This window comes from Gigantopelta aegis, chromosome 12, assembly GCF_016097555.1.
Source record: "Gigantopelta aegis isolate Gae_Host chromosome 12, Gae_host_genome, whole genome shotgun sequence".
Taxonomy (NCBI): domain Eukaryota; kingdom Metazoa; phylum Mollusca; class Gastropoda; order Neomphalida; family Peltospiridae; genus Gigantopelta; species Gigantopelta aegis.
Genome location: NC_054710.1, coordinates 45,199,490 through 45,271,578, shown reverse-complemented (window position 1 = coordinate 45,271,578; position 72,089 = coordinate 45,199,490). Strand labels below are relative to the sequence as shown.

The 72,089-nt window shown below is 38.4% G+C and overlaps 3 protein-coding genes across 3 annotated transcripts in view; 2 read left to right on the top strand and 1 right to left on the bottom strand.

Moving 5' to 3' along the window:
* The window catches only part of LOC121386093 (lysosomal alpha-glucosidase-like), a 28,086-nt gene extending 27,937 nt beyond the window's left edge, over positions 1-149 (bottom strand). Inside the window, exon 1 of the mRNA XM_041516892.1 lies at positions 1-149. This exon is cut by the window's left edge and continues 367 nt beyond it. Coding sequence (XP_041372826.1) covers positions 1-149 — 149 coding nt within the window.
* Positions 150-4,726: 4,577 nt separating this feature from the next.
* On the top strand, positions 4,727-10,520 carry LOC121385780. The gene is made up of 3 exons (XM_041516560.1): positions 4,727-4,856; positions 8,897-9,217; positions 10,270-10,520. Exons 1-3 carry the CDS (start codon positions 4,784-4,786, stop codon positions 10,431-10,433), a joined length of 558 nt encoding a protein of 185 aa, XP_041372494.1. The 5' UTR covers positions 4,727-4,783; the 3' UTR covers positions 10,434-10,520.
* An 11,171-nt stretch (positions 10,521-21,691) lies between these two features.
* Positions 21,692-61,591, top strand: LOC121386501 (zinc finger protein 37-like). Its single transcript, XM_041517417.1, has 4 exons — positions 21,692-21,781; positions 56,792-59,891; positions 59,933-60,026; positions 60,072-61,591. The coding sequence occupies exons 2-4, from the start codon at positions 57,244-57,246 to the stop codon at positions 60,339-60,341; spliced, it is 3,012 nt and encodes a 1,003-aa protein (XP_041373351.1). The 5' UTR covers positions 21,692-21,781; positions 56,792-57,243; the 3' UTR covers positions 60,342-61,591.
* The last annotated feature ends 10,498 nt before the right edge of the window (positions 61,592-72,089 follow it).

Genomic DNA, 72,089 nt, shown 5'->3' with positions numbered 1-72,089 from the left:
GCGTCTGCCCCGGGTTCTGGGTGGCAGTCCACCCGATTGGTGCTCGATACGTCACACGTGTCCCGCGCTGTCGCAGACTGGATCAGACGGCAGGACCAACAGAAAGAGAGTAGAAGCAGGACCAGACGAAAGGAATGTAACGTCCGCATTTTAGGAGTGATTTCTCGTGAGGCTTGGTGGAAATCCTTGAAGATTTCTCTCTAAGACTTTTCTTATCTGCTGAGAACTAAAACTGTTGTCCTAGCTTTGAGATAAGTATATCATTTCGTCAAGGTTGGTCCTGCAGGCGCGGGTCCAGTGGGTGGAGGGGGTCCGGAATCCCCCCTGCTCACGACTGGATGTCCTCACCCCACGCATTTATTTTAAAGTTAGTTCACACCTAATATACAACTTCTATTTATGTACTTGCATATAGACCCCTCTGGAAAAAAGCCTGTATCCGACCATGTCTTGCTATATGCCAACGGCAGTGGCAATGAGTGCGTTGAGAGATAAGACCTATTATCTTACACGGTGCGGGTGGGGTGGGGTGGTGGACGGGGAAAAAAGGAGAAAGAACGAGTAGAGGAGAGTGGGGCATAACGAGATACTTAACGTTTGGTGTGCTCTCATTGGCCATAGATATGCGTTACAAGGGCAAATGTAATACATTCTGCTTCATTAGCTTATAAACTATCAATATACCAAACAACAGCTGGCAATTGTAGAGCATGACCAAATATTGTGAACATTTCAAAAGGGTCTGAAATTTCCCATATTGCCCCATTTACAGGGTAAATTGGGATTTGGTAAAGGGGCAAATTGAAATGGATGGGGCATAATGGGATGACATTCTCCCTCAACAGAGCACAGAAAAATAAACAACTCCGACAAACTATCAAAGCTGCAAAACATTTATTTTAACTGAATAAAAGCACTGCATGAACATCTGTTCACAATAGATTATAACTAAAACCTAAAATGCAATGAATAACTTTCATCAGTCAAGTTAACGTCCATCAATGAAATTTTAAATGAGTTTACCTCCAAACACAAAGTTATAAACTGAATTCTAGGGGAAAGCAAATCACTTTACGGAAGTAATCGGTAAATAAGTAAAAACCTTGTATAAAACAGCATTTACTATTAACTCACATATCTGTGTGGTCCTTAACCATATGTCTGACGCCATATAACCGTAAATAAAATGTGTTGAGTGCGTCGTTAAATAAAACATTTCTTTCTTAACTCACAGAGTAGGCCAAACAAGAAAAAACGGTTCAACTATCATGACTATTCAACTTCTGACCAGGATTGGCGGTTGGCTTTTCTTTTATATGTACGCACCATTTGATATGCTACTATCTAGAAAGACCTGCAATTATAAAGGCACCATTAGAAAATTAGATTTTGCCTTTTCCAAGGTGAGAATTGGCTGTAGCCTAGGAATAAGCCATTTATTGCATGTCTTGACAAACTTAGGACCATCATTTCAACAAAAGATCGACCAAATATTTTGATATTTTTAAGCGATTTACTATGGGGCAAAATGGGATTGCCTATGGGAATGTTATCCCGTTATGCCCCAGCCATGGGTTTTGTACTTGACCGCCACTAAGTCAACACTCGCAAATGAATCAAAACTAAACTCTGTTATTTTAACGTTTATGTGATCTAAGACCAACCAAACCTAATATAGAATGGATCCATGTTAAATATTTGTAACGAACGCAACTTTAAATAATAAATATCTTACAAGAAATTGACGAAAAATCGGGGTTTTTTTTATCACAGTTTCTTCTGACCTGATAAAAAAAAAAAGCGCGCTACCATTTGCAGGTCACGTGATGTACAAGGAATATTCGGGGCATACTCCGACAATTGCCGACAAATTACAGACAACAAAAATCAACTTTCTCGTTATGCCCCACTATCCCATTATGCCCCACTCTCCCCTATCACGTTAAAGTCCCGTTTGCCGTACCGTGATTCTTTCTTCTTCTTTCTTGTTTTTTACCTAAAACCCGCCAACCCCCCCCCCCCCCCATACACAAACACACACACACATACACACTCCCCACCGCCACCACCCAATTATTATAGAGATTAGACGGTGCAAGGTTAGTAAAATACACGACTCGCTATCTAAGATAGTTGACCTCAAACGTGTTTTTGTGGTCTTACAAATTGATCGGTTCAATCAGTCTAGTTAGAAATAGTGTGACATTTAATTCGCATACGCTCCGTACATGCACTCCCTATCACTTAATATACACTGAACTTTAAAACAAACGCGTATATAGTATTCATTTGTAACATTAAAGGAACAGACCCTAGTTTTTAAACACTAAGCATATGTTTCACTATTAGAGCCGTTTTTGTTCACTGAAATAATTTTTTACTTCGATTTAATTTTTAGATTATCCATTTCCGTACATCGAGTTTCAGTTTTAATCTATTTTTAAGGGCATTTCCCAGTTTCAGCGTCACAAACTCTTGTTTCACTCTGTTGTAACTTTATCCAAATGTGTTACAGGTTTGTAGATTAAATGAACTTAGTGTACATTGTACGCTTTGAACCTAGGGTATGCGCCTTTACATTTTTTGTTTGTTTGTTTGTTATTGTTTGTTTGTTTGTTTTTTGTTGTTTGTTTGGGGTTGTGTTTTTGTTGTTGTTATTGTTGTTGTTTGTTTGGGGTTGTGTTTTTTGTTGTTGTTGTTGTTTGTTTGGGGTTGTTTTTTGTTTTGTTTTTTAGTTGGGGGGGGGGGGGGGGGGGGGGGGGGCTGACATTCAGTATAATTACCTGCTGATATACCAGTGGTAGAAATTAGGAAATATTTTCCTGGCCGGGGAACTAGTAGTTGAGGAAAGTTACTAGTCCCCAGAAAAAATCACTACCCCCTCCCCCCCCCCCCCCCCCCCCCACCCTCCACCCCTCTTCATTATTGAAGCAGTTTGAGAAGACGAAATCTATATGGGAACTATACACGGCAATTAAAATAAGCGTAACGTACAAAAACGAACAGTGTTTTCACTGGTTCAGTTCAAGTATAACACGCTACACCAACTTGGTCGTCATTCAGCAAATATTTTTGTTTTTTTTAAGTTACCCCCCCCCCCCCCAAGGCGGCAGCAAAGGGTAGAGTGTTTACAAAAAATAATAGTAATTATAATATTAAATTAATTTAAGTCATAAAATGCAGGAATTATCTTTTCTGTTACTGAATTATTTTATTCTGTCCTAATACACTTGGATGTCCACTGGTAAACTCGAGACGTTTGGAAGCAGCTAGTTAAAATTGATCGATGCCAACATGATCTATTACAATGCGTTTAATTAAAGACTGTATTTATTACCGACGAAACGAACACAAAACAGCAACACACACACGCACACGCACACGCACACACACACACACACACACACACACACACACACGCACACAAAATTCCCTTCCGAACATGCCTCATCTATAATCGGAATATTACGACAATTTTCGGAATTCGTAAACAAAAACCGGAAAGTTCTGATCCGGATTTATCGAGACCAAACGAAACTGCGATACTTTTGACTTTGTCAATCTGTCATGACAATTTATTTTGATGAAATACATCCAGTTTGTATGTTTAACAGGTTTCATTGGCAAAATAGTTTGACTGTCCGCATTATGAATCTGGGTCACAACTGCCCAGTATTACTCGCCCGGGGGACTAGCGCGATTTAAATTGTACTCTCCCCCAGGGATTTCTACTCACCTGGGGCGAGGGGGGCGAGCATTGGCTTCTATCCCTGTATACCGTGTTTCATTTCACAGAATTAATTATAATTTAAAATGAGTAATCAAGAAAACCTTTTCTGATTACACACTAACCATTATGCTGATGTTTTACGGGAACATTTTGTTTTCAAAATCTTAATTACAGATGTTTCTAGTCAGCTGGAAACTGATACGCAACTGCTGTTTAATGTTTTAAACGTGTGTAGAGATCTCTGATACAATAGCGACGCGACGCGATACTGAACAAATAGTTCCCTAGTTTTTCTTTTTGGTGTTCAGTATATATTTACAGACCGAGTCACACGGTCCTTGACCCAGTAAAGGTAGACGTCTGTTGATTCATTTAATATATTAACTGCCGTGCTGGGGTGCTGCTTGGTAGTAGAACAAAATCGACTGAGGTTCGATGGGTTGAAGGATCGACCGCCCTCGATGGACCCGGTTCTTCCTGTGTTTCAGCCAGTACCTTACAACTGGTGTGTCAAAAGCCGTGGCAGATACAGTCCTTTCTGTGGTAACGTTTATATAAAAGGTCCCTGGAGGTAGTGGGTAATTTCTCTCTATCTCTCTCTCTCTCCTGGGTCTCGGTCTCTCTCTCTCTCTCTCTCTCTCTCTCTCTCTCTCTCTCTCTCTCTCTCTCTCTCTCTCTCTCTCTCTCTCTCTCTCTCTCGCATTTATTGTCTGTAACATTTATAGTTAAAAATTATAATAACTAATTACACATTAATTATATTTACTATTGTATGAAGTAGTTGCCAGCAGTCTTTAGTCCAATAGTATATACACGATATTTATGTAAGCAGTTAAATTATTTGGTTTCAAGCTACGAACATCTACAGACTATGTTTAAAATTAAGTATATAGCCAGAAGGCGACCAGTGTCAACTTATGTCAATAGAGATGAATTATACCTGTACCATTTACGTCCTACTTCCTTCGAAGGTCAGCCAAGCTGTGAGGATAACAACGTGTATTACTAGCATGTATTCTAAAATATAACAATTGCAAAACCCTCCATGGAAGGATGCCTGTATTTACCCTGTTTGTTGTTGCTTGTTATGTTTTGTTTGTAAACAGCTATGGAATTCAATCAATCAGTAAGTATGTAGTGAACGTTAATATATGTCTACGTCTGTAATTGAATTTGTATGTACATGGACAATTTGTACATTGGGTATTTGAGTTTTTATATAAATGTAGATGTACAATTTGTTCATCGTGTATTTGAGTTTGTATGTATGGGTATATTAAGTATACATGTGTATGTATGTATTTATGTATGCGTTTATATTTTGTTAAATTAAACTACATCGTGAATATGTATATTTTTATTGACTGATATTATATATTTATTTGGTTATTTAGTTATAAATAAATTTTAATTCCATATTAATAATTTCTAATATTATATTCAAATAAAACATATTTGCAATATTAACTCCCTCACAGTCCTAACACGCATGCTTAGTCCCCTCGCCTCTTCCCCCAATAAAATAGTGTTTTTTCCAAGTTATATATATATATATATATATATATATATATATATATATATATATATATCAGAGATAGGGTAATCGTAATCAGTAATCGTAATCGATTGTAATCGATTACATGTTTTCATGTAATCGCAAGCGTAATCGATTACATTGTTTGAGAATGTCATGTAATCGCAATCGTAATCGATTACATTGTTTGAGAATGTCATGTAATCGCAATCGTAATCGATTACATTGCTAATGTAATCGTAATCAGCGATTACTTTCATGATTACTCATAATTATTTACTAAACTTAGATGTGTTTAGCATCAACTCCAGTAACAGTGCCTATAATTAGAAGCAGTACTGGTCAGTCAGTAGAACTGATCTCCCATTGTTTACTACTATCGTAGTAGAACTATTATTTGTCTTGAGAAACAGGGGATCATAACGTCTGGATTATCAAATGAATGTTACCCAGGGGATGAAGACACACATTCACATAATGGTATCTATCGTGTTTACGTTTGCTATAAAATCACTTGAATGAATGCAGTGTTCTAGGGCCCTATGGGCAACCTAGGGAGACACCACAGCATCGTAGAGGTCTAAAATTAACGAGCTACTCTCGATTCACTAATATCAAAACCTATATTAGCTCGGCCATTTACATTTCGACCGACCGTTCAAAATTGCGCCAAATTCCCTCAATCAAAATTGCGCACGCTTTTCTCTTTGGCATTTAACTGCTACATTCAAATTCCATAGCACAACCCCCACCCCCACCCGCCTGCTACCGATTTGATCGGGCTGCTGGTGCTCCCTTGCACCTGCCAGTGCAGGCGGTCCCTCCTCTGCCCTCCCCCCACCTTTCCTGTCATGGACGGAGGAGCCGGCCAAGGCCGGGTCTTGTGCCCACGACAGGCGTGTGCTACAACAGCTTGTTCTGAATGTGCACGTAAAACTCTATGACATCACATGACATGCAGTGTTCTAGCTAGCAATATATAAAAGGGCGCTGCACTATGCCCCAGTTTTGTGTCCTAATTCATTGCCTCTGAATGCATATACAGCGTAATCATGGGTCTGAATTCAACTAAGAAACGCTTGACAATATCTCGTTTTGTCACAGGTGTGAAAGTTCACCAATGGTACCGTGGCAAACTTTCTTTTCTTTTGTTAGTGGTTACGACTGCAGACGGGCAGCCAGCCAGTCGTATTAAGCTTGATTACATGGGCAGTCATCCTCACCCTGTCGCAGACAAAACCACAAATAACGTAACTAATTAAGCAAACGCCCAGTTGAAAGTAGTCTATCACGATAAACCTTGGTTTATTTTCCTTTAAAATAGCTTAAAATATGAAAGAAAGAAAGAAATGTTTTATTTAAACGTGCATTGTCTGGAATATTTTTATTATTTAAGCATTTAGAACAGAAAATCCCATTACGTTTGGTGCATATAAGACGCCGCACTCCGAATTGGTTTCACTACACTGGCGTTTGTAAGTTAAAAATAAACCCACTTTTGCCGGGCTCTCTCTGGACTAAAAATAGTACGGTTCGGCTATTGTGGCATTGCAAAAAAACGAGCGGATTCTAGCAGCCAATTCCTAGCAGCCAATTACGCTAACAGCCAATTTCATCAGACACTCATGGCGACGTTCTAAACACAGGACTCATACGCCTTTCGATTGTTACCTGTATTTCACACACTTTTAAACACACTGTTATGCTATTTTTTATTATTCACTACAACTTAAGAATTTTAGAGTTTTAAAGAGTATCTTTATATAATAACAACACAAATACAAAATAACAACCAAAATTAAGACTCATTTTCACAGTCTTATTGTTACTAATATCCGTATAAATACAACTTAACCGTTTTATTAAGCACTTTTATAATATCTGAAGTATCACTTTAAAAATCCGTCTGTACTACGTAATATAGGATGTCCAACTAGTTTCGTATAGCACACACCACAACACACATTATAAAAGGCGTATGAGTCCGGTGTTTAGAACATCGCCATGCGTGGTCTGCTGAAATTGGCTGCTAGCGTAATTGGCTGCTAGGAAGTGGCTGCTAGAATCCGCTCGGTATTATAAAATGGCGAGAATATTTCTTACTGGCTAGTAAGCATTTGACGATATGCGTTAATGACGACAACTCGCGAGTGAATTAAAAGTGCAGTTATGCTTGTATTTGAACTTAGAACTTGATTGTATACGATTGAAACCAGACATTGCAGCTTTAACGACGCACTCAACACATTTTATTTACGGTTATATGGCGTCAGACATATGGTTAAGGACCACACAGATTTTGAGAGGAAACCCGCTGTCGCCTCTACATGGGCTACTCTTCCGATTAGCAGCAAGGGATCTTTTACTTGCGCTTCCCACAGACAGGATAGCACAAACCATGGCCTTTGGTGAACCAGTTATGGATCACTGGTCGGTGCAAGTGGTTTACACCTACCCACTGAGCCTTGCGGAGTACTCGCTCAGGGTTTGGAGTCGGTATCTGGATTAAAAATCCCATGCCTCGACTGGGATCCGAACCCAGTACCTACCAGCCTGTAGACCGATGGCCTACCACGACGCCACCGAGGCCGGTCTTAAAATATGAATACGTCTGATAAAAAGTCCCGAAAGCTGATTTTTATAGATGTTCTATGAAACACAGCGCTTCTAATGATACCACAGTAAACACACCCAGACCAAGATACTAGTAATTTTCACCGATACAGTTGGATCCTTATAATATGGCACAAAGCAAGCATGACTGCAAATCGATTCATTAATAATAGTCATTTTTAGAATGTCAACAATTAAATGCAATGAGCAACTTGTGCACATGTATATGTATGTAGATATCAATTTAATTATTTATTTACTTGTTTGTTCTTTTCTTTCGTTCTTTATTTCTTCATTTATAGATTAAAAAAAAAAAAAAAATTGTGGATGGTATTAAATGGTATACGTTCTACAAACAATAAAAAAACAAAGTAATAGTGTTCAAACAGTTTGCAATTACTAATTATGGTTTATTTCAATAATATAACAAAATATATATGTTATGCATTGATATCTATGGTTATGGGTACCTTTTCGTCAATAATCCAAATTTAAGACTAATAAATCTGGTTTTGGAAACTGATTCCCTCCCTGCAGTATACATACGTTTATAAATGTTTGAAATAATTTAATAAATAATCCAAAATTATCCATTATGTCTTTCAATGAATGAAATCGGTATGGTTGTAAAATAAAGTGCATAACTTCATGGTGGTAACATCATTTCATTATTTGTGTAGATTTGTGGAAATGTACTCATGATTGCTAGACAATGTATTCGCAATCGTTATCGATTACTTTCAATTATCTTGTAATCGTAATCATAATCGTAATCGTGACAGTCTAAAGTAATCGTAATCGTAATCGATTACTTCTGTCAAGTAATCGCCCCATCTCTGATATATATATGTATGTAGCTATGTATCTGTGTATCTATGTATGTATGTATCTATCTATCTATCTATCTATCTATCTATCTTTTATATATATATATATATATATATATATATATATATATATATATATATATATATATATATATATAATATATATATATATATATATATATATTATGACAGACTCACAATGCCAAGCGAGGACTAAAGACGTAACTCAGGACAAGGAAGTAGGTTTAACAGAAATAGCTGGGATTCAGATGCCACAAAACTACGTAATCAGTCTGATAGCAAAGTTAACCGAACCGAAGACCAATCTACAGGAAACCAGCGTTCTAGTCAAATCCCGAGCTATAAATCGTTTGGATAGCGAATTGGCTTCCGTCAGTGAGATGCTAACTAGTGCCTTGGAACAGGCCGGAAACGATCTATATGATTTGGATACTCCAAGAAATACTCTAGAAGTTATGGTGCTCAAAGTACGGAACATGAAATTGGAAAAATGTGAGTGTTGTTTTCAGTCGAATTATAAACTATAAAAGACTTACCATATTCGACTTAGATATACAAATAGTGTGTGTTATGACACGCTAAGATAAGACATATGGAATTGGAAATTTGTAATTTGAATACACCGTGGGATATATATTTCCTTTTGGGACATAAAAAGATTGTTTTTAAAACCCATGAAATATACGATCAATAGTTCAGAATAAAAAGTGAGGAATGAAAATAAAGTGTATTTTGTTCAACAACACCACTAGAGCACACATATTAATTATTCATCGCTAATTAGATGTCAAACATTTGGTAATTCTAACAGTCTTCAGAAGAATCCTGCTTCATTTTCCCATTGACAGCAAGGAATCGTAAATCCACTTTCCCAGAAATAGGACAGCACGTACCATGGCCTTTGAATACCAGTCTTGGGGCACATGTTGGGATGGGTAAAACACAGCGCGTCGACCGACAGGGTTCGATCCTACGACACAAGCACATCAGCCAGACGCTCTGTTGACTGAACCAGGAATAACCAGGAATTAATCCGGTCAATTATAGCAGGTCTCTGCGCGAAGTTGTGCTTGCAACACTAAATAATATAACGAGTGCCCTGTGACTGGTATATCAAATGTATTAAAGATTAAAGAGACTGTCCTGAATCGTTAGCCATTATAAGATGTTCTGGACAAATAGAGCCTTGTTAACAACTCAAATGGCACATTAAATACATGTTTAAAAATCAAGAGTCAATATGTTTCTTGTTATCTTAATCTTTGTAGTAGCCTAAAGTGTAGTTTACCACCAAATAATTTTGTACATACGGAATATATATATATACACATATATATACACACACACACAAACAGTATGACCAAAAACACATTCGATACACAAACACTGATATTCCTAAACATTACACTATTTAAGATGTAACTTCAGTTGGTAGAAAGGAATTATTATTTGGAAATATGTTACAATGGTTGAGAACTCGGGATAGTGCCTTTAAATCATATAAATAAGGTGTCGTTAGGCGAACATTTATTGTGTAATTTAAGGTGATGAAGATCCAGACGTCTTTGAAAGGAAGGTTACCAGCTTGTCAAACGATATCGTCAGCGTTAAAGGTACAATTACTGAAATCGTCTCGAAACTTCATATGACGAAGAAATGCCAAGCCACGGATACAGCGGATGATGAGCAACATGAGAGGCCGTCTTGACTTAACAAACGCCAAGGGGAGACTCAGCGGATACATCGTCTCTGACTCTCACACTAGCAGTTAAATATAAAAATGGTATTATTATTATCTTCTCTTTTTCTTCTCTTTTTTCTTTCTTTCTTTTTTTTTTTAGCTGGTGTGGGTAATTTTTGGTTTGGTATGCTTCCATCAGAGAAATGTTCAAGCACGTCTGTCGTAGGCACAACCTCTGACTTCACCAGAGAGTTCTATCCATGACAGATTTTTTTGCTGTTTTCACCGCAACACCTTTTTGTTTATGGGGCTGGATCAGACTGTAGAAAACTCGTCTGCGGAGCTTTGATCGTAGGATCGAGCCCTCTCGGTGGTCCCAGTCTTTGTCTTAGTAAATGTGTTTATGTAAAATGTTTGAATTACTTGTAACAGAACTCATACCAATACTGTTTTATGCATTGGCTTATTTTTCTTGCTGAAAGTGTTTAAAGTCTGAAACTGTTTGATGAAACCATTTGAATTCGGACCTTTTCACGATGACACAAAATTGCCGACTTTTGACATCGAGTCTGACTGCCCATGGTTCTTCGAGCCCATCCCTTCTACTGACGACGTGACCTAACATGCTGCCTTCTTCTGACAGCTGAATTACTCTATTTTCCTTGGCATCAGCCAGGAATATGTTGTCCTGGTCATCACAACACACCCCTACTGGCAACATAATCGCTTCTGGGCAGTAGGTGAAAATTACGTCACCCGACTGTGATATGCAAATCAGAGCACGTGAGATGACGTCACATATCAGAATATTATCAGACATCATCACCTTCAGGTAATACGGTTCGCACTGTGTGCCGTCGATGGTTGGAAGGTCGATTTTCCGAACAAGTTGGCCAATCGTATTTAAGATGTCGAGTGTTTTCGGCTGTTTAATTTCGCAACACACGAACTGTGAACTGGCAGTCATATAACTTATGGAATGGTAGGGCCTGTGCGTCCGAACACAGCGAGTCAGCTCTAGACCTGGAGTCACCTCTAGCAGACATATGAAGCTGGTAGACTTAAATGTCACTGCGCATTTACTTTCGTCGATCTTGATGATTCGAGCTGGAGGATAGTTCAGTTCTATCCTGTGACAAGTGTCCGAGTCGACGAAAGACTTGATGGATTTGTTGTGAGGATCGACCAACACCACAACGCGATTGTTGTCGACAGTGAAGAGCTCCAAATCTCCCGGGTTTGGGTCTTCCAGGTCCACGTGTACTCTGGCTGGGCAAGATTCGTCCAGGTTGGACCACATTTTTGTGGACGAGGAACAGACTGTTATAGGTGTTAGAGACAAAATGTCACTCATAAGGTCTAGATATGACATGGGTAGAGATTTACAGGTGTTCCTGTAGCAGGCCTTTTGAAGATCGTCAGTTGTGACCTCTTCATCTGGTTCTGTGACCTCAAATGGTTCTGTGGCCGTAACTGGTTTTGTTAACACTTCCCCTGGTTTTATGACCTCTTTATCTGGTTTTGTAACTTCTTCATCTGGTTTACTTGTCCCAGTTGCAGCAAAAAGAATTCTATGGATTTCAATATTTCCATAATTAACTGAATGTTTCTCTTTGATATTTTCGCGTCTCGAACTTTTTCCATCATCTGCTGCCCAGCAAACGTCTTCTTGTCCAGGAACATGTGTCTGTTTTTCGTTCCTTATTCCGTCTGACCGTGTAATAATTACGCTGTGTACAGAACCATGTGAAGAGTCTTGCGTTATTTCGACATCGGCATGAAGTGCATTTGATCCTGTTTCGTCGAGGCTTACTCCACTGTCACCAACACTAATCTCCTTTTCTCCGCCCATACTGTCTTGTTCTTCCTCCAGTTTATCATCCTTAGTCCCGTGTAGCTGGATGGCGCCAACTTCTTTACATTGGTCCAGATTGTCCTCGACTATGACAAGAACGTGTCCTAGGGCTAGACGCTTTTCGGGCACGGAATCTGGCACGAACCTGACTTTGACACACGGTCCTGTTCCACAGAGCAGCAGCCTGTTTCCACTATCTAGCATCTGTGAATAATCGTTCAGAAATTGAGGTGATTCGAATACAGATTCGACATCTGTACTTTTGGATAGGAGTTCAATGTTCTCGGCTGCGGTCTGTGTCATTTCCTTCTCTTTGGATATTCTCTCTTCGGTGAGATCACTCTGTACCGAACATACTGCGTCTACTTCCGCTAGTAGAGTTTGCTCCCTTGATGCAATCTGAGTCCAATCATTTGGAAATGCATCTTTCTTCATCAGGTTCCATACATCTATACAGGTTTGTTTTATGGCGATGTGTGCAGCTTTTTGTTCCTTCCTCAACGTACTTAACTTCTTCTCTTCGTTTTGAATCTGAAATTCTGCGAGATTTCTTATAGCTTTCCAGAATTTTAATAAACGAATCATCCCCATTTCATTTTTCGTGATCTTCAGACAACTACTGTTCACTTGGTAAGATATTTCTGAAAAATACATTTAAATATTCATAAGTAAAATATATTTTTAAATTCAGTAAAAATGTATAAAGAAAACATGCTTTATTTACGTGTATATGTAGAGACGGACTTAAGATTAAGGACGAAACTATCTGCCTCTATGCCATGAGCTACGCCTTTCGATTTGCAGCAAGATACATTTTATATGCGCAAAATCCAAAGAAAGGATAATACACACCGCGGCCTCTGATACACAAATTGTAGAGGACTGCTTGGAAAGAGAATTTGCCCTGTTTAGTTAACCCACTGCGGGGATTGATCAATCAAAAAAAAAAAAAAAAAAAAAAATAAATAAAAAAATATCTCACCCATAGGACAATGTACCGTTAAAATATATGTGCTGATCATTACGCAAACAAAAACCGCTTACGTTGTTCCACGATTTCCACCGATGATATGAGCTGATCTAAAAATAGATTCTTCTCCAATTTATTCAACCATACTTGTCTCCCTTGAGCGTCGCTTGTGTCACAGAAGATGTTGCAGACTGGGCAGTGGAAACCCGAAGCCGAGTCACTGGCGTTCATGCAGAACTTGATACATTTCACACAGAAATAATGCTGACAGGACAGAGTCCTAGGGTCCAGTAGGACATAGTTACATATCCTGCAGAGCAGATGTTCGTCCTTTAATGACCTCTGTGGGATTGACGTCATATCTTAAATCAAGAAAAGGAGAACAGTGCTTATGATTTGAAAATTGATGCTGAGCAGTAAACTGTTCTCCTAAAATTAAGTACCCGGTAGCAGAGCAGTAGCTCTCAATTTTAAATTCGCGGTAGTTTTGAGTAAAATAAATGAGCGAAATTAGCCTGTAATAAGGCGAGCAGTTTTACTCCCACGCGAAAATATTTTTGCGCGAGCAGTTGCCCGCGTCAAATCATAAAAAAAGAGTTTGTTTTGTTTAACGATACCACTAGAGCACATTCATTTATTATTCATTGGTTATTGGATGTCAAACATTAGGTAATCCTAGAGAGGAAACCCGCTACATTTTTCCATTAGTAGCAATGGATCTTTTCTATACACCATCCCACAAACAGGATAGCACATACCACGGCCTTTCATCGTGGTGCACTGGCTGAAACGAGAAATAGTCCAATGGACCCACTGACGAGAGTCGATCAGGATTGACCGCGCATCAAGCGAAGTGGGAAAGAGATATTGGTTTATCAACACCAGATAACATTTTAAATTACGACTATTTTGGGGAATAAATTATATTTCTAATTTTCAACCGTTCGTTGAGAAAGACGGAGGCTGGGGGTGGGGAACATGCTACCGCCACATAGGTTACTTGCAACAATGAAATAGCAAGTGATATGTTATTTGTCAAAGACATGGTGGGAAAGAAATCTGGCATACGTTCAATCAGCCGTTTCATCTAAATGTTTGAAAACTATTTTGACTGGTTCATTCGATTTAAAGTCTAGCATACATAACAATAAAAAAAATAGTCTAGGAGGTAGAAGCTACAGACGGGTGGCTGGACTTACCCCAGAGTCCACCGAGAAGGCTCGATCTTGCCACACCACTAGAGAACATTGATTTATTAATGATCGGCTATAATTCTGACATATAGTCTTAGGAATCCCGCTACATTTTCCCATTAGTAGCAAGATATATTTTATATGCACCATTCCAGACAGGACAGCACATGCCACGGTCTTTGATATACCAGTCGTGGTGCACTGGCAGGAACGATAAATAGCCCAATGGAAGCACCGACTGGGATCGATTCTAGACCCAGCGCGCATCATGCGACCGCTTCACCACTTGTGATATATGGTTTCAGAGGTTACCCACTGCATTTCACCTTTAGCAACACGAGATCCCATAGACACATACCACGGCCGATGATATACCATGCATGGGACACTGGTTGGGAATGGATAAAGATCCATTAGCAGTCGCGTAGGAATGTGTCAAAAAGTGTGCGTGTATTGGGAAGGGGGTGGTGGCACTCACAAACACACACACACACACACACACACACACACACACACACACACACACACATATATATATATATATATATATATAACCATCGCTGCTGCTACTAGATCAAGAAACGTGTGTGGGTGTGGGGCACATGCCCCCTCCCCCACCACCTGCTTCCTACGCCAGTGATTGGGTCCACCGAGGAGGTTCGGACTTTCAATTCGAACACCACTCCCCTCTCTCCGCCCGTTTGAAGTGCCCTCTTTCTTTAGTTTCTAAATTCATCATCCATAATGTACAACACTAAATTGAAAACGCGAAACTAACAATCTTCATTTCAAATATTTTAGGGGACCATACGCTCAGTAACTGTTGCCCTCTACAAATTTGTAAATAAAATGTGTTGAGTGCGTCGTTAAATAAAACATTTCCTTCCTTTCCTCAATACATTTCGCTCCCTTTGTGAGCTCGGCTCATTTACCTTAAGCTGGCCGCACACTGCTCTTGCGGGCTACGGTTTTTGACCGGCGCCTTATTCGCCGGCGTCATTTACAAACGACGCCGGCAAATAAATTATTTTGACTCATTGCTGCGCCAAGGACCGCCGGCATGAAATCACTGCGACATGGCTACGGCGTTATCCGCACACCAAGACTTGTTGCGGCTCTGCAATTCGTGGCGCCGATCAAAAACCGTGGCCCGCAAAGGCAAGGTGCGGCCAGCTTTAGGTAACCCAATTTTGCCTGTTTTTAGAATTTTGTGACCAAACTTTACAAAATCCCCTTGCCACCCTGCATAATTAAAGGAATGCTTAAGCAAGGCTTTTGGACTGGTATGCATATTCAATGATATATAATGCACACTATTGCTTAATATCAACAAGTATATTATTATATTTAATTAATATAATGGTTAAATGTGACAGCTATTTAGATATAACGGGCGCAGCCATTTTGTTCCATTCCAGTCAATACGCTCTCTGGCGAGCTGGTGGTTACGTAATACTTAACGCGTAACGTCGGGAATGAGTCTTAGAACTAGAGAAACAAATCTACCTGGTTTTTGCAGGATGATAAAATGGTCATGCATTGCAATGTTCTGTAATAATATACATCCCAATAAGCCAGCAATAAGTATATATTATGTTTCAATACAAAATAAACCACTATTGTCAAAGTGGCTACACAACAAGTCGAAATGAATACATCATGTTTGTCCATGCATTTACCTACACACTGAAATGTTACACGGAGTGTTTTCTTAGTTAATTGGTCTATGCTGTTAGTTGCTTCTACCTGTGATTCCTGATTGGCAGGTGTGTATTTGAGTGGTAACCAGACGAGCCAATTAATTGACGCTGTCTAGACACGAACATACATACCGGTATTGTGTATTATTAACTGTCGCCCCCAAAATAGAAATGGTTTATTACTGTAAACAGTTCTGTAAAACTATTGATTAAGTAGACTTCCCCATCTAAAACCACAGAACTGACCAATTACGTAGTCCCAAAGAAAAGAACATTATCACTTGGGTATCGTGGGTTGTTGTTTTTGCTCCAACGTAGCATACCAATAGGTCTAATAGTGTACATTTTCCTTTGGATTATTTAACAGAGAAAAATACTATAACCCCATTTCGTTCCGTTAATGCAACTTGAAATACATTTAGTTAAATAGTTTATTATAATAATAATATTATTATCACGTCATTTATGTTGTTTTACAAGTCAGGTTGACCAAAGAGAAAGCCTTGTCGAAAATTACTGCTTTTGTTTACACTGTGCATACAGGATTTGGTCAGTCCTGAGCTGACGTCACTTCGCCCCAAGCTAGCTGTACCGGACACCTCGAAAAGAACTAAACTATTTCAAACAAGGGGCGGGATTTAGCTCAGTCGTTTGAGTGCTCGCGTGAGGTGCTTGCGTCGCAGGATTCAGCTGATTGTTTTTTGTTCTCGTCCCAACCAGTGCACCACAACTTGTCAAAGGCCGTGGTATGTGCTTTCATGTCTGTGGGAAAGTGCATATAAAAGATCCCTTGCTGTATTAGAAATATTTAACGGGTTTCATCTGATGACAAAGAGTCAGAATTACCAAATGTTTACATCCAATAGCCGATGATTGCTTAATCAATGTGCTCCAGTGGTGTTAAACAAAACAAACTTTGTTTTATTTCAAGCGAAGTGAAGTAAACGTTAGAAGCCCAACCCACCCTTTCCACCTGTCTTATTATTATTTTTTCTATATCTTTACCTCCATCCTCCTTTGTGATATATATTATGTAACATGCAAGGAGGTGTGCATGCTTCAGGCACGGCGGAAGCAAGTAGAGAATGGGGGTGGGGTGGGGTGGGGGCTGACTGACATCGGGGGAGCAAAGCAACGTTTTAGGGGGTACGGGGATACGCTCCTCCGTAAACATTTGAAAACTCGATGTCCTGAAATGCAATTCCCTGCATCCTACAGTAAAATTCATGCCCAGCCCACCCACCCTGCTCCGCCGTACCTGTGCTTGAAAAGAAACATTGCATCACGACATTTATACTATTTATAATATCAAGATCATAGAAGTAAATTAGCATTATGTATTATGTTAACTCAATATGTACGACAAACACATACCTGGCTACCGTGTGGGTATAATGGGTGTCTGTGTACTTTCAACTCTGGTCACTGGTGTATGCAACAAGACATCGGATAAAGTCCAAGATAACAAAACGCATCTCGTATCATTATCACAAACAGTTAATTGTTATACACGGTGATAAGACTATAACCAGTGGAGGATTTAAGGGAGGGTAGGATTGGGTGGGTAGCCAGCCCCCTTGGGCAGCAACAATGTCTTTTTCTTTTCTTTTCTCGTTGTTTGTGTGTTTGTATGTATGTTTGTTTTAATAAAAGGTCAAACACTTTATAGATACCAGAAAATTAATAGCATATTTGCTTGGTACAACTGACACAAGGCTTTGGTTGGTGTTATTTTACATAATGAAAAACACGGGCGTTGTCAGGATTATATATGGGGGGGGGGGGGGGGGGGGCGCCAACACTGTCTGAGAGCTGTGATATGGGCGATTGGAGAATATGAAATGTGGGGGAAAGAGGTGCACGACTGGTGGTGGTGGTGGTGGTAGTAGTCGTGATGGTGGTGGTGGTGGTGTGTGTGTGTGTGGGGGGGGGGGGGGGGGTTGACCCCACTCCACGGCTACGCCAGTGGTAACACATCCAGAAATGTTAAAATATATTTTAGAGTGGGTGAATTACGATCAAAGTGTATTTTAGGTTGGGTGAATTCATAAGCGTACGAGGCAGGTTGAAGTCAAAGTGTATTTTAGGGTGGGTGAATTACGATCAAAGTGTATTTTAGGGTGGGTGAATTATGATCAAAGTGTATTTTAGGGTGGGTGAATTCATAAGCGTACGAAGCAGGTTGAAGTCAAAAGTGTATTTTAGGGTGGGTGAATTCATAAGCGTACGAGGCAGGTTGAAGTCAAAAGTGTATTTTAGGGTGGGTGAATTCATAAGCGTACGAGGCAGGTTGAAGTCAAAGTGTATTTTAGGGTGGGTGAATTCATAAGCGTACGAGGCAGGTTGAAGTCAAAGTGTATTTTAGGGTGGGTGAATTCATAAGCGTACGAGGCAGGTTGAAGTCAAAGTGTATTTTAGGGTGGGTGAATTACGATCAAAGTGTATTTTAGGGTGGGTGAATTATGATCAAAGTGTATTTTAGGGTGGGTGAATTTATAAGCGTACGAGGCAGGTTGAAGTCAAAAGTGTATTTAGGGTGGGTGAATTCATAAGCGTACGAGGCAGGTTGAACTCGAGGTGTATTTTAGGGTGGGTGAATTCATAAGCGTACGAGGCAGGTTGAAATCAAGGTGTATTTTAGGGTGGGTGAATTCATAAGCGTACGAGGCAGGTTGAAGTCAAGGTGTATTTTAGGGTGGTTGAATTCATAAGCGTACGAGGCAGGTTGAAGTCGAGGTGTATTTTAGGGTGGTTGAATTCATAAGCGTACGAGGCAGGTTGAAGTCGAAGTGTATTTTAGGGTGTGTGAATTCATAAGCGTACGAGGCAGGTTGAAGTCGAAGTGTATTTTAGGGTGTGTGAATTCATAAGCGTACGAGGCAGGTTGAAGTCAAAGTGTATTTTAGGGTGTGTGAATTCATAAGCGTACGAGGCAGGTTGAAGTCAAAGTGTATTTTACGGTGTGTGAATTCATAAGCGTACGAGGCAGGTTGAAGTCAAAGTGTATTTTACGGTGTGTGAATTCATAAACGTACGAGGCAGGTTGAAGTCGAAGTGTATTTTAGGGTGGGTGAATTCATAAGCGTACGAGGCAGGTTGAAGTCGAAGTGTATTTTAGGGTGTGTGAATTCATAAGCGTACGAGGCAGGTTGAAGTCGACGTTTATTTTAGGGTGTGTGAATTCATAAGCGTTCGAGGCAGGTTGAAGTCGAAGTGTATTTTAGGGTGTGTGAATTCATAAGCGTACGAGGCAGGTTGAAGTCGAAGTGTATTTTAGGGTGTGTGAATTCATAAGCTTACGAGGCAGGTTGAAGTCGAAGTGTATTTTAGGGTGTGTGAATTCATAAGCGTACGAGGCAGGTTGAAGTCGAAGTGTAGGTGGATGAATTCATAAGCGTACGAGGCGGGTTGAAGTCGAAGTGGGTGAATTCATAAGCGTACGAGGCGGGTTGAAGTCGAAGTGTATTTTAGGGTGGGTGAATTCATAAGCGTACGAGGCGGGTTGAAGTCGAAATGTATTTTAGGGTGGGTGAATTCATAAGCGTACGAGGCGGGTTGAAGTCGAAGTGTATTTTAGGGTGGGTGAATACATAAGCGTACGAGGCGGGTTGAAGTCGAAGTGTATTTTAGGGTGGGTGAATTCATAAGCGTACGAGGCAGGTTGAAGTCGAAGTGTATTTTAGGGTGGGTGAATTCATAAGCGTACGAGGCAGGTTGAAGTCGAAGTGTATTTTAGGGTGGGTGAATTCATAAGCGTACGAGGCAGGTTGAAGTCGAAGTGTATTTTACGGTGGGTGAACTCATAAGCGTACGAGGCAGGTTGAAGTCGAAGTGTATTTTACGGTGGGTGAACTCATAAGCGTACGAGGCAGGTTGAAGTCGAAGTGTATTTTAGGGTGTGTGAACTCATAAGCGTACGAGGCAGGTTGAAGTCAAATTCGGAAAAATGAAAATTAGTTTGTTTTGTTTGACGACCACTAGAACACATTGATGTATTAATCATCGCCTGCTGGATGTCAAACATTGGGTAATTTTGACATATATTCTTAGAGAGGAAACCCGCTACATGTTTCCATTAGTAGCAAGGGATTTTTTATATGTGCCATCCCACAGACAGGATAGCACATACCACGGCCTTTGACGGAGATCGATGTCAGAAAATTATAGCGATATTCGGGTTAAATATGCTAACCTGAGTATTTCGATCATTCTACCCTCAAATGTAGGCTAGTTGTAATCCATGTAAAAATGTATAGTGATTCATTTCAAACCCTATATAGTTGTTTGGTAGTAATGCTAATATGAATAAATATTGTTATCCAGAATCGGGCATTTTCGTTTAATTCCGTCAAAAAAACAAAAAAGAAAAGAAAGGAAAAAAGTAACAAAAATTAAAATAAATAAATAATAATAATAATTAAAAAAAATATATATTAAAAATAAAATAAAATAATAATAATAAATAATAATAATAATAATAATAATAATAATAATAATAATAATAATAAATAAAGAAAGAAACAAAGAAAGAAAAAAGGAGCCCATACGCCTGCCTATGTGTGAATTATGATCAAAGTTTAACGCACATGCTCCGAAGGCGCTTACTCCGTTTGGGATGAGGAACCAGGATTTTACAATGCATGTTCACGAATTTTAGCGGGGGAGGGGTCTAAGCTGTGATGAACGATGTTTATACGGAGTCAAGTTATGCTCAGGCGGAAAATATATTGGGGGAAATAAATTGTTTGAGCAGGGAGGGGTTTCATCCTCCACAACCCTCCCACTGCACCCGAGCCTGATTGTGGATTTCACCCAAGTTGGGGTAGAGCATCCACAACGTATCTACCCACACAGTCTATTGTATGGGGAGACAGGCAAATATAAAAGGTGGGGGTGGAGGATAAATCGAGATTTACTTGGAAGAAGCCATGACCACCACCCCTGCCCATGAGTCTGTTTATTTACTTTTTACTCCAGAAAATAGCATACACATCTCAGGGTTTAATTTGTATAGTGTTTCATGTGTTTATAAAAAGTAGTGCCCCCCCCCCCCCCCCCACACACACACACCCATAGGATTTTGATCAGGGTACACTCCTGGAGGGGTCAGCTATTCGTTCGCCTGTCAAATTGCGGGAAGATGGGTGGGTGTCGGGGGGGGGAGGGGGGGGGACAAATCTTATTCTAGTCAACTCCAGAATTGGGAGGGCGCTATGCAGTGCCTCCACCCTTTTCAAAACTGGCTCACCCCAGTGGTTTATAGGCGCCTCAGACTGAGTAGTGTATTTGTCTACACAACCTGAGGCGAATTTGTCCTACTTTATGGCCAGTCAATTCATCGTTAGTTCACCGCAGTCGGTTTGACTGGTATTGTCATTAAATTAAATCTGTCAGTTCATAAAATATTCCACAAATTTTGTTTTAGCGGAAATTTCACCTCAGCCCATCATCATAGCGATTTTTTTTTGTTTAAAATGATTAAATATTAACAATCACTGAATAGGTCCGTATTTTTTACGCGTCCTCGTGTCCGACTAATTCGTGCATTCCTTCTTTTGTTCCCGTTTCCGAGACCGGATTTGCAATGTGCAGTGTGATTAGTGTTAGAAAATCACAAGATGTTGGAAGTTATTGTCGTTTATATTAGCATTTTATAGGTAAGGAAACTTGAGTTGTTGGCATTTTGAAATAGTGTATGGGTTAATGAATCAAATTAAAATAATCGGTAAGATGAAACAAAGAAAACTGATATGTGAGGCCTTGTTTCCGAATCGGAGCCAGTACATGGACGGAATGTTCAGGAAGTGTGAATCGTGTTTAATGCGAATTACTAATTTATTTTTTCTGAATCTTATGACACATTGTAAATCACAAGGTTAGATCTTTGAAATACAAGTGAAAATGCACTAAAAGTGAATGTTACTCATCCTAAATGGGTAAACTATCCAACCATTATCCCCCACCCCGTTAAGATTAGGGTTAGCATGATTACAGACCTTGCTTTTTAAGGTGCGTGGGTGCGATCGCGCTCGTACAGCGCACGTAATTTCAATCTGACGAGTGTGAAAAACAGCGCACGTTACACTCAACAAACAGCACACGTAACAGCGCCCTCAATAGTTTAAGAAGTAGCAGGCTACAACAGTGATGATAGCAGGGGGCAAAGCGGGGGGTCTGGGGGCCCTCCCCAAGAAACATTTGAAAAATCAAATTTCGATGTGAACTAATCGCGTTTCAAGACAAATAAACAACTATTTTGGCACCTTGTTTGGATCCCTTTTGTAGGAGACTTTATTAAAGAAGAGAAAGCACTTTTTTTTTTACCATAAACGAAAAGTAGGCGTCGGCAAAAGCTGTTTCAGGCGGCGATTTGGCGCCGGAGACTGGGTACTTTAGAGGGCTCTGACGTAAAATAGATGGGTATATGTATTTACAGAAATCAACCGTTTTCATAGCTCATTTAGCTGATTGGAAGGTCCTTTTATTAAAACAATAAAAGTTAAAAACATGGCAGTGGTTTCCATGCAGTCGTTAAACTGGTATTTCTCTTTGTTGAACAAATCGGGAAATACTGGTTTAATAGACAATTTTGTACACGTACCAGTCAAAATCCAATCAGAGCTACTCTGTCTATTTTATTTATTTTGTAGAGTGAATTTTCACTTGTCTTAACATATTGAGGTGTGCGATTTTCCACTCGCCTATAATTTTCAAAAACCAAGGTCTGTGATTAGTTTTTTGGTTCAATGGTTGGGGTGAAGTTGTCTCTTTATACATGTATCAGTATAATAGGGGTAACAGTCGGAAATCTTTCTGCACATTTTGAAATACAGGACCAGGATTTCTACCGGAGAGTAAAACGGGTATGGTGCCATACCCAATTGTTTTAGCAGATTTTATGTTTTTAAGTTAACTTTTTGACAAAATTAATTACTGTTATCATTACTGTATCGTTTTCTTAACCCTAACCCTAAACTTTAGCCATTTTCTTTCTGGCGGAGGCCCCCCATACCTTCTGTTGACTGTGGTTGCATTCAATTCCATAGCACCATACCCAAAAATTTCTTTCTAGCAGAAACAGTGATACCTCTAAGAATTGAAAAGTTGCGTAATCCATTTATACAAAATTAGTTTGAGGCAACGTGTTTTCTATTGGCATAACCCGTTATGTCCATGTCAATGATTCTTTGAATTTTGCGTGAACGAAAAATAGGTTACGCAAAAAGATATTTGCGCGAATGAAACAATTCTTCTTGCCTGAAATAAAATCCACTTTTGGTGCACTATGCAGAACGTAATTAATAATAACTAGTGCACTCCATTGTTACATATATACGACACTTCCATCTCTGGACCTTTGTATTTGGTATTAGGAAGGAAGAAAATGTTTTATTTAACAACACACTCAACACATTTTATTTACTGTATATCTTCGCCTGTAAGTCGATCTCGGCTATATAAGTCGAGTCCCTAATTTCCAGCCATGAAAACAATTTTTTTTATTGACCCGTTTATAAGTCGACCCATGAAAAACAACTTATAAATATTGAAGTATTTCTTATTTTCAGCACATGAGAACAATAATGTACAATATTTGAACAAAAGAAAATTATTTTACAAACTTCGGTTTTCACGTTTTGTACGTCGCAATATTCCATTCAAACTACATAGCATCAAAATTAAATATTCCCTGAGTAGATAGTGAAAGCTGTTTGACTGTTACCATATGGCACTGTACAGCATGGTTTTGTGCACAGACAACAAATTTATTTATCAACACTGACAACAAATCACTACGATAAAACTGAAAGTATCATTAGTTAATCACGTTTTGCCGCCATATTAATACATGTAAGGAGGATAACTCTGGAAAGTACACTGGTTTTTGTACCAAATGATGTGTGTCCCTATTGCTCTAGTGAACTGCAGAGATCAGTCTAAGCTGTTTTAAGGAAAAGCTCAGTAATATTCATGAAGTTAATCACCGACAAAACATTGTTTGAACAACCATTAATGCCAGTGACAAGATTTCAAAATAAACTCGGGCAACAGGTAGTTATAGTTCATAAAAATAAACTTGAATGTAAATGCACATCAGTAATGTGCATTTACATTCAAGTTTATTTTTATGAACTACAGGTAGTTAGTATTGTTTACATTTTTGTTATTAGTGATGACTGTGGATGGTTGTCTTGGCATGTGAGTGAGATCGCACACCTTTTCGCATAACCAAAACCGTTCTAATGCAAAAAAAAAAAAAGGTTATAAAAAAATAAATGTGTCAAATTAACATATTTGAGTATAAAATACAGGGCATACTTCAACAATAAAACTTGTAAAATAATCCCCAAAATGGTAATATTTTTACCCGCTTATAAGTCGACCCAATCAAGTTATAAAATAATGTTTGGATGAAAAAAAATTGATTTATAGGCGAAGATATACGGTACGGTTATATGGTGTTGGACATATGGTTAAGGACCACACATATATTGACTGTCACCACTTTATTGGCTACTCTTTTCGATTAGCAGAAAGGGATCTTTTATATGCACCATCCCACAGACAAGATAGTACATACCACAGCCTGTGTTACACCAGTTGTGGAGCACTGGCTGGAACGAGAAATAGCCCAATGGGTCCACTAACGGGGATCGATCCTAGACATTATTTGATATAAGAGAGAACAGACATTTTATTGACGAAAAAACAAATGATGTTTTTCATTATAGAAGTATTCTGTTACCAGACCAAGAAGTGTTTTTGTTTTTTGTTTGTTCATAAATTTGATGTCACTGGTTCATGCATACTCACATGCTTTAGAAAAAATGTTACATGTGAGACTATTGATATGCACAACTAGTAATTACAACACAATGCTAATTTTCAGTTAAAACGTTGCCATTTTTTGGTTAGCAGATATCCAGTAAAAATTTAGTTTTTAGGATCTAATAAATAATACAAATTGCATATCACTATCAGTGCCAGTGGGGCCTGTAACAAACCGATAGTATATTACACATACAACCCTCCAGTATATTACACATGTATACACCGGTGACCCCTCCAGTATATTACAACATACACTCCTCCAGAATATTACACATGTATACACCCCTCCTGTATATTACACATGTACACACCCCTTCAGTATATTACACATGTATACACCGGTGACCCCTCCAGTATATTACAACATACACTCCTCCAGAATATTACACATGTATACACCCCTCCTGTATATTACACATGTACACACCCCTTCAGTATATTACACATGTATACACCGGTGACCCCTTCAGTATATTACAACATACACTCCTCCAGAATATTACACATGTATACACCCCTCCAGAATATTGCACATGTATACACCCCTCCAGTATATTACACATGTATACACCCCTTCAGTATATTATATACACTCCTCCAGTATATTACACATTCACCCCTTCAATATATTACACAAACACACACAGTGTGCACACCTCCAATATATTACATGTATCCCCTCCAATATATTACACATGCACCCCTTCAATATATTACACACATCTCCAGTATACACATGCATACACCCCTCCAGTATATCTCACATACATCCATAAAGAAAAAACAATTACAAATACACCAACCCAGTGTATTACACACATACCCCTTCAGTATATTACACATACACCCCTCCAGTATATTACATACACACCCCTCCAATATATTACACATACATCCCTACAGTATATTACACAGACACCCTCCGGTATATTACACATACACCCCTTCAGTATATTACAGAGACAACCCTCCAATATATTACACACACACCCCTATAGTATATTACACAGACACCCCTCCAATATATTACACATACACCCCTTCAGTATATTACACAGACAACCCTCCAATATATTACACACACACCCCTTCAGTATATTACACAGACAACCCAAGTTATAAAATAATGTTTGGGTGAAAAAAAATTGACTTATAGGCGAAGATATAAGATACATGTATATATATATACTCTTCAAAAAAAGAAACGCAAAAGGGTACAAATGGGTTATAACTCCGATTTTATGTTTCCTACCGGTTCATGCTTTGTGAATATAAGGTCATTGCATGTCCCAAACACATTCCCACAGTTACATTCGATAAAACGCAGCTACTGTACAATAAAGTTCCAAAATATGAATATTCGCAAAAACGCAGCCACGTGCAAACCATGTCACCACTGCACGTGCGTTGTCTGCACGTGCAACATGAACACCGACAGTATAAAAGTGCAGGGTGTTCGCTTGCCTGGCCCCTGTATTTGGCCGACAGTTGACAATCCAGGACATGCCACGTCTCAGTGAACCGCAGAGAAACAATGCCATCGGCCGACTAGACGCAGGCGAATCCAGAACGGCCGTTGCCAGGGCATTCCATGTGTCCCCAAGCACCATCTCCAGACTGTGGGACCGTTACCAGCAACATGGATCAACACATGACCTCCCTAGATCCGGTCGACCACGGGTCACCACCCCCGGGCAGGACCGCTACATCCGGGTACGCCACCTTCGGGAACGATTGACTACTGCCACCTCCACAGCCGCAGCAATACCAGGTTTGCGCAGGATATCCGACCAGACCGTACGGAACCGCCTACGTGAGGTAGGAATTCGTGCCAGACGTCCAGTTCGAGGTGTCATCTTAACACCACAACACCGTCGACTCCGACTGCAGTGGTGCCAGATTCATCGACAATGGCCTCAACTGCGATGGAGACAGGTGTGGTTCAGTGACGAGTCCCGATTTCTGCTCCGACGCCATGATGGAAGATGTCGCGTGTATAGGCGTCGTGGTGAACGTTATGCGGCAAACTGCGTGCAGGAAGTGGACAGATTCGGCGGGGGTAGTGTCATGGTGTGGGCAGCCATCTCACACACTGGCAGAACTGACCTGGTCCACGTGCAGGGCAACCTGAATGCACAGGGCTACAATGACCAGATCCTCCGGCCACACATCTTTCCAGTTATGGCCATCGCAGTGTTCCAACATGACAACGCCAGGCCTCACACAGCACGTCTCACAACGGCTTTCCTACAGAACAACAACATTAATGTCCTTCCTTGGCCATCGATATCACATGATTTGAACCCAATTGAGCATCTATGGGACGAGTTGGACCGACAGCGACAACCACAACCCCAGACCCTGCCCGAGCTGGCAGCAGCCTTGCAGGCCGAGTGGGCCACCATCCCCCGGGACGTCATCCGTACTCTGGTTGCTTCAATGGGCAGGCGGTGCCAGGCAGTTGTCAACACACGCGGAGGCCACACCCGGTATTGACTCCAGATGACCTTGACCTTGGTGGTGTGTCCTATCACTTACTCACAATGGACTAGAGTGAATTGTGAACAATCCTGCAACATTTGGTAATTATCGGACTCACCATTCAATAATTAAATCAATTCTCCAAATGTTACGACAATGTGGTTTTGCGTTTCTTCTTTTGAAGAGTATATATATATATATATATATATATACATGTATATATATACACATGTATATATATATATATATCGGGTTCAAAAATGTTCAACAAAATTACTTGCCACAGGGCAAGTGCCAATCAGATATTCACTTGCCCCATATATTTTTCCACTTGCCCATACTTCTTAATTAAGGTAACCAATTGTGTTGCTCTTATTTAATTTAATACAGTGCTTAATAATGTAATAATACTGTAAGTAATTGGTTTGATTGCACAAATAAAGAATTTTGCCAATAGGTTACAACACTTAATCAGGAAGTACTAAGTGTATATGTCTGTCCAGTAGTATCCACTGTCTTCTCTATTTGTTGATTTAAACTTTATTTTTTAAATAGTGTCCATTTGTTGATTTAAGCTTTATTTGTTTGGTAGTGTCCACTTGTTCATCTCAACATAATTATTGTGTCGATGTATGTATTAGTGGCCGTGGATGTGGCGAGAACCCTTTCCATTTGTGAGCCATTCTTTTATGGCTGGCATTGGTTGAAAAATGTTTATGGATTTTGGCCCATGTGTCATTATTGTGAGTATATTATTTAACATTCTCTGCCCCAAAACACTTCTCTGGGATGTTTTTACCCTGTTTATAGCTGAGAAAAGTCTCGCAAACAGCCGTGGCTGGGCTCAAAGTAAACATGAGCTCTGTTTATGTTTTTAAAAAGTACATGTTTGGTAAACAACAGAAGGGGACGGGATGTACATCGATTGCAGCCTTGTATTTTTAATTTATTGAGCATAATTTATTTGTTAAAAACTATTAAAAAACAATATATTCATGTATGCTTAGAGAGAATCGCACCATCATGATTATGGCGTAGGGCTAATGAAATCTAACTTCACCTTACCCATTCATTTTACATGGACGTAGATTTACATTTGCAAAGTACTGAAAAACATTAAAGGAGAGGACAATTAAGGCATTTGGTCTGTTATGCATAGTCAACGATATATAATGCATATTACTGCTTAATATCAACACGTATAATCGTATAGTTAATTAATAAAACGGTTAAATGTGACGGCTATTATATATAACAGGCGCAGCCATTTTGTACCATCTCAGTGAGTACGCCCTCTGGCGAGCTGGTGGTTACGTAATACTTAACGCGTCACGTCAGGAATGAGCCTTAGAACTAGAGAAACACAATCTACCTGGTTTTTGCTGGATGATAAATAGTCATACATTGCAATGTTCTGTAATAATACACATCCCAGTAAGCCAGCAATAAGTATATCCAGCACTATATATATATATATTATTTTTCAATACAAAATAAAATACCAGAGTCAAAGTGGCTACACAACAAGTCGAAACAATTAACAATGTTTTGCCCATGCATTAACCTACGTACTGAAATGATACACAGAGTGTTTTCTTAGTTAATTGGTCTATGCTGTTAGTTGCTTCTACCTGTGATTCATGATTGTGTATTTGATTGGTAACCAGACGAGTCAATTAATTGATGCTGTCTAGACACAAAAATACATACCGGTATTGTGGAATATTACCTGTCGCCCCTAAAATTGTAATGGACATGGTTTATTACTGTATATAGTTCTGTAAAACTATTGATTAAGTAGACTTTTCCATCTAAAACCACAGAACTGACCAATTACGTAGTCCCAAAGAAAAGAAAATTATCACTTGGGTATCGTGGGTTGTCGTTTTTGCTCCAACGTAGCATATCAATAGCAGAGTATGACAAATATTTTGAAAAGTCACTAGCCACAGGGCTTAAGTAGTGAGTTTGTGAAAACCACTAGCCCACCAAGATAAAGCACTATATCCCAAATTCTTGATCAATTATAACTGGATTTTTATCTAATTTTTGTAAGATTACACATTTACGACTATAACAGTAAAATAAAACAAACACTTAAATTATGTTGTAACTTTCAGTTTTGTCGTGTTGTACGTTTGGTCTTTTGTCAAGTGTGAGCCATCGTCATTGTCCCGTTTTCACTTTTGCCCTCTCCCCCGGGGAAAATAATTGAGCTCATGATTGGTATCTAAACCCACTATCAAAATAATTAAATTTAAATGAGGGTACGACAGACTGACACACGGTAATAGATGGTTCAGTGTATTTGATAGTGGGTTATACAGTAACATTTAGGGCCTACTATTTAGGTCGCCAGGAACGCTGATGCCAATTGCTCAAATACAGGGCATCATCCCGTGTCAGATCAGTGTCAAAAGAATATAACGGCGACTTCTAATCCGTTGTTAATTGATGAACAAAAAAAGGTATTATCTTGTAGCCTATCGGCAGCTGCGACACATTATCCAAACCGTTACACATAATAGGCCAAGCCGAGTCGTTGCATGTGCAGTTACCATTAAAGAAAATAGTTTTTCTGGTTGCCGATAACCATATGTAAGCGAAGTGTTAAATTAGAAAACAATAGGTAAATAAAACAAACACTGAAATTCAAAGCATGACTGGGGTTTACTTGATTGAGATTAACCTGTCGTCGCGATTGGTGATTTCCAAGTTCTTAGCCTAAAACATATGTGCGAGATTAACTACCACGTGACGTGTCCAACCAATCAAAACACGCATGTCAAATTTGAAAGGGAAAAGTAAACAATGCATGCTGTAACTGTAACGATGTAGAGATAGCATGTTACTGCAGTGTGCAGACCTAGTTCAAGTGGATTATTATTATATACTGATGGCGTTGTTGATACTATTCAATGACAAACGTCACAATCAAATTTATTAAACGAAATTTCAACCGACAGAAAAAAACAAAAACACGATTGAGCGATAAGGAGAGGGGGTGGGAAACCACTAGCCCGCAGGGCTAGTGGTTTTGCGTTTCTCACTAGCCTGAACTTAAAAACCACTAGCCACGGGCGTCGGGCTAGCGGATTTGTCAAACTCTGCAATAGACGTAATAGTGTACATTTGTGCTTTGGATTATTAAACAGAGAAAAATACTATAACCCCATTTTGTTCCGTTAATGCAACTTGAAATATATTTAGCTAAATAGTTTATTATATTATTACATCATTTATGCTGTTTTACAAGTCAGGTTGATCAAAGAGAAGCACCTTGTCGAAAATTACTGCTTTTGTTTACACTGTACATTCAGGAGATGGTCAGGAGCTGACGTCACTTCGCCCCAAGCTATCCCACCGGACGTCACAAAAACGAAACAAAATGGCTGCCCCCAGTTAGCAGGAATAATCATGTTTTTTTATTAAATCTAAAATTACGCGTTTTTCATTTGTTAAAGTGTCAGTATGTGTTGGTGGTCCGGGTATGCATCTTTCCAACACATAAGGCTCTTGTTTGAGTTGACCCTACCTTTAAGTATGTTTTTTCTACACGGTTTATGATATCTAAATTAAAATATCTTGCAACGTTTATAAGAACACAGTTCATAATATTTATGCTTTGTTCAAGTGAACTCAGAAATTATAAACGTGCTTTACACCCCGTTCATTTGCAAAGAGTAGATTCCAGAGTCCACCGCGTTAACGTCTAATATAATTTGAATATGACAATTTTTGTAAGGATTAAACATTTTGATTGCATTCACAAGGCATGTATATTTTATTTTTATTTAAAATACACCTGCGAAGTCACAGTATTGTCTCAACGCTCCATTACTTTTTCTGTAATGGAGAGATGAAACCCTACTTAATTAACCCACTGAAATCATTAGTGTTAATTTCCATACTAACATATATTCACATAAAATTATTACTCAGTTGTGTATTTTAAGTAGGGGAATATCCTCGTAACTCTCCATTCCTGAAAAATAATGGGACTCTTCTCCATTATTTTTCAGGAATGGAGAGTCACGAGGACATTCCGCTATACATAAGCTGTAAAGCGTATTGGACGCTATTTCCAAGTTTGAAGATCATCGAACTGATTACTTGTACGAATTCAGTCAAACGTTCAGTGGCGGAAATTACCGATCTTAGTCGATAGTAAATGGGGAATAACTCTAAAGTTGTTATTGAACTTTTCAACACGTTGTTTTCTGTTTTGGTGTTAACGCGTTGGCAAGAGTTCCGATCGTTCCAGCATTTAGAGTTAGTTCTCCTTAGAGCTATGTAAATGCTCGAACGATCGGAACTCTTTCCAAAGGTTTTACCGAGATTTGTAACAAATCAAAAAAAAAAAAGTTTTAGGTGTTAATTATATAGTCACTTGTCATCGGGCATATGCAGTTAACATAATTACTTGCCCGGCATGAAAATTCCACTTGGCACGGGCGTCGGGCGATGGGATTTTTGAACCCCTGATATATATAAACTGACAATCAAAAGAAAGTATACCAATTATTTTTTCAAAGTATTAAAAACAACACAAAACACAAGTTGATGCAAGTGTTATATTTTGAAAGTATAATAATTTGGCGATAAATAAATACCAGTATATATATATATATACTCAATAAAACCCATAAAATTATGGTATCACAGTTCACAACAGCACTAGGGATGAAATGTGCAATTTCATAAAGGACCACTTTAATAGCGTGTATGTCCACCATGTGCAAGTATGCAAGCATGGACCCGACGTCGGACTGATTTCCATCAATGACAATACGGTCTGTCCACTGTTGGCCACAGATTAAACCATCACAGATCCACCACCAAACGGTTCAGTCTCCTGAACACAGCATGGAGCTGTTCTCTCTCCTGCACGTTGGTATATCCGAGTCCTGCCATCAGCTCTGAATAACTGGAACCTGCTCTCATCAGAAAAGAGTACACGTTGCCAGTTCCGATGTTGCCAACGTTGAAACTGACGTGCCCAACGTAAATGTCGAAGTCAATGTTGCCTCGTCAATGTCATCCCTCTATAGGGTGTATACTACCAGATCAAATCCCATAGACGACAATAGTAACATATGTGGCTAAAACTCCTACCTGCAACGTATCAACCGACATAAACGCCACGGATATAAATACTACCACCCCTTACACTTAAAGTGAATCAGAAAAAAATGGGGGTCAAGCTGCTCGTTTCTGAGATAACAGGTAGCGTCTATGACTACCCTAGTTTCGCACAAAATTCGAGTACTTTTTTTTACAGGTACCCCATACATGTTTCAAGCACAAGGCTACTTGACACATTGGTACTAGATGAAATAAAATTGCACATTTTTTTAACCCAGATGAAACTATTATTTTTTACAACCAACACACTCTCATTTATAACCAATCACAGGACTTGTGGTGTTCACTTCTCTATCAAAAGTTGGGTGCACCTCGAACTTTGACCCAGCCGGAAGTTATTTGGTTTAGTACTACCTATACTGATAACATACATTTTTCAAAAAGTGTCCAGCTATGTGTCTTTATGACAACCAGGATCTGGTGTATTCTGACATAAACTGACAACCTCACTGAAACTGTTGTTTCTACAGTGCAACCTAATATAATGTACACCTCAAAAAGCATATATATTGCATGTAGTTTTGTACAAATGCAATATATGTCATATTAAACAACAAAATGTTTTAAAATAAAACTCCTGAAGATATTTACTTTCAGTTGGGTGTGTGTACTCAGGTATATATGTAGAGACAACAAAGATAGTCAGAGTACCTCTACCCCTTTAAAGAATTCCATTAAAACACATGCACTTGATTGACCCCTAGATTATGAAGACCTTAACAGGCACATCAAAGAAATATCAGTATTAAAAAAAGACACTGTCTGAGGAAAGAAACACAAACATGACTGTACCTGTATGAAGTAATGACTTAATGTCCTGAACATTAGTGTTGGGAGGAAATCCTGTATGCTGGGTGTGGGTGTCTTCAAGTTACCAGGTGTGGGAATTTCAAATCCATCGGCCATGCTGATTTTCATAATGAACCATCAAAACTATTGGCAGCCACCAATATTCCTGACTATATTTTATTTATAGCCTACTGTAGTTGGAGGTTTTAACAGTTGTGATATCTGGAATAATCATGCAGCTTTAACACATTTATTTTTGATTAATTACTGAAAAAAACTATTTTTAAATGACAAAATTACCCGAACATCTATTTTCTTGTATTATTTTCTAATCCGGATGAATACAATATGTACATTAGATGTATTCCTACAATCTGTAATCCAGCATTTTATTTAGCTAGTAACATTAGGTAATACAGCTTTAACAATAAAATAAATTATCAACTTAATCCAAGGCAGATAATCAAATCTGAAAAAATTGGTTCTGAATCTAGTAGAAACTCAAAATGCTTTTCATGAGAGCTAACTAAGTGATTATTAAGAAAAAAAAATGATCTGGAGATCTAAGTATATGTTTAACAACCTTATTGTTATGTACAAGTAAGAACAGAAGGCACAATAGTGACAACAAATTTAATTATGTTTTTGGTAAAGGTTTTTTTCAAATTTACTTTAAATTTTGCATAAAACTACAAATTTGTCTAAAATATAACTTAGCACCCTATAAATATGTCAAAATGACAATAAAAATCAACTTCTTTACAAATTTGAGTTTTCAGAATTTCATACATAAAAAATTAACAATGTTAATGGAAACTAAAGACATTAACCCACTATTGGCACATGCTATTTTTAATATAAAAATAAATTGCTATTAAAATCTTAGTTCAGGTTGCCTATATATAATACCATATTTAAGAGCAGTTGTATATGGCAAGTCAAATACCATGTAAAAAGAAATTATTGAAATCTTTACAGTATGAATTATAGGCCAAAACCAACTTTTCTTCAGTGCTAACTTTGATTCAAACTCCATTCAGAGCCATGTACAGAGATTATTGTCCAGGTCAAGGTCATTGTGAACTTACATGATCGAGTGATGGCTAATTAATCAACCAGTATAGTTTAATTAAATAAAATGACAAAATCATAATATTTTTTATTATGCACTGAATATGTGCTATAGGGTGTATACTACTAAATCAAATCCCATAGACGACAATAGTAACATATGTGGCTAAAACTCCTACCTGCAACGTATCAACCGACATAAACGCCACGGATATAAATACTACCACCCCTTACACTTAAAGTGAATCAGAAAAAAATGGGGGTCAAGCTGCTCGTTTCTGAGATAACGGGTAGCGTCTATGACTACCCTAGTTTCGCACAAAATTCGAGTACTTTTTTTTTACAGGTACCCCATACATGTTTCCAGCACAAGGCTACTTGACACATTGGTACTAGATGAAATAAAATTGCACCTTTTTTTTACCCAGATGAAACTATTATTTTTTACAACCAACACACTCTCATTTATAACCAATCACAGGACTTGTGGTGTTCACTTCTCTATCAAAAGTTGGGTGCACCTCGAACTTTGACCCAGCCGGAAGTTATTTGGTTCAGTACTACCTATGAATGGTCGATAGGCCCTGATACCGTGCTGTCGTAGTCGACAAAGTACAGTGTGATGACTGATGACATGTCCAAGGCCAGTCACTGCAGATGACGTCATAGTGAGGAATCTGTTACGTAAGTGTAAGATGCGGAGATGGCGGTCCTTGTTGGCTGTTGTGACACGGGGTCTTCCACTTCATGGTCTGACTGCAGTCCTGCCAGTCACCCTGTAACACTGTATCAACCTGGTGATCGTCAATTTTGTGCAATTCAGGATTCTTGCCACATGGGCATAACTCGCACCCAACTGCACCATACCAATAGCTCTCTCTCTTTCTTCAGCAGTTAGCCTTGCCATGTTCTCTGGTGTTTTACTGTTGACTGAGGCATGTTCTAAGCAATGGTACCCTTTTTTACACCCTTATGTGCACAAGTATCATGTTTCTTGTGCAGTATAAATTTGATGAATAAACTCATTTTGCACGTGCGGCATCGCCCAAACGCAGAAATGTGCCACTATTTGCCATTGATTGCATTATTACAAAAAATACTGGCACCTATCCATAACCTTCCATCAACGTGTATTGTGTTTATTTATAATAAAAATAATTGGTATACTTTCTTTTGATCGTCAGTTTATATATGTATATATTCAGGGTATGTACTTGGAATGTTTTTTTACTGGTCAATTGGGCCACTCACAACAACACTTTGACTTGCCCTTACAACTTTTGAATGGCCCTTGAGTGAATTTCGTTAAAAAAGGAACTTACTTAAATTGCACAATAAAAACATGTTATTATATCATACAAACAATAATAACAACACAAAAGAAGGAAATATAACTTGTTTTAGTTTTATTACAAACTGTTGTAATTAAATTATAATTATTATTTTGTCACGGGACCCTCACAATCAAACATCTGGAATGTTTTTCCAAGACTCGGTCTTGGAATGAATACAGTGCTTTTATGGCCGTATGACGAGGAATTAAAAAAATACTAAGCTGACAGCAATCTACATGTATGTTGACATCGTTCGCAGGGACTATTGGGTGTTTGGTATAGTAGACTCTGTATATTCTGTAACAAACGAAAATATTCCAATACAATGTAACTTCGGAAAACCTCAGGTTCGTAAACAAAATCTTTATGCGAAATATAGCGTAGCGTAGCGAAATGTGACGAGTTGTTCTGATTGTAACGAAATGGAAAGTAACGACAGACATAGCCGAGGTGTTCCGATTGAACCTACGGACACTTTTACGTGGTCGAGGTTTTTTGAATGGATAATCAAAACTGGCCGAGGCATTCCGTATGGTTTTAGACTGTTCGATAGACTGGGGAAGTGGTCGCTATTATGTCCTATATGGGTTTGGTTGCACAGATATTAATAGGAAACCAGTTGAAAACAATAAATCAAAACCAACTTTCCGATCTCTTACAAACATTAATTATTTGCATTTTGATACATAAATACAATATGCGGAAATTTTTGGTTGCCAGGCAGGCGACGCGTGATAAAGTTTTGACTTGCCCGACGCTATTTGACTCACCATGGGCGCACCCTGTATATATTACACACACCCCTCCAGTATATTACACACACACCCCTCCAGTATATTACACACACACCCCTCCAGTATATTACATATACACCAATCCAGTATATTACACACACCTCTCCAGTATATTACACAGACACCCCTTCAGTATATTACATATACACCACTCCAGTATATTACACACACCCCTCCAGTATATTACACATACACGCCTTCAGTATATTACATTACACCATTCCAGTATATTACACACACGCCTCTCCAGTATATTACATATACACCCCTTCAGTATATTACATATACACCACTCCAGTATATCACATATACACCTCTCCAGTATATTACACAGACACCTCTTCAGTATATTACACAGACACGCCTTCAGTATATTACATTACACCATTCCAGTATATTACACACATGCCTCTCCAGTATATTACATATACACCCCATCAATATATTACATATACACCACTCCAGTATATCACATATACACCACTCCAGTATATTACTTATACACCACTCCAGTATATCACATATACACCACTCCAGTATATTACATTACACCATTCCAGTATATTACACACACACCTCTCCAGTATATTACAGACACCCCTTCAGTATATTACATATACACCACTCCAGTATATCATATATACACCTCTCCAGTATATTACACAGACACCTCTTCAGTATATTACACAGACACGCCTTCAGTATATTACATTACACCATTCCAGTATATTACACACATGCCTCTCCAGTATATTACATATACACCCCATCAGTATATTACATATACACCACTCCAGTATATCACATATACACCACTCCAGTATATTACATATACACCACTCCAGTATATCACATATACACCACTCCAGTATATTACATTACACCATTCCAGTATATTACACACACGCCTCTCCAGTATATTACACAGACACCCCTTCAGTATATTACATATACACCACTCCAGTATATTACATATACACCACTCCAGTATATCACATATACACCACTCCAGTATATTACACACACACCCCTCCAGTATATTACACAGACACCCCTTCAGTATATTACATATACACCACTCCAGTATATTACACACACCTCTCCAGTATATTACACAGACACCCCTTCAGTATATTACATATACACCACTCCAGTATATTACACACACACACCTCCAGTATATTACACAGACACGCCTTCAGTATATTACATTACACCATTCCAGTATATTACACACACGCCTCTCCAGTATATTACATATACACCAATCCAGTATATTAAATATACACCCCTCTAGAATATTACACATAAACCCCTCCAGTATATTACACATACACCATCCAGTTTATTGCACATACACCACTCCAGTATATTACACATACACCCCTCCAGTATATTAACTATACACCCCTCCAGTATATTACACATACACCCCTCCAGTATATTACACACACACCCTCCAATATATTACATATACCCTCCCACAGTACTATCATAAGCTTACATAGTGACAAAAGAAAACTAAACGTATTGTGTGTTGAATCAGTTGCATTGTGCTTGAGTACATGCTTAACAATACAATGTTCAGTAACTCTGCCAGCAGTACTAATAACTATAATGAGCTAGAATATAATGAAACTGAAATGTTGCTAGTCTACCAGACCAGTGTGGTTTCATGTTTTGGGTTACATCCGAGGCCGTAGCTAGGATTTTTTGTTTGGGAGGGTGCAACTGAGTAGTTAATAGTCTAAAACTTAAACGGTTAAGAAAATAAGTTTTAAGAATTGTTTCCAGATTTTTTTTCTGGCCCCCCCCTCCCCCCCCCGTTGCCCTCACCCCGCTAGCTACGGCCCTGACATCCTTCTTAGCTAGCCTCTCACTGCAGTCAGTAGAACTAATAACCGTAATGGTTAAAGTTTGTTTTTGTATAATGACACCACTAGAGCACATTGCTTTAGTAATCATCAGCTGTTGGATGTCAGACATTGGGTAATTAGTCTTAGAGAGGAAACCCTCTATATGTTTCCATTAGTAGCAAGGGATCTTTTATATGCACCATACCACAGTCAGGATAACATATACACATGTATCACAACCTTTGGTGTACCAGTCAGCAGTCGTGGTGCACTGTCTGGAATGAGAAATAGCCCAATACCCCCCTCCTCCCCGATGGGTATTGATTCCAGGCCAGCTACACATCCAACCGCTGCAATTAAGAAAATGTCCACGACAAAAACCCCTAAATATAGACCACGGCAAGAAAATGCTGTGGAGAATTGAAAGCTCCATGGCAATCTCCTCGACATCGCTGATTGCCATGGACAAAATGTAGGGGTTGACATCAGGCAAGTGCTTTACCACTGGGCTACGCCCACACCGTAATAACCGTAATGTGTCCAAGGTTGTAGAAAAAACTTTCGATCCGCGGGGCCCTAAAACTGCATAAATACACTACATGTGCATATATACACCTGCTACATTGTTAATTAATCCGGCACTGATGTGTAAGCATCATGCAACATTTATGGAACAAGTGCAGAATACATATACAGACACAGAACACACATACTAGTTTGTCACTATGCTGGTTCCTGTGTTTTGGGGAGGTGGGGAGTGGGGGTGGGGCTTTTACATGATGCACAAATTCTGCATATAACCTTGTGACTATGATCTTTCAGAATGAAAATAGCCGAGCTGGATACTAGTAACTGATTCCCAATATTCCCAGTGAGTTTGACGTTAAATGTAATTTAAACCAATATGTTTGATACAGTGTGCCAGTCCCTGGTAGGTACTGGGTTTGGATCCCAGTCGAGGCATGGGATTTTTAATCCAGATACCGTCTCCAAACCCCGAGTGAGTGCTCCGCAAGGCTCAGTGGGTAGGTGTAAACCACTTGCACCGACCAGTGATCCATAACTGGTTCAATGAAGGCCATGGTTTGTGCTATCCTGCCTGTGGGAAGTGCAAATAAAAGATCCCTTGCTGCCTGTCATAAAAGAGTAGCCTATGTGGCGACAGCGAAAAAACAGTATCAGAATGATCATATGTTTGACGTCCAATAGCCGATGATAAGATAAAAAAATCAATGTGCTCTAGTGGCGTCGTTAAATAAAACATTCTTTACTTTGTCTAAATTCAGATCACTACAACAATGCCAAATATACATACCTGCTAATTGTTAACCAAGTGCGAGTTGATGTTTATTAGTGTTAGTAGTTTCAAGTATTCAAATATTGGGTGGGGGTGGGGGGGAGGGTTTAGGTCTGATTAGAACTTTAGAACTGTGTACCTGTTGCTGTATTCGTCAGTTTATATTATCGTTTATACCTATTAAATATCTGGACATGGCCTGTTTTTTACATGCTGTGCAGTTAGCATGATTGAGTGTTTTTGAGAATGCCAGATTATGAGTTGAAGGCACAAGACATAAGACAGAATCCCAAAATATCTGGACATGGCCTGTTTTTTGCATGCTGTGCAGTTAGCATGATTGAGTGTTTTTGAGAATGCCAGATTATGAGTTGAAGGCACAAGACATAAGACAGAATCCCAAAATATCTGGACATGGCCTGTTTTTTGCATGCTGTGCAGTTAGCATGATTGAGTGTTTTTGAGAATGCCAGATTATGAGTTGAAGGCACAAGACATAAGACAGAATCCCAAAATATCTGGACATGGCCTGTTTTTTGCATGCTGTGCAGTAGCATGATTGAGTGTTTTTGAGAATGCCAGATTATGGGTTGAAGGCACAAGACATAAGACAGAATCCCAAAATATCTGGACATGGCCTGTTTTTTTGCATGCTGTGCAGTTAGCATGATTGAGTGTTTTTGAGAATGCCAGATTATGAGTTGAAGGCACAAGACATAAGACAGAATCCCAAAATATCTGGACATGGCCTGTTTTTTGCATGCTTAGTTAGCATGATTGAGTGTTTTTGAGAATGCCAGATTATTAGTTGAAGGCACAAGACATAAATCCGATAAGACAGAATCCCAAAATATCTGGACATGGCCTGTTTTTTGCATGCTGTGCAGTTAGCATGATTGAGTGTTTTTGAGAATGCCAGATTATGAGTTGAAGGCACAAGACATAAGACAGAATCCCAAAATATCTGGACATGGCCTGTTTTTTGCATGCTGTGCAGTTAGCATGATTAAGTGTTTTTGAGAATGCCAGATTGAGTTGAAGGCACAAGACATAAGACAGAATCCCAAAATATCTGGACATCGCCTGTTTTTTGCATGCTGTGCAGTTAGCATGATTGAGTGTTTTTGAGAATGCCAGATTGAGTTGAAGGCACAAGACATAAGACAGAATCCCAAAATATCTGGACATGGCCTGTTTTTTGCATGCTGTGCAGTTAGCATGATTGAGTGTTTTTGAGAATGCCAGATTATGAGTTGAAGGCACAAGACATAAGACAGAATCCCAAAATATCTGGACATGGCCTGTTTTTTGCATGCTGTGCAGTTAGCATGATTGAGTGTTTTTGAGAATGCCAGATTATGGGTTGAAGGCACAAGACATAAGACAGAATCCCAAAATATCTGGACATGGCCTGTTTTTTGCATGCTGTGCAGTTAGCATGATTGAGTGTTTTTGAGAATGCCAGATTATGGGTTGAAGGCACAAGACATAAGACAGAATCCCAAAATATCTGGACATGGCCTGTTTTTTGCATGCTGTGCAGTTAGCATGATTGAGAGTTTTTGAGAATGCCAGATTATGGGTTGAAGGCACAAGACATAAGACAGAATCCCAAAATATCTGGACATGGCCTGTTTTTTGCATGCTGTGCAGTTAGCATGATTGAGAGTTTTTGAGAATGCCAGATTATGGGTTGAAGGCACAAGACATAAGACAGAATCCCAAAATATCTAGGGGCGGGATGTAGCCCAGTAGGAAAGCACTTGCTTAGTGCACACTCGGTTTAGGATCCATCCCCGTCTGTGGTCCCATTGGGCTGTTTCTCGTTCCAGCCGGTGCTCCACAACTGATGTAACAAAAGCCATGGTTTGTACTATCCTGTTTGTGGGATGGTGCATATAAAAGATTCCTTGCTGCTGATAAAAAAAAGTAGCCCATGAAGTTGCGACAGCAGGTTTCCTCTCTCTAACTGTGTCACAGTGGTCTTTAACCATATGTCTGACACCATATAACTGTGTCACAGTGGTCTTTAACCATATGTCTGACACCATATAACTGTGTCACAGTGGTCTTTAACCATATGTCTGACACCATATAACCATCAGTAAAATGGGTTGAGTGAGTTGTTAAATACAACATTTCCTTCCGTCTCAAAATATCTATATTAAATTATGTTTATGGTAATAGGGGAATCCTAAAAACCCCAGCAAAAAACAAAAATAATAAAATAACCAAACCCCCCAAAAAACCCAACCAACAACAGACCAACAAAACAAAACAAACAAAATAATAAATATAAATTTTAAAAAATACAACCCCCCCCCCCCCCCCCCCCCCCAACTAAACAGCATCAAAACAATAACTCTCGACTATTCTGTTGTACGGTACATGTGCATACATGTGTGGATGTCACTGAAATGCTGTGATAAGAGGGACTATCCTGTGTTTGCAACCATTGTAGCATATATATATTTCCAAATTATAAATCAATTATTAGAACTAAAGTTACAGTGTATTGTTTACAATATCAGTTTCTATAAATCAAATAGGTTTCTGGTTGACCTGGTGTCTGTAGGCACGGCGGCAGCAAGTAGACACATTAATGGGGCTCTTTGAGATTGATGGCCCAAAGCTAAGTTTTATGAAGGTTCTGGGGGGTACACTGCATGTAGATGTCCTGAAATGCAATTTCCTGCATTCTACAAGTAAATTGGGATTGATCCTTGTTGGTGGGCGCATTGGGCTCATTCCAGCCAGTGCACAACAACTGGTATATCAAAGGCCATGATATGTGCTATCCTGTCTGTGGAATGGTGTATATAAAAGATCCCTTGTTGCAGCCTGGTAATGGACAAAAAGTAGCAGATTTCGTGTGTAAGACTACATTTGTATAATGTGTCATAATTACCAAATGTTTAAAATCTAATAGCCGATTATTAATAAATCAATGTGCTCAAGTGGTGTCGTTAAACAAATCAAACTAACTGTACAAGTAAAATCCATCTTTTGTTTTAGATTTACTAACTGTACAAGTAAAATCCATCTTTTGTTTTAGATTTACTAACTGTACAAGTAAAATCCATCTTTTGTTTTAGATTTACTACCAGTACAGTGTTCGAGATTAAAATTTGTAGGCAGTATATATCCCAGTTAGATAGTAACATTTTAAAATCTGGTATTCCTCATGAGAATTTAGTATCCCACTTGTATTCCATCCAGCAGAAAACGCCTTTTTTCATGATATGGAATTTACTACAAATGATTTATTTCTGAGCCGACCGATTTGTAAGTTACACAGAAACATAGTATTGTTTTGTTATTTCCAAACCACTTATACTTTTTTCTTACGTCACACCAAACTGACATTATTTACAACAACATTTTTTATAGAATATGATGGGACCCAACCTATTGCTACGCCACAATCGAAATCGCAGAATTATTTGCTGCATCTATTTTTGAGTAATACTGACATAAATTAATATTTGGCAGTGATCTATAAGTGTTTCTGACATTACTAATGACCTGTATCAATTTTCTGCAGATGTGGAATCAATATCTCAAAAACATTTTAAGGGAGGAAACATCCAACAAAAACAATAGCGACGTAGCAGTTTCCAGTGTATTGCTACCCCGCTATTGCTCCAGTGTAGCATTAGGCTGGGTACAAGTTGGGGGAGGTACTGTTACGGCATACCATTAGACTGGGTACAAGCTCGAAAATACTGTTACTTAACTTCACCAATAAATGACGACTTTCATTGTTTCAGCGAAAAATACAAACGCAGGATTAAAAAAAAACCCAACAACTTTGTATGGGTTATTGAAGTCTGGTATCCAAAATTAAATTCTGGTATCCGCAGGATATCGGGATACCCTTAATCTCGAACACTGCAGTAATATTTGTTATTCTTAATGTTTTGGTGTGTAAAGCCCCTAGCCTCTCCCCCCCCCCCCCCCCCCCCCCCCCCCAGTTTGTAGCAGCTAACATTCAGTTTTACTTCCTAATTAATATACATTTTTTTCACATGTACAAAATTATTTTGAGGTGAAATACAGTTTGGGCTACAGCAAACAATAGCATAACAAGAAACACATTATATATGAATATACTCTTCAAAAAAGGTAGGGGAACCTGAAATATTAATGTTAGACCGGACATAGTTTTGACCACAGACATCCTAGTAAAGAATGTTCAGGTCTATTTATCAACACACCAAAACTCATTCCATAGTTTGCACATGCATCATGCACTGACTTTGAAAATTTCCAGGAATTTCCATTAATCACTGTGGAACATTATTTCTGTTAATCTTTTTCATTCTGTTGATAATACAGTTGTTATTGTTTTGTTTTTATTCATTTTTATTGTTTGAATTTGTGATTTACTGATAAAAAATGACAACTTTCAAATTTCACTTCTGACCCCAATCGTCCTTCAAGATCTTTGGTGGTCATAAAAGCAACTTTAATACTGAACTATCAGTTGTAATGTTTGGCCAATTAATTCACTATTATCATATAACAATTCCCCACAGCTAATATACCTTAAAATTTTGGCAATTGTAAATTCTTATTAGAGTTCTACTTTTTTTGAAGAGTATATATATATATATATATATATATATATATACTGATGGAAAGAAATAAAGGATCACACAGACAACAAAACAAAATAATGACTGCATTAAAAATCAATTGATATTGTCAGAAGTTGACTGGGAACATATAGGCAGCACATTCAACACTACAGACATTCTGTCCCACATTACAACTTGGTATGAAATGCAAACATTATTATGCTAGTAGTGAATTAAATTTGGTCTACAATTCGATGTGTTCCCTTATTTCTTTCCATCAGTATATATATATATATATATATATATATATATATATATCATCAACGTCCCTCACTTGCGTTATATTTCAAATTCCGTTCACGTTGTTTTCTCGTGCACGGTTCGCGCAATCAACATCCAATTTGTTGTCATCGGCATGTCGTTCATTTACGAGTTTTTTCTTCACAGTTCAGGAACATTTTTATAAACAATAAAGTTGAGAAAAGTAAGTATCTAAATACAAAACTTTACAAACCCCTAAAACCATTAATTTTACTAAGTCGTTTTTGTTTATTCCTTAAAATTACCGATATCTGGTCCACATGACTGGTAGAAATTGATTTAAAATGGAGAACGATGAATTAACATTCGGTGCGTGTTACATGACCTCACACGTGCCAGATCAACAAAGCCAAAGAATTTAATTTTTACAATTTTTAAGACCCTGTTGTTAGAATTTGTTTTCAATTATTATATTCGATCTGCAAAAGGTATGCTACATTTGTGCGCCTCTATTGTAGTGAATAGTATTCATAATCCATTCATAACAGTTGTAAATAACTTTGAGTATATAAATTGTGTTAATTTAGAATCAATTCATTAATTTTTTTTATATTTTACAAACTATTTGCAGGTATGAACGTAATGCCTATCAGTATTGACATCAAGTGTGAACGATGTGTGTTGATAAAACGCAGACAGGACCAGAACGCTTGACAAATAGAATTTTTCCTTTACGTTTTTTTAATAAATTAAGTGTTCGGCAACTGTGCATAATTAAGAAACATATATTTTTTCATGTAGTTGCCTTAAAAATGGAAAATGACGAACCGCACATGCGCAGTACGATACATTTTGCAAACGCATGCGCCTGAATGCAGTTAGAAACGTTGCACCCTTTCCTGTTTACCGGAGGGTGTTTCACTTTTATTTATTAGAATGGATTTGTTTTACGTCCACATTGTTGATTTTTTACGCTACCTGATTGCAATTTAATTTGTTTTATGTATTGTGGCTGAAAAATGTAGAATAGTATTTCCGTAAATATCGTATTCATGTTTTTGTCGTTAGGTGAACACAGTTTGGGATGTCGATGGTATATATATATATATACACACATACACACACACACTGAGATTTTGAACATTTATTAAAATTAAGTATGTAATTTTAATTGTTAAAAATGATATGTTAGTCAAAAACATGTTATTAAAATGGCTGCAAACTCAAGATAGGTCCTGTAATCAGGGCCATAGCTAGCATGGGGCCAAGGGGGGTTGTTGCTCCACCCCCCCCCCCCCCCCCCGAAAAAATTTGGAAAGCATTATATTAAATGTTAAATTTAATTAGATTAAAATAGTTTGAAATGCATTTCTGAATATTGACAACTCTACAGCTCAGCTGTTAATGACTATATTGAACTAAAACGACCTTCCTGCACTCAGAAAAAAACAAAAGTCCCCTTGTGCCCAAATTATTGACATCTAAAACATCTAAAAAATTAAATGAAACCCAAATGCCATTACAAAACAAACATCTGCATAAATATGAAATATGGATTTTATATTTTTCAGTAAGATAAAATCAGTGGTGACATCTGTTTGCCAAAGTACAAACTTAGTACACAGCCACAATAAATAAGTCACAAAAACTGGACGTAGTGAATAAAACATGTGACTATGAAACAGAAAACCATGAAATAGGATACTTAATACAGAACTTCACATTTGCACGACAGTCTATGAAGTATTAAATAATTGCTCGTCACATCAATAGAGCCGATCTGATTACCTTTATTGTATGTTTAATCACTGGAACACCTCCACTATGAAGGATTAAATAGATGCTCATCACATCAATAAAGCCGTTCTGATTACCTTTATTGTATGTTTAATCACTGGAACACCTCCACTATGAAGGATTAAATAGTTGCTCATCACATCAAGAGAGCCGTTCTGATTACCTTTATTGTATGTTTAATCACTGGAACACCTCCACTATGAAGGATTAAAAGTTGCTCATCACATCAATAGAGCTTCTGATTACCTTTAAAATCACTGGAACACCTCCACTATGAAGGATTAAATAGTTGCTCATCACATCAAGAGAGCCGTTCTGATTACCTTTATTGTATGTTTAATCACTGGAACACCTCCCTATGAAGGTTGGATTTTATAAAAAATTGTAGAAGCCCTGACTATTATCATCAAAACTATGACCATTAAATAGTTGCTCATACATCAAGAGAGCCGTTCTGATTACCTTTATTGTATGTTTAATCACTGGAACACCTCCACTATGAAGGATTAAATAGTTGCTCATCACATCAATAGAGCCATTCTGATTACCTTTATTGTATGTTTAATCACTGGAACACCTCCACTATGAAGGATTAAATAGTTGCTCATCACATCAGTAGAGCCGTTCTGATTACCTTTATTGTATGTTTAATCACTGGAACACCTCCACTATGACAGATTAAATAGTTGCTCATCACATCAGTAGAGCCGTTCTGATTACCTTTATTGTATGTTTAATCACTGGAACACCTCCACTATGAAGGATTAAATAGATGCTCATCACATCAGTAGAGCCGTTCTGATTACCTTTATTGTATGTTTAATCACTGGAACACCTCCACTATGACGGATTAAATAGTTGCTCATCACATCAAGAGAGCCGTTCTGATTACCTTTATTGTATGTTTAATCACTGGAACACCTCCACTATGAAGGATTAAATAGTTGCTCATCACATCAAGAGAGCCGTTCTGATTACCTTTATTGTATGTTTAATCACTGGAACACCTCCACTATGAAGGATTAAATAGTTGCTCATCACATCAAGAGAGCCGTTCTGATTACCTTTATTGTATGTTTAATCACTGGAACACCTCCACTATGAAGGATTAAATAGTTGCTCATCACATCAAGAGAGCCGTTCTGATTACCTTTATTGTATGTTTAATCACTGGAACACCTCCACTATGAAGGATTAAATAGTTGCTCATCACATCAATAGAGCCATTCTGATTACCTTTATTGTATGTTTAATCACTGGAACACCTCCACTATGAAGGATTAAATAGTTGCTCATCACATCAAGAGAGCCGTTCTGATTACCTTTATTGTATGTTTAATCACTGGAACACCTCCACTATGAAGGATTAAATAGTTGCTCATCACATCAATAGAGCCATTCTGATTACCTTTATTGTATGTTTAATCACTGGAACACCTCCACTATGAAGGATTAAATAGTTGCTCATCACATCAAGAGAGCCGTTCTGATTACCTTTATTGTATGTTTAATCACTGGAACACCTCCACTATGAAGGATTAAATAGTTGCTCATCACATCAATAGAGCCATTCTGATTACCTTTATTGTATGTTTAATCACTGGAACACCTCCACTATGAAGGATTAAATAGTTGCTCATCACATCAGTAGAGCCGTTCTGATTACCTTTATTGTATGTTTAATCACTGGAACACCTCCACTATGAAGGATTAAATAGTTGCTCATCACATCAAGAGAGCTGTTCTGATTACCTTTATTGTATGTTTAATCACTGGAACACCTCCACTATGAAGGATTAAATAGTTGCTCATCACATCAATAGAGCCATTCTGATTACCTTTATTGTATGTTTAATCACTGGAACACCTCCACTATGAAGGATTAAATAGTTGCTCATCACATCAAGAGAGCCGTTCTGATTACCTTTATTGTATGTTTAATCACTGGAACACCTCCACTATGAAGGATTAAATAGTTGCTCATCACATCAATAGAGCCATTCTGATTACCTTTATTGTATGTTTAATCACTGGAACACCTCCACTATGAAGGATTAAATAGTTGCTCATCACATCAAGAGAGCCGTTCTGATTACCTTTATTGTATGTTTAATCACTGGAACACCTCCACTATGAAGGATTAAATAGTTGCTCATCACATCAATAGAGCCATTCTGATTACCTTTATTGTATGTTTAATCACTGGAACACCTCCACTATGAAGGATTAAATAGTTGCTCATCACATCAGTAGAGCCGTTCTGATTACCTTTATTGTATGTTTAATCACTGGAACACCTCCACTATGACAGATTAAATAGTTGCTCATCACATCAGTAGAGCCGTTCTGATTACCTTTATTGTATGTTTAATCACTGGAACACCTCCACTATGAAGGATTAAATAGATGCTCATCACATCAGTAGAGCCGTTCTGATTACCTTTATTGTATGTTTAATCACTGGAACACCTCCACTATGACGGATTAAATAGTTGCTCATCACATCAAGAGAGCCGTTCTGATTACCTTTATTGTATGTTTAATCACTGGAACACCTCCACTATGAAGGATTAAATAGTTGCTCATCACATCAAGAGAGCCGTTCTGATTACCTTTATTGTATGTTTAATCACTGGAACACCTCCACTATGAAGGATTAAATAGTTGCTCATCACATCAAGAGAGCCGTTCTGATTACCTTTATTGTATGTTTAATCACTGGAACACCTCCACTATGAAGGATTAAATAGTTGCTCATCACATCAAGAGAGCCGTTCTGATTACCTTTATTGTATGTTTAATCACTGGAACACCTCCACTATGAAGGATTAAATAGTTGCTCATCACATCAGTAGAGCCGTTCTGATTACCTTTATTGTATGTTTAATCACTGGAACACCTCCACTATGAAGGATTAAATAGTTGCTCATCACATCAGTAGAGCCGTTCTGATTACCTTTATTGTATGTTTAATCACTGGAACACCTCCACTATGACGGATTAAATAGTTGCTCATCACATCAGTAGAGCCGTTCTGATTACCTTTATTGTATGTTTAATCACTGGAACACCTCCACTATGAAGGATTAAATAGCTGCTCATCACATCAGTAGAGCCGTTCTGATTACCTTTATTGTATGTTTAATCACTGGAACACCTCCACTATGAAGGATTAAATAGTTGCTCATCACATCAAGAGAGCCGTTCTGATTACCTTTATTGTATCTTTAATCACTGGAACACCTCCACTATGAAGGATTAAATAGTTGCTCATCACATCAAGAGAGCCGTTCTGATTACCTTTATTGTATGTTTAATCACTGGAACACCTCCACTATGAAGGATTAAATAGTTGCTCATCACATCAAGAGAGCCGTTCTGATTACCTTTATTGTATGTTTAATCACTGGAACACCTCCACTATGAAGGATTAAATAGCTGGTCATCACATCAGTAGAGCCGTTCTGATTACCTTTATTGTATCTTTAATCACTGGAACACCTCCACTATGAAGGATTAAATAGTTGCTCATCACATCAGTAGAGCCGTTCTGATTACCTTTATTGTATGTTTAATCACTGGAACACCTCCACTATGAAGGATTAAATAGTTGGTCATCACATCAGTAGAGCCGTTCTGATTACCTTTATTGTATCTTTAATCACTGGAACACCTCCACTATGAAGGATTAAATAGTTGGTCATCACATCAGTAGAGCCGTTCTGATTACCTTTATTGTATCTTTAATCACTGGAACACCTCCACTATGAAGGATTAAATAGTTGGTCATCACATCAGTAGAGCCGTTCTGATTACCTTTATTGTATCTTTAATCACTGGAACACCTCCACTATGAAGGATTAAATAGTTGCTCATCACATCAGTAGAGCCGTTCTGATTACCTTTATTGTATGTTTAATCACTGGAACACCTCCACTATGACGGATTAAATAGTTGCTCATCACATCAGTAGAGCCGTTCTGATTACCTTTATTGTATGTTTAATCACTGGAACACCTCCACTGTGAATGATTAAATAGTTGCTCATCACATCAGTAGAGCCGTTCTGATTACCTTTATTGTATGTTTAATCACTGGAACACCTCCACTTAAAGGGACAGACCCTAGTTTCAACCCGTGAAAATTAACACTAAATTTAGTTAATCTACAAACCTGTAACACATTTGGATAAAGTTACAGTTGAGTGATACATGAGTCTGTGGCATTTAAAATGGTGAAATACCCTAGAAAACAAACAAAAACTTGACTCTATAACTGTTACTTCTCAGACGCACGTGTGATTTTAAAATATGAGAAATACATTTTGTGATATTAAAAGCACCAGCATGACCAAAAAAAACCTTCAAATGTTCGAAACACATAATTATCTAAACCATAAAATCTAAGTAAAGTATCATTTCAGTGTTTAAAAACTAGGGTATGTCCCTTTAATAGCTAAACAAACTGCAATAAAATAGATATGCTAATTTATGTATTATTTCTTGGTGGAATTATTAGTCTCTTCATTACTTACCGGTCCAGCCGGACAGCACTATAGGATACATCTCTGTCCAACTGTGACACACATAGTTTGAGGGACTTTTTGTTTTCTCAGTCCATCAAAATTTTGAGCTGCAATTGCTTTATAGCTTTATTATATACTGTTACAGATAAAGTTTGACTTTTATGGTAATTTTCACATAGTTATGGCCCTTGAAAATAGAAGATATGAATTTTTTTTATACATGTATTCTCCAAACTGAATTCACCTTCTGTTTGTATGTAGCAATCTGGGGAATATTATTCATTTCAAGTTATTTTCATGCTATATCCAGTTACGGTCATAACACGCTGCCATGGGCACACAGCTCGGCTATCTGGGCTGTCTGTCCATGCAGAACAGTGGATTAGTTGTTAGTGGTTAGTGCACCTACTCATTGAGTCATTCAAACTCGCTCTGGGTAGGAGCCGGTACCGGGCTGTGAACCCAGCTAAGTACCTACCTAATTAAGTGCCTTGTGTTCAATGGCTTAGCCGCAACACCACTGAGGCCACCGACACCATATAAACGTAAATAAAATGTTTTGAGTGCATCGTTAAATAAACCATTTCCTTCCTTCATTTCCACCGTCGATCCCCATCAGTGGGCCCAGTGCACCACGACTGGTACATCAAAAGCTGTGGTATGTGCTATCCTGTCTATGGGATGGTGCATATAAAAGATCCCTTGCTGCTGATCAAAAAGAGTAGCCCATGAAATGGCGACAGTGGGTTTCTTCCCTCAATATCTGTGTGGTCCTTATAACCATATGTCCGACACCATATAACCGTAAATAAAATGTGTTGAGTGTGTCGTCAAATAAAACATTCCTTTCCTTTCGTTTTTGCCACATTCCACCCATTTACTTGAAAAAATAAAATGTTTATTAAATGTTTTAAATCATAAAATTTCAGTAAAGCCAAGGTGATGTATAAAAGCGTGTAAGGTCCATTCAATATACTAATATCTAGACTTGCATCAAATACCCACCAGTGCACCACGACTGGTGTATGAAACAAAGGTTGTGGTATGTGCTGCCCTGTCTGTGGGAATGGTGCATAAAAAAATCCTAATTAACTAACTAATTCAAAAAAATTTCTAGGTAATCCTCTCTAAGATACTATATGTAACCAGTTACCGAATCATTTTGACATCCAAGAGCTGATTATGTAATAAATCAAGTGCTCTAGTGGTACCTGTTTCATTAAACAAAAAGATGAAGTTTTTTTTTTTTTTTTTTTTGCCTTCCATGCCTGCCGGTATTTCAGCTCGCAGGGGTGCAGAAATGGAAAACAGTTTCCTAAATTAGCTGGACAAGAACCAACTAAAATGTACTAGCCTGCCAGTGTTTCTACTAGTCTCCTCAATGCAATCAAATTTTGTTTTTCATATCCATTTACGTACATGCGAAATGTTTAATGATACCACAAAATACTATTTTTTTTATATTTTAAAAAAATGCACATGTGAGTTTTAGTCTATTTTTAATGATATCATGACACTGAATAGGTTTATCACAGACATTTGTTCTCACTTCTTGTTTGCATTATCCATATGAGTTACATGTTAGTAGATTATAATTTGACTTAATGTCCATTTTTACGGATTGACACTAGGGACTGCACCTTTAACACAGGCAGCTGCTAAACATACGTATTTAGGTGGCCACTCCAGCAGGCCTGGATGTGTAAGTAATGTGTCAATGGATGCTTCTCATTTGCTGAAAATAATTAATATTTCAATATTTGCCTGGGCCCACAGTGTATTTGAAAGTGGGAGGTGGGGGGTTGGGGGTCTAACGTCAATGTAATGACTTGGGGAGGAAAATTGGAGGTTCAAAGGGCTCAAACATATTATTGGGCCCGGGGGGGGGGGTTTAGAGATTATAAATTTCAGGTGTTCAAATACTGTATATCTAGCCTTCTGACCATAGTAAGAGGGAATATGTGAAAGGAGCATGGCCCCCACAGCCCTGTTATGGGATGGTGCATATTTGTAGGTAGTACTAAACGAAATAACTTCCGGCTGGGTCAAAGTTCGAGGTGCACCCAACTTTTGATAAAGAAGTTAACGCCACAAGTCCTGTGATTGGTGATAAATATGAGTGTGTTAGTTGCAAAAACAAATAGTTTCATCTGGGCAAAAAAATTTCTGCAATTTTATTTAATCTGTTACCACTGTGTCAAGTAGCCTTGTGCTTGAAACATGTATTAGGTACTTGTAAAAAAAAAGAAAAAAGTACTTATATTTTGTGCAGAACTAGGGTAGTCATAGACGCTACTTGTTAGCTCTGAAATGGGCTTGACCCCCATTTTTTCTGATTCACTTCAAGGGTGAGAGGTGGTAGTATTTATATCTGTGGTGTTTATGTTGATTGATACGCTGCAGGTAGGAGTTTTAGCCACGTTACTATTGTCTATGGGATTTGATTTGGTAATACATGTACACACACTTTTCATGGGTCAACTTATATGATCAATTAATTTTATTTACATATACAGGGCTTGAAATTAGGGGCTCAACTTACAGCCAAGATCAACCTTACGGACAAAAGATATACAGTATGAACTTTTAATAATTTGAAATTTGAATTATTTGAGTGATTACTTGAGTTTCGTGCTGACCCTACGAACCTCTCCCCTTGCACACATGCCTGAAACATGCAAGTTGTAATGTAACACTAAGTACATTTTTAGATTTTTTTTTAACATTTAAATTATTTTTATGCAAAATTGCCCTGACTGAAACCCACAACAAACGTAATTATGTCTGTATTGCGGCCAAAGAAATATCCCCAATCTTTTCTACAACAGATGCCCAGGTGACATAAAACTAAAATGTGATTGACTGAAATTATTATTCAGCATCTTTCTTGTTTGGGGTGCAATCGCAATGTTGTTGTTTTTAATCAGACACATTAATAACAAGTACGCGTTTTGAGTGTGTACCTGTCCCAACGCAGATCAACATGTATGACGAGCTCATTTTCCTAATTTACAGTAACAGAATTGATTGTCTAGACGGACACCTGGTCGTCCTCTAAAGTATTAGATTAACAAGACTATAATGTGACGATTCATACTGTTACACCTGTACAATCGAGTCCAGTGGGGAGCAGGGGTGTCAGATGGTGGGGGGCGAAATTGGAGGGTGGCAGGGTGGAAGATGATTACTAGTCATTGGGCTATTTCTCGCTCCAGCCAGTGCACGACGACTGGTACATCAAAGGCTGTGCTGTGCTGTCCTGTCTGTGGGATGGTGCATATAAAAGATCCCTTGCCAATTTCTTACCAATTTAAAATGTTTTTGCCATAGACTAAATGTTCACCAACGGCAAAAGTGAGCCTGTAGCAATGTTAAACCACTAACATTTGAAACAGATTTAAAAACTACAAATAATTCTTTCAACCGATGGCAGTAATTTGTATGCACTGGTAAATAACTGCCATCGTTAAAGTCCCTGATCTGCAACAGTTCACATCGCACTGACAGCCATTGTCGGTGGTGTCGTCATTACATTTGTGGGGCGAGGTGTAGCCCAGTGGGAAATTTAACGCTCGCTTGATGAGCGGTCGGTCTAGGATCGATCCCCATCTGTGGGCCCATTGGAATATTTCTTGTTCCATTCAGTGCACCAGTTCTGGTTTATCAAAGCTAGGCCGCGTTATGTGTTATCCTGTCTGGGAAGGTGCATATAAAAGTTCCTTGCTACTAATGGGAAGAATGTAGCAAGTTTTCTCTCAATGACTGTGTCAAAATTACCATATTGTGTTTGAGGGGCGGGATGTAGCTCAGTGGTAAAGCATTTGTTTGATGCGTGGTAGGTCTGGGATCGATCCCCGTCGGTGGGCCCATTGGGATATTTCTCGCTCTAGCCAGTGCACCACGACTGGTATACCAATGACCGTGGTATGTGTTATCCTGTCTGTGGGATGGTGCATATAAAAGATCCCTTGCTGCTAATAAAAAAGAATAGCCCATGAGGTGCCGGCAGTGGGGTTGCTCTCTCAATATTTGTGTGTTCCTTAACCGTATGTACGACACCATATAACCGTAAATAAAATGTGTTTTCATTTTGTCGTTAAATAAAAGATTTCCTTCCTTCCTTCTCCCAATGACTGTCAAAATGACCATATTATGTTTGACATCTAATAGCCGATGATTAATAAATCGGTGTGCTCTAGTGGTGTTGTTAAACAAAACAAACTTTTTCATTAAATTTGATCACTGCTACCATCTCTCTTTTGCTGGGCCAATATGTTAATCACAAATAACTGTAGCCCATGTCTTAAACATAAGGGGGGGGTGGGGGGGGGGGGGGGATTTAGCTCAGTATGTTGAGCACTCGCATTAGGTGCTTCAGGGCTTCTAAAAATTTTATAAGTGATTTTTTTTAATTTACTAGCCACAATTAAAATTCAGTAGCCCTGCTTTACCTTAAGTTAAAACAATTTTACTAATAGTAATAATGTCACCTAAAGAGAGAGACAGAGCTTAAAAACACTAAGATTAGGGGATGGGGGTGGGGTCAGGATATTTATATATAATTTTACAAAATATATACTTAAATACATCATTTGACAACTTTTTTTTCACTAGCCATCAGGCATAGCAATATTAGATATTTACTAGCCCAACATTAAATATCACTAGCCATGGGAGTGGGGCTACCATAATCTAGAAGCACTGTGTTTGCATCGCAGGATTGAACCACTTCAAATGAATCCGTTCAACTGATTGGTTTTTTTCTCATTCCAACCATTGCACCACAACTGTTCAAAGGCTGTGGTATGTGCTTTCCTTTCTGTGGGAAAGTGCATATAAAAGATCCCTTGCTGCATTAAGAAAATGTAGTGGGTTTCGTCTGTTGACTACAATTCAGAATTACCAAATGTTTGACATCCAGTAGCCAGTGGTAAATATATAAATGTGTTTCTAGTGGTGTCGTTAAACAAAGCAAACGTTACTTTCAAACTTAAGGGAGGCACTTGCCATAGCTCTGTACTGGCCTTGATTGGTGTAGATGTCACTGGTGCAGCTTGATTGGTTGTCATTTAAAGTTATTCCACTGAGGTCCAGTGATCCATCCAGAAAGGTAATATTCACCGGCCTTGGTGGCGTAGATGTTAAGCCATAGGACATAAGGATGATAGGTTCTGGGTTCGCAGCCCGGTACTGGCTCCCACTCGGAGTGAGTTTTAACAACTCAATGGGTAGGCGCAAGACCACCACACCGACTCTCACTAACCGCTGATATGTAACCACTAACCCATTGTCCTAGGCACACAGCCCAGATAGCTGAGGTGTGTGCCCAGGACTGCATGCTTGAACCTTAATTGGATAAGATCATCAAAATAAGTTGAAATGAATGAATGTAGCTTTGTGATATGAATTGCTATAGATCAAGGGCTTTACTGGTGGCAGTGGGGTTTTTTTTGTATTTGCTGCTGTATAGAAATTATTTCCATTTCTAGAAGGGATGAGTTTTGGTTTTTAATTGAGTTTATATTTTCAAAGGTTACTGTAGGTGAGTATGTTTCTTACAGCAAAAACCTTTCAAAATTGTTGTAGCAAATTTTTATGATCAGTCCCCATCGCCCATTGGCTGTTTCTTGTTTCAGCCAGTCCACGACGTCCATTTCAAAGGCTGTGGTATGTGCTATCCTGTCTGTGGAATGGTGAACATACGTAATCCCTTACTACTAATAAAAACTATAACAGGTTTCCTCTTGAGACCAAATGTTTGAATGTTTTAATCATTGTGCTCTAGTGATGTCGTTAAACAAAACAAGCTTTTGGTACTTTAACATATTTTGATATGCCATTAAATTATGCTTTCATTTTTACTTACATGTACAACACATTTATGCTGTTTAATTTGTCGTTTTAGGTGACTACCAGTTTGGTGTGACATACAGCGTCGTCATCGTGACATCAGATTGAGGAAGAAAGATATTTATATAGTCATCAGTTCAAGGTCGAATAGATGCATCCAGGACAAAATCCAGTATATTCCAGTTTATAATTTCTTAATGCAGCTTACAACATGATGGTGTATCTTACTTCAGATGAGTGACCAACAACTTGTTTTGAAGCACATTCATCAAATAAATGATCGCCTATAAACGTCACAGTAAATGCATCCAATAATTGACCGCCTATAAATATCACAGTAAATGCATCCAATAATTGATCATCAACATGTGCATATGCTTCAAGAGATTCCAGTAAACATGCAGCTCTGTGTTTGATAGTAGATGCACTGTTTAAGTCATCAACCGTGACCTCATTTCAGATCAGCAGTTGTGTGCAGTAGCATATTTCACAGTACTTGCAGTTAAGATGGATGCTGTTGAAGCTGATGTGTATTCTGGTGTGGAGAAAACCGATTCATTTGTAGGAAACACCAGCACCGACTCCGAAGAAGATAGTTTTTATACTGAGAAAATGAAATCTTCAAGTGTAGAAACTACAGAGATGGCTGTGGTGAAAGATAAGCTTTGTTCTGATAAGAAATCATCAAATTTACTCATAAATAACAGCAACATGGATGTCATAGAGCAAGTCCAATCTTCTTTCATTGACAATGGCAAAATCAGCAGTGATGAGAAAATAATGTCTTCAACACAAGAGAAATCCAAGATGGATGCAGTGGTAGACACTGTTTTTACCAACTCTCCATTGTTAAAAAATACAGATGCTGTAAAATATGGGTTCTGTTCTGGAGGTGAAATGACCTCTTCATTTACAGAACATACGAATGATGCTGTGAAAGACGGGGTCTGTGGTGATGATAAAATCACTACAACATATGTGGAAAATATCACAGATGTTGCAAGAGGTGGGCTCTGTGCTGACGATAAAATTACCACTTCATGTATGGAAACTACCACAATGGATATGATTAAAAAACATTCAAGTTCCAAGAGAATCCAATCTTCATTTCCAGAGAGCAACACGTTGGACTCGGAGCAAAATAGTCATTATACTAAGAAAATCCAATCTTCATTTGTAGAGGATACCCTAAAGGATGATAAAATTACTTCTTTGGATCCAGAAAGTAATAAAATGGATATAGAAGAAAGTGTGGTGGTGGAGAAAAGCTATTCTGATGAAAACATTCAATCTTCATTTGTAAAAAATATCCAAAAACATGTGAACATTGAGTCTTGTACGGATGGTAAAATGGCAGCATCATTCCCAGAAAGTACTGAAGTGGGTGCAGAGGAAGATGTGAAAGTGCAGAAAATGGTTTCCTCTAAAAAAATCCAATCTTCGTTTGTAAAAAATACCCCAAAAGATGTGAAAGTAGGAATCTGTATGGATGGTAGAATGGCAGCTTTATTTCCAGAATGTCCTGAAGTGGATGTGAGTGTGGACAAAATGTATTGTTCTGAAAACATGAATTCTCCAGTTTCAGAGAACAAGAAAATGAATGCAGCTGTTCATGAGATTTGTACTGATGAGAACATTCCCAGTTTGTCTGTAGATAAAACTGAAATGGATTCTACGGAAAAAGATTTAACTTGTAACAAAATCAAAGCTACTTCAGGAGATAATATCAAAATCGACGAAGGAAAACGTGTGTTTTGTACTGACACGAAAACGTCATTTTTATTCAAAGACAAAAGCAAACTTTCTGCAGGAAAGAAGTTTTGTTCTGAGAAAATAAGAGCTGCATTTCTAAACAAAACAAAGTTGGAATCTGTAGATTCTGCTGATCAAATCAAAGATTTATTTGCAAACAAAAAACAGATTGATTCACAAAAGGGTATGTTTTCTATTAACAAAGCAAAATCTTCATCCATAAAGATCAAAATGAATGCAAATAATAATTGTGCTGAAGACAATATTACTGTACCACATCGAGAACATGCCAAATGTAATACAGAGGAGGATATGATTTGTGCTGATGGAAAAGCCAGTTCTTCCTCTGATGAAAACGACGAAATTAATAGAGAGGAGGATGTGGCATGTAGTGATGACAAAGCAGACTCAACACTTGATGAAATGGATACAGAGGAAGATACCTCTTGCACTGAGAAGAATGTCCACATTCCAAAGGTTACTTCAGTGGAAGCTGCTATCAGTACTGAGGAGAAGATAAACATCCCCGAGGCTCTGTTGAAATCCGATTCTGGAGCGAAATCTATCACGTGCGAACTCTGCTTCAAGAATTTCACCCGGAAGACCACACTGAAGCAACATATGCTAATTCATGCTGGTGAGAAACCGTACGCCTGTGGGGTCTGCACAAGCTGTTTCGCCGACAGCAGCAGCTTGAGGCGACACATGTTGGTTCATACTGGAGAGAAACCATACGAATGCACAGAGTGCTTGAAGTGTTTCCGCCATGCTGGTGTCTTGGCAAAGCACAAGCTTGTTCACACGGGAGAAAGGCCCTTCGAATGTCAGGTTTGCTCCAAGTCCTTTGCGTACTCCCATCACTACAAAACACATATGCTGATTCACACGGGGGAAAAACCTTACCACTGCGACGTCTGCGAGAGATCCTTTGCACAGCATGGAGCTCTGAAGAGACACGTTTTGCTACACACTGGGGAGAAACCCTTTCAGTGCGACATCTGCTTCGAGCGCTTTGCCAGGAAGGAAAGTCTACAGAGGCATGCCCTGAACCACACGTACGTCAAGCCTTTTATATGTCATCTGTGCTCCAAGTGTTTCGTGCACCACGGCGCCCTTGTCAGACACCTGTTGCTGCATGCAGGTCAGAAGACCTTCAACTGTGGAGTCTGTGCTGAAGCCTTCTCCAGGAAGGAGACTTTAGAGAAACATATGGCAAGCCATGCTGAGAAAGAACAACTCTCTGCCGAAGAGGACTCCAGGAAAGAAAGACTAGAGAAGCACATGGCGAGCAACCCCGACAAAGATCAATTCTCTGCTGAGGTGTTCTCCCTGAAGGATACTTTAGACAAGTACATGGCGAACCAGGGCGAGAAAGAACAACTCTCTGCCGAAATTTTCTCCAGGAAGGAAACTCTGCCGAAGCCATTGCTGACATGTTCTCCAGGAAGGAAACTCTGGACAAGTACATGGCAAGCCAAGGCGAGAAAGAACAGCTTAATGCTGACATGTTCTCCGGGAAGGAAATTCTGGACAAGTACATGGCTAATGCCATGTTCTCCGGGAAGGAAATTCTGGACAAGTACATGGCAAGCCAAGGCGAGAAAGAACAACTCGATGCTTTCTCCAGGAAGGAAACTCTAGAGAAGTACATGGCGAACCATGGCGAGAAAGAACAACTGTCTGCTGACGTGTTCTCGAGGAAGGAAACTCTAGAGAAGTACACGGCAAGCCATGGCGAGAACAAACAGAAGCCGCCTCTGCAGTGCCAGGTGTGTTTGATGTGTTTTATGGAGACAGATGACTTGCACGAACACGTTTTGACACATTGCGACAACACAGATACATCTGAATGAGTGATGTGTTACTGTGGATACCTTTGTACATTATTTTGTAGTTCTTTTTGTCAGTGCATCTTTAATTTCGTTTGACAGGCTGTTAACAGCAAACGGTGACATCACTATTCGAAAATGTTCATAGCACCATAGCAATGTAACCAAGTTGGTTCAGGAGCTGATTTACTTTATTCCGTTTTTCGTTTTATACACAATAATAAAAGTTAAGGACAATTTTGAAATTCCAGTCAGAGGACTATTTTGAATTGCCAGTCACACATTAAAACAAAAAAATATAAAATGTTATGTAAAATGCAATGTTATATTATATATATATATATATATATATAAATGTAATATTACCACAAAAGAAAATTTACAAAAAAAATGAAACTAGTGGACAGGTCAACTGTATATTTTATTAGCAACAATGTGTACTATGTTATTTTAGACTCTTTTGGTTATATCCATATCCAATTAAGGTTCAATCACGGGATTGTCTGTCCAGGCGGGGGTTGGGGGGGGGGGGGGGGGGGATGATCTGGCCTGGTTCTGGAGAAAATCCTCAAATTTGGGCAAAAACGATAGATATATTCTGGCAAATTTATCTAGCATGAAACGATTTCACAATATATTTCTATTATTCTAGCCACAACATTAGTTGTACTCAATGTAAAAATGTGTAGTGATTCGTAAGCAACTCCATATAATTGTTTGGCAGTAATGCTAATATATAAAGAAATGTTGTTATCCAGATTCGAACATTTTCATTTAATTTGGTCAAAAGTCAGCCTGCTCCTCCCCCCCCCCCCCCCACCGCACCCCACCCCACTCTCTCCCTGCTACTAAAATGGGAGTCGGTAGGCTATGACATTAGCGACTTATTCACATCTAAAATTAACACGTCATGACCACGTTTCGTAAGCCCCAACATTTCTCAACTGCTACATGTAGTTCGTGTGGGTCTTTCATCATAGTATTAAGATGTGTACATTTTGTTTTTAAATCAAGCACGATTTTCTTAAATTCAGATGGGAAAAGTGTAAAATTAGCCCTAAGATTTTATAAGCATGGTACCAGTTCTGATCCCAACAACTTTAAGGTATTAGAGTGGGTTTTTTTTTATATATATATATTTTAATATCAAGATACATGTGACATAATTCAGACCTATACACTACAGTTGCCACATTCATTGACACTGTTTCATAGTTGTCCTTAGCTTTGTTGTTGATATATTTAGGAAACTAGACAATAAATGTGCAAAAGATCTTGAAACTTCCTTTTTCTTTGTTTATTGTCTTATTCCAGATACTGAATACATCCAACTAAAAAATGGATCTCAGAATGACGAATTAAACTGTATGCTGATTACTACATATATGGCTATAGTTTCGCAGTGTAAAATAGTTTCAGCCATCACCGATTATTGTTTGTTTCTTTCTTTTATTTTTAAGCCTGGGGCGTGATGTAGCTTAGTGGTACAGCGCTCGCCTGATGCGCGATCAATCTACGATCGAGCCCCGTCGGTGGGCCCATTGGATTATTTCTCGTTCCAACAAGTGCACCACTATTAGTATATCAAAGGCCGTGGTATGTGCTATCCTGTCCTATCCTATAAAAATCCCTTGTTGCTAATGTAGCGGGTTTCACCTCTAAGACTATATGTCAAAATTACGTGGAAATTTCATGTAAATGTTTGGAACTAGTGATTATTGCAATTATGGTACGTAATTTTAAAAATATATATTTGGTTCCATTTAAAAAATATATATATATATTATATATATATTTTTTGTAATCACACTAAGGTCATTATGATCATGTTAAACTTCAGTATCCAAACTTAACTTACAGCATCAATCTGAGAGAAACGTATTTCAGAAGAAAAACAAACATTGTTAGACGTCTGAAGTCTGTGTTAACAAGTATTTGTCATTTAGAAAATAGTATTCTTGAGAACATTCAGTGCAGTGAACTTCAAATTAATATTATTTACAATTTTTCAAAAAAATTTTTTTTTTAAATCTGCATTTTTGTGAACATTGTCCTATAGGTTTACATCCAAAGAAGCACTTCTTTACTACTTGAAAGACAGCATATATTTATTTAATATGCAACTACTGATATCACCTGGAGCTTAATCATTATTAACAAGTTTTATATCAGTAATAACATATTTATTAAAAGTGATGCAATTAAAGGCAAGGGAACGAGACATTATTGCTATTCACCGGCCTCGGTGGCGTCGTGGCAGGCCATCGGTCTACAGGCTGGTAGGTACTGGGTTCGGATCCCAGTCGAGGCATGGGATTTTTAATCGAGATACCGACTCCAAACCCTGAGTGAGTGCAGGTGTAAACCGCTTGCACCGACCAGTGATCCATAACTGGTTCAACAAAGGTTTGTGCTATCCTGCCTGTGGGAAGCGCACATAAAATATCCCTTGCTGCCTGTCGTAAAAAGAGTAGCCTATGTGGTGACAGCGGGTTTCCTCTAAAAACAGTGTCAGAATGACCATATGTTTGACGTCCAATAGCCGATGATAAGATAAAAAAAACAATGTGCTCTAGCGGCGTCGTTAAATAAAACACTTTACTTTACATTATTGCTATTCAATTTACATAAATTACACTATAACGTGTGTGTGTGTGTGTGTGTGTGTGTGTGTGTGTGTGTGTGTGTGTGTGTGTGTGTGTCTGTGTGTGTGTGTGTGTGTGTGTGTGTGTGTGTCTGTGTCTGTGTCTGTGCGTGTGCGTGTGCGTGTCTGTGTCTGTGTGTGTGTGTGTGTGTGTGTCTGTGTCTGTGTCTGTGTGTGTGTGTGTGTGTGTGTGTGTGTGTGTGGTTGTGTGTGTGGTTGTGGTTGTGTGTGTGTGTGTGTCTGTGTGTGTGTGTGTGTGTGTGTGTGTGTGTGTGTGGTTGTGTGTGTGTGGTTGTGTGTGTGTGTGTGTGTGTGTGTGTGTCTGTGTGTGTGTGTGTGTGTCTGTGTGTGTGTGTGTGTGTGTGTGTGTGTCTGTGTGTGTGTGTGTGTGTCTGTGTGTGTGTGTGTGTCTGTGTGTGTGTGTGTGTCTGTGTGTGTGTGTGTGTGTGTGTGTGTGTGTCTGTGTGTGTGTGTGTGTGTGTCTGTGTGTGTGTGTGTGTCTGTGTGTGTGTGTGTGTCTGTGTGTGTGTGTGTGTCTGTGTGTGTGTGTGTGTGTGTGTGTGTGTCTGTGTGTGTGTGTGTGTGTGTGTGTGTGTGTGTCTGTGTGTGTGTGTGTGTCTGTGTGTGTGTGTGTGTGTGTGTGTGTGTGTGTGTGTGTGTGTGTGTGTGTGTGTGTGTGTGTGTGTGTGTGTGTGTGTGTGTATGTGTAGGAATGAAAACGAACAATGAATGAATGAATGTTTAACGACACCCCAGCACGAAAAATACATCGGCTATTGGGTGTCAAACTATGGTAATGCAAATAAATAAAGTGATGATCAACATCAATATAAAAATTCAAGGTTTAAACAAAAACAGTGTAAAGAACTGTGCAAAAATACAAATACAAATATCATAGAATTTTACGGACACCGAATTTTACACTAAACTTCAATTTGTGCTGTATTGGCCATTCTCAAAGAGAATGTTACACCCCTGCACCACGGTGAGGTTACAGCACACGCAGGGGAAAAACGAACAAACAAATAACAATAGTTAATGAAGCAAAATATGGTGTAGTGTATTTTGTATTGGATTCCTTGGTCATTCATAGTCATAATATGCCAAAGGTATTACGTGTCGTGGCCATCTTAGATTTTTCCCATTTGTGGGCGGCAGGGGAAATATTCAGCTTGGCACTATATCGGAAATAATTTAGAACATGTTAAATATTATATATGCCAATGTTGGTGCTTTTACCACAGAAGCGACACTTGTTTCACATATTTGCCCCACTAAATGTGTGCATATATATACAGTCAAACCTATCGTAAGCGGTCACACAAGGGAGTAGATAAAAGTGGCCGCTGATTACAGGTTGCCACATATAGTGTTTTTAAAACCTTTATTTCATGTTTTACCGTTTATACTGCTAATTAACGAGTATGTGTGCTTCACAGTGTCACCGCCATCAGAAAAAAATGCACCTGGAATGTATTAATTTAAGTGTTCTCAACAAGCTTGTTTTCTTTTTCTACTTCATGTGGTGTGTTGTAATAGTAAGTGAATCTACAAATGTCAAGCGTAGTCTGCCCAGAGGCAATTGGATGCATTCCAGTGTCAAACTTTCTTAATTGATACACAGTAGAAATGTCGAGACTGACAGGGTACTAGTATTCCTGAATGTGTGAAGATCGGTTATTTGCTGCACCTTGTCACTGTTGTTAAAATATCCCTTTTATATAACAGTAAACGTTTACTGTGGCCGCTTAATACAGGTATTTTAGAAATGTGGGAGCCGATTTAGTTCGCCATTTATTACAGGCGCATTTACATTATAGATCGTTTGGGAGGGAAAAAAGTGGCCGCTTAAGGCAGGTGACTTTTAGAACAGCTGGCCGCTAGGACAGATTTCACTATCTATCCTATCTATCTATCTACTAGGCGCATATTATATATATAAATATACATTTACATATACATAACAAATACATATACATATACATATACTTAAGGCACATACACATACACATACATTACAGCATACACGCTACACATACACATACACACATACACATATACACACACACACACACACACACACACACACATATATATATATATATATATATATATATATACATACATACATACATACATGTATCAGGGCCGTGGCTAGGATTTTTTGTTGGGGGGGGGGGGGGGGGCAACTGAGTAGTTAATAGTCTACAACTCCTTAAACAGTTAAGAAGAGAAGTTTCTATAATGCTTTCCGGATTTTTTCGGAGAGGGGGGGGGGGGGGGGGGGCAACTTAAATGCATAGGGTAGCTAAACGCTTACGGTAATCTTAGGGCTAAGATCGCTTCGTGGAACGGGGCTGAGAAGTTCAGTAAATGACAAACGTCTGACATACAGCCTGTATGATTGGAGACTACTTAACGAACCAGTCCTTGTCCTGGGGAGCATGGACCAGGTACTGAACAATGTTGCGTTCCAGTCGCATCTTTAACGTGGTTAGGAAGTCGTATCCATTAATGGCTAACTCGATAACGAAACGCTGACGACATGAAGTAAGATGGCTGCAATTACAAAAAAAAACACACAAAAAAACGAGAGAATAGTTCCGTTGTGTTAAGCAGCCGCCAAAGGAATATCAAAAAGTGATCTTTTAACACAGGTGGTCGTTTAATACAGGTCAGTTTGTACTATATTAGACGATTTGGAGAAAAAACAACAACATGTATAGCCTTTTAAACGGTTCACTGTTCAGGGGCGTGGGAAGGAATTTGACATTGAGGCGGCGGAGAGGGTGAGTGGGTGTGGGAATGGTGTCTCCCCTCTTGCAGATGGTGCTGCAGGGATGTTCTTTCTTAAAACATTTTCAAAGATGTCTACATTTGGGCGATATTGACAGAATATTAAACAGAAAGAACACTAAAATATGTACAAGTATGTACTGTTGAAAAAAAAAAGTCGACATATTGGGACGGCCTCTGCAGCTATACTGCCATTCCACCTCCGACGCCGCTGTGTTTAATACATGTGACAGCTAGATCAGGTTTGCATATTGTCAAAATATTTCTTTCATGGGGGTAGGGTTGGGGCTGTGTCGATGCTGTGAAAACATGCCTGTGGACTCTCAAACTCCCCAGTTGTGAACATTATAGTTTGTTTTGTTTAACGACAACACTAGAGCACATTGATTTATTAATCATCGGCTATTGGATGTCAAACGTGGCAATTGGCAATTTTGACATTCAGTCTTAAAGAGGAAACCCGCTACATTTTTTCCATTAGTAGCAATGGGCTCACCGACGGGGATCGATCCCAAACCGACCGCGCATCAAGCGAGCGCTTTACCACTGGGCTACATCCTGCCCCCAGAACTCGACCAGTCCCAAACGACTGGTACATCAGGGGACAGGTAGATCTAGACGTAAGGCACCTGACCGAGACAGAAAGAGAGAGATTCGTTAAGGTTACACACCACCATTCATTACTTCGTACAGTTCAATAAAATTCCTGTCGGAATATACAAAATATGAATATGAAAATACACCACTATAGAGAGGTTCATGTGACTACAAATTTTAGGGAGTGCTTTCAGCTGACAAATACCGTATTTAAAAAATCAAAGATAAGTCGACCATGAACATGTTCTGTTAACGGCTCTCATGTGTGAGCACCGCCTCGTGTTACTGTTATACGAGTGGCACTATACCATTTGCAAGTTGTTATCAGTTAGTAAAACATATAAACAGTAACTACAAACCAACTGGTTATGTAACTACTACAGAGGTCAACCTACGTGTAATCATCGAAGAACATTTACAAAATTAGTTCAGAATTATTATTATTATTGTTTTTTTGTTTTTGTTTGTTTTGTTTTTATGAGGAACTATTTCCTAAACCGGAGTATATCAAGCTGCTACTTCAAGTAAAGGCACGACAAATGGGTGTGTGTTGCCTTAGCACCACGTGGGCTACAGTTCATGTGATCATCATATATAAAAGGATGACACAATCCTATGAGCAGCTTGTTCTGAATGTGCACGTAAAGCCCTATGGCCTGACCTATGAATCATGCTGTTTCATCTGGACAAACAGTGCAGAGAGGACAACAAACATAGCATCTGATACCCCTGATAACTATCCACAGGTTTACAAATAGCAACAACAACAAAAAAGAAAATGGTGGCTACCTAATCAGCAGAATGTTTTTTTTTTGCATGCAATGCACCAGAAGAAAAGCTTCACGCAACTAGAAAGGGCAATGCAAGTTAAATTGTAGGTAAGGAAGTTTGTATTTGATTGGGTAATAAACATGTTTACCACAAGACATGAAATTGTAGGTAAGGAAGTTTGTATTTGAGTGGGTAATAAACATGTTTACCACAAGACATGAAATTGTAGGTAAGGAAGTTTGTATTTGATTGGGTAATAAACATGTTTACCACAAGACAGAATGAGCAGTGGTTAAGCAAATATTGATTGACTATGAAACATTAAAAACAATTAAGAAGTATGAGAATAGTTCAAAGCCAAAGTCAATTTTGTTTTAATGTCAATGACTAATTAATAATGTGTACAATATCAGAACCAAACATAGTTTCCAGAAAAAAAAGTTAGAATCTGATAATGGACCAAAATGGCCATAGAAATGACAAGACATACTTATCTGATGTAGAAAAAGTATGTATTTTCCCAACCTATTTACCGGTATAATTATGAGAGACTACTGCTATATTGCGCTTAGTGTTGAAAATGGTCAATTTTCACATTTTCGATGACGACAGGATCGTTAAAGTTCTGTCTGAAGTCGCATAAGTTCTTAAATCTGAAGTTACAGACTATTGTGATTACTGTGGAGTTCAATCATAACATTAAAGTTACGTTTCCCACTATTATCCTGTTCAATTATTTAGACCCAAAGTTTTTTGCAAATGTTACGTTTATTTCCTATTCGATATTTGTTTTCTTTGCATTTACATGAAAACAAACCCAAACCCCGACAGGTTTTATATACAAATCATCATATAAAATGCACGAAGTTGACTTAATTCCACTTTTTAAAAATCTCTGTGTGTTCGGAATGCACGTTATTTCTCCTATAAATAACTACGGTCATTTGCATATCAAAAGCATCATTCTATAGTGCGTTTCAAACTAATGTTCGGTTCTATCGTCCTATCCGCTCAAATCGCAGTATGACCTATATTTAAGAAAATATCTGTAAACATGAAGCAGGCGCGGATTCAGGTGGGGAGTTCAAGTGACAAAACCTCAGTTTGAAAAAAAAAATATGTATCAAATATTATAATTATATTGTGGAATACACAAGCGCGCGCGCTGAAGGGAGAGACATACATACAGAGAGAGAGAGAGAGAGAGAGAGAGAGAGAGAGAGAGAGAGAGACAGACGTCATTTATGTAACGACGCACTCAACATATTTTAATCTATGCTTATATGGTTATAGGGAGAGAGAGAGAAGAATATGGTATGCATGCGATTGGTGGAGGTGTGACCCTCTGCACAACCCCAACCGCACTTAAGGCTTCTTTTGTATATGGAGCGGGACGTAGCTCAGAGGTAAAGCGTTCGCTCATGGTAGGTCGACTGATCGATCCCACATGGTGGACCCATTGGGTTGTGTCTAGTTCCAGCCTGTGCACCACAACTGATGTATAAAGGCTGTGGTATGTGCTATCCTGTCTATGGGATGGTGCATATAAAACGTCCCTTATTGCTTATCAAAATTGCTTATCGGAAACAGTGGCCCATGTGGCGGTAGCGAGTTTCTTTCTCACTGTCATAATGCTCCTTAACCGTTTTGTCTGACGCCACATAAACGTATATCAAATGCGTTGAGTGTGTCGTTAAATAAACATTTCTCTCGTATGTATGTGTAGTCTATATGCATTTCTAGTCGATTAGTTTATAGGTTGTTAGGTTGTTTGATAGTGAATGATATGGAAATAAATTGTTTTTGGTGTTAAAGAGTTCATGCATACATTAAAGTAATACTCCTGATGGGTATGGAGAAATAACTTAATCAGTCGACAAACTCTCATTTCTTCATCACTATCTTCGTTAAGGGGGACTATCACAGGGGGTATTTTATTTCTTATAAAACTATTTGTTTTTCTAAAATCTTCTTCGATCTTTATTACATGTTTAACTGCGTCAGAGAAGTGTGTAGGTGTGACAGAGTTCAATGCATGTGCAAGTTCTCTCCGCACCGTGGTCATTTTACCATCATTATGACGAGCTATGTGCCCTTTGACTTGACTCCAGATCAGTTCTATCGGATTGAGTTCAGAATGTCTTGGCGGCAGTCTTAGACACAAGTGCCCATGGCGTTCAGCAATATCATCAGTAACAAATTGCTGTGCACATTTGTTACTTTTCACAATTTCATAAAGAACTGGCTTTGTCATGTTACCCTCAAAAGGTTTTTATTTTTTTCGTAGCCACGACTGAATTTCTTCCTTTTTAGCGTTTAGTGCAGGACATCGCGTAATCTCAGTTAATTTGTTGTGGTAGCTTGCGTTATCCATGACGATAACAGAAGGTTCTGGTAGAAAAGGCATAAGTTGTTCTTCAAACCATTTGATGAAATTGTCATGATTCATCTCACCATGATAGTCTCCGTCTGTGTTTTTTAGCCTCAAAGATCAATTCACAGCCATCTATCAATCCATATTTATCACAGCCAGCATGACAAATAATAAGTCTTTTTCCCTTCCCAGTCACCGAACAGAGTTTAGGAACTCTTATCAGCAGCGTCTGATTTCGGCAGGTGATTGGCGGTACTTGTGCCCGGGGGGATATCTGTCCAGTGGTGGGATGTTGTGTGGTTGACATTCACCCAGGTCTCATCTTGATACACTATTAAATACCCCTGTTCTCGTAAACTGGATATTTAATGGAGATAAGACAGTCTCATGGAGGTCATGGAGTGTTCTTCGTAAAGTTGATATGGATATGTTAATTCCACATTACTCCCTTAAAGCCACGTTAATCTTATGTAATGTAGGTAATTCGCCCTCTCTATTAAATCTGTATACTCGTCGTCTAATAACATCTTTATTAAATAAATCGATGAGTTTTCGGTCGCGTTTTTTGACAGTGATTTCTGTGCTCGGATTCGTAGAGCTTAGATTTTTCAAAGTTCTTTTTACTGTTGAAACCGAAACTTTAAGTGCAGCGGCAACTCGATCGACAATTCGATAAGAAGCATACCTAGGTCTACCGCGCTGATATTCATCTTCACAATAATCGAAAACGTTCTTAATACACGATTTTACATCAACTGAAGTGTTTTTCGATTTACCCATATTTTTCCTCAAATAACAATAACAAGAATGTCGACTAATACATTTTCAATGAATTTATATACCCTACCTAACTTGTATTTTACGTGGTTTACACATTGCTACAATAGCACGTGCAGTCATAGATCGAAATAATGATGTTATTGACCAAGCAATGCTATCGTATTTTGGACATTCAGGGCTGTGTCTGCGGGATGAAAAAGTGGTTGAACCCATACGAGTCCGAACAATAGCCCTTTGGTTTTTTGCATTACAAATGTAACACCCCACCCCCAAACCCCAGCCCCTAGCACCACCATAAATACTATATATATATATATATATATATATATATATATATATATATATATATATATATATATATATATATATACGTATGAGTTCCCAATTTAGAGGCAAATTAAATAACATTTTTATTATTATTTGATGTTGGTGGCTTTGACATTTTATCCCCCCCCCACCCCCGGTCTTCTGGGTCCGGCCCTGCATTAATTTTATTTATAAATTTGGAAAGCACATTCCTGCGGTGTGTGAGGTGATTTGTCTTTATTACTGTGCTACACCTCAGTAGTGTTAGGTTAGGTATGGTATGCTAATATATAATTGATATAATAAAATAAAAATACATAATACATTAGCTAAATTGATTAAATATTATGCACCTACAAGAAAGGGTTACATGTTCTGTTTGTTTACATCTATGTTTAACGGAAAGATTAGACAATGCTGTTACACACTGCAAAACAATAAAAACCTTGATTTAGTGAAACAAGCTATAATCGCCTTCACGTAGCCTCAGATCCCAATCTTTTGATATGCAAATGACCGTAGTTATTTATAGGAGAAATAACGTGCATTCCGAACACACAGAGATTTTTAAAAAGTGGAATTAAGTCAACTTCGTGCATTTTATATGATGATTTGTATATAAAACCTGTCGGGGTTTGGGTTTGTTTTCATGTAAATGCAAAGAAAACAAATATCGAATAGGAAATAAATGTAACATTTGCAAAACACTTTGGGTCTAAATAATTGAACAGGATAATAGTACAGCTACTGTAGTAAGAAATTTGACATTCTTGTCCCAAACAGCCGCTATTGGATAGGGATTTCGGGTTTCTTCTTGTAACGTTAAAGGTCCACGGTACATGATCAGGGCCGTAGTTAGCGGGAAAAAATCCGGAACAAAATATAGAAACTTAAAGAAAATACTGTCCTTAACCGTTTAAGGAGTTTTAGACTATTAAGTATTCAGCTGCCCCCTCCCCCAACACAAAATCCTAGCTATGACCCTGATGTCGCAAACTGCTCTTTAATTACTATTGGGTTATTCACCAGAATGATTTCAGGAAATATGTATAATTTTCACCATCAGGTTTCAAGAAATATGTATTATTCCTGGAATGTTCAGCAATTACACATATTTTCTGAGTAAATCAGACATTACACATATATCCTGAAATTTTTAGGAATTATACATATTTGCTGATAATACATATTTCCTGTAACATATATAGAATGTGGTGTCAGATATAGATTTTTTTTTCTATTTAATTTTAGACGCAATATTTGGTAAACGTTTGGTTGTCGAAAATTATGAATTCTACTACGCAAAGAGCGGGTAAAGCGTACGAATTTTATTACGCAGAGTAAAGAGCGGGTAGATCTTATGAATTCTATTACGCAGAGTAAAGAGCGGGTACAGCGTATGAATTTTATTACGCAGAGTAAAGAGCGGGTAGAGCTTATGCATTTTATTACGCAGAGTAAAGAACGTGTAGAGCTTATTAATTATATTACGCAGAGTAAAGAA

Coding starts and splice junctions, on each gene's coding strand:
- LOC121385780 (XM_041516560.1), top strand. CDS start 4,784: ATGCCTGTATTTACCCTGTTTGTTGTTGCTTGTTATGTTTTGTTTGTA. Junction 4,857..8,896: donor CTATGGAATTCAATCAATCA/GTAAGTATGTAG, acceptor ATATTATGACAG/ACTCACAATGCCAAGCGAGG. Junction 9,218..10,269: donor GAACATGAAATTGGAAAAAT/GTGAGTGTTGTT, acceptor GTGTAATTTAAG/GTGATGAAGATCCAGACGTC.
- LOC121386501 (XM_041517417.1), top strand. CDS start 57,244: ATGGATGCTGTTGAAGCTGATGTGTATTCTGGTGTGGAGAAAACCGAT. Junction 59,892..59,932: donor TCTGCCGAAATTTTCTCCAG/GAAGGAAACTCT, acceptor CATGTTCTCCAG/GAAGGAAACTCTGGACAAGT. Junction 60,027..60,071: donor AGGAAATTCTGGACAAGTAC/ATGGCTAATGCC, acceptor CTGGACAAGTAC/ATGGCAAGCCAAGGCGAGAA.